Source organism: Castor canadensis, chromosome 11, assembly GCF_047511655.1.
Source record: "Castor canadensis chromosome 11, mCasCan1.hap1v2, whole genome shotgun sequence".
NCBI classification, from domain to species: Eukaryota; Metazoa; Chordata; class Mammalia; order Rodentia; family Castoridae; genus Castor; species Castor canadensis.
In genome coordinates, this window is record NC_133396.1 from 83,166,260 (window position 1) to 83,229,444 (window position 63,185).

At 48.8% G+C, this 63,185-nt stretch overlaps 1 protein-coding gene across 1 annotated transcript; it reads right to left on the reverse strand.

Moving 5' to 3' along the window:
- Positions 1–5,811: 5,811 nt before the first annotated feature.
- Lhx4 (LIM homeobox 4) lies at positions 5,812–44,826 on the reverse strand. The gene is made up of 6 exons (XM_020162873.2): positions 44,751–44,826; positions 29,281–29,452; positions 13,955–14,157; positions 9,013–9,167; positions 8,502–8,673; positions 5,812–6,410 (listed from the first exon to the last, which is right to left on the reverse strand). Exons 1-6 carry the CDS (start codon positions 44,824–44,826, stop codon positions 6,016–6,018), a joined length of 1,173 nt encoding a protein of 390 aa, XP_020018462.1. The 3' UTR covers positions 5,812–6,015.
- Between the last annotated feature and the right edge of the window lie 18,359 nt (positions 44,827–63,185).

Below are 63,185 nucleotides of genomic sequence, written 5' to 3' on the forward strand. Positions count from 1 at the left end.
AGTGCCCTAATATTATCCCCACTTCCTTTGCTACATAACCGAGTAAGACCTTTCACATTTTCAGGGGAGGGTAGTACTGGGATTTGAACTCAGCCTCATGCTTGCTAAGTAGGCACTCTACCACTTGAGCCATGACCCCAGCCCTTTTTGCTTTAGTTGTTTTTCTGATAGAGTTTTGCTTTTTTGTTGTTGTTTTTGGTTTTTTGCCCAGACTGGCCTGGAACTGTGATTTCCCCCAGTCTCCGCCTCCTGAGTAGCTGGGATTACAGGTATTACCCACTGCATCTGGCTGGTGTCTTGCCTTTCTAAGTCTAATACAGTGCTTACCACAGGCGATTAGTATGGTAAAAGATCATAAATCTTAATAGCATAGCAGACATTGGGGCCCAAAGTGTGTCTAGGACTTTGGTTAAGTCACAACAGCCCAGTGACAGCTTTAGACAGAGAACTCAGGCCCAGAGCCCAGTTCCTGCTTTGCACCTATGTGAGCCATTGTGTATAGTGCTTTTTCTTTTAAATTATGCTCAAGAAAGGGGGAGGAAGAAAGAGGGAATGCCACACATACAGTAAGATGGTAGAGGTGTTGGCACTGCCACTGTCTGAGGAGTCTTAGAATGCGTCATCTACTCCAGGATAACTAGTAGCTAAACATGATAAATGAGTACCCCATCCCATTTTCCTTAGCCCAACTATTAGCACTGTCCAATAGAATGTTCTTCAGTGATAGAAATGTTTTATATCTGTATTGTCCAAATAGAGTAACCAATGATCACAGTAGATACTGAGCACTTCAAATGGGGCTAACATGAGGAACTACGCCTTTAGTTTTATTTAATATTAATCTAATATAAATAGCCATGTATGCATCATAGCTAATATGTTAGTACAGCTCTGGTCAGATTTTCTCTTCAGTCAAACCAATCCCTTAGTGGAAAATGCATGCTTTAGTTTTTCTAAGATGAAATCCAAGCTCTAACGAAATACTATGGCTTTACTTTTGTTTTTGTCTTTGTTTTTAATTTAGTGAAAAAGTCTGTTGGTTGCTCTCTCCATTCCAGTTAAACTTGAGGACCTTTACAGTGATACAACTCCTGACAGGAAATTGTCTAGCTGGAAATTTTCCTAGAATACAAAAGTAGCCCTGATGATTCTGATGGGCTACTTCTGTCTTCCTGCCCCCCTTCCCCAAATATAGACATTTGCAGATATTTTAGGGAGAAAGTTGTGTGTGAAAGATTTTTAAAATGTAACAGGACAAACACTAAGAATTATGTGCTCAGCCAGTGTGGTGGCACACACTGTGATCTCAGCATTCAGGAGGCTGAGGCAAGGGGATCACACATTCAAAGTCACCTTTGACCCTGTCTCAAAAAAAGAAATTATGTTGTCAGCTGGTTTTTCCTTTTGTTTTTTTTCCACGCATTCCCTAAGTCTAATGGCAGAGGATAATATCCCGGAAGTAGCTGTTAGAAAAGTCAGACAACCTCCTCCACTCAATCCTTCATGCTGGTACTGCATTTTTGGTTTTCTTATGATGAAAGGCTCTCATGTCAGCTCAGCTTTTTATTCTATTTATGTCAAGAGAGAAAACTTCGAGTATCAAATGAAGAGCAAGACACATCAGCTTCTAAAGAATTTCCATATTTATTTTACACAGTTTACCATACACATCTCATATCAACACACAAGAGGCATATACAAACCAACGCACCAGCTCTGCTCTCCAAAGTCACATGGCAATAAATAAAGAGGGGTGGGTCCTTTGTTGTTGTTGTTGGCTTTTTTTTTTCTTTTTCTTTTTTTTTTCCAGGAAACAAGACTTCATTTCTTTTTAACTATACAAAATTTACACTGTGAAGGATGAGGACAACAATGCAGAGCTCCAAGGTCTGAATGTGAGCTCAGAGCAGCTTCTGGGGTCCTGCAGCCCTCAACGTTCCTATTAGGCCAAACACAGTCCTCAAGTGGGAAAGTCCAGTGTGGTCCTTGCCTCTAGGTGGGCAACAGGTTGAGAGTAAGGGGTCCTTGCTCTGGCCACCTGTGTTCTGCTTCCCTTAGCAAAGGAATGCTTGGCACACTCCCAAACCTGCAACTGTCTCCTCACCAGAGCTAGCAGCATGAAACTGTGCTTTTAGTGTGGTCCTACCAAGCAGAGTGTGGATGGGATGGCTTTGCTGAGCTCTCTCTCTTTGGCTCCAGTCACTGTGTTGGAGCAGTTGGAGCAACTACTGCAAAAAGGGCCAATTGACCAATCCAAGAAAGAGAGAGCCAGTGATGTGCTTTTATTTAGCTTTCAGCATGCCCAGAGCCCTTCAGCAGCAGGCAATAAAACAAAACTCATTTCCGCTTAATTGAATTTTTCTTCATCTCATGGTTTCCAATTTTTAAAGTGCAATGTTTAAAAATGAGCCTCCTCAGGCTTCCAGACCCTGCTGGCTGAGGAGGTGTTGGTGGTCGTTATTTCCATGGTCAGAACCAAAGTTTGAAGGATAACATGTGGGAAGGGCTGTATGGGGGTGGAGGTGTGGGGTGGTGGACTGTTGTACAGCACAAGGTTCAGAAGCCTTGAATCTCCTTCTGCAGGAAGCAGTCCAAAATCACCAGCTTGGAGGTTTAGAGATGGGAATGCCTTTTGTCCTACTGATTTCTTACACCTCCTCACAAAGTGAGCTTAAAGATGAAGGTCTGACAGTCCCTAATTATCTTACTACACTTACATTTTACAATGGCATAAGAAACTTTTCAGGACCCTGCCATATGCTTTTCTTAATTTTGTTCTCTTTCCCTGTGGTTTCATTTGCAGGCTTAATTTGCAGGAACAATGATAGTTAATGTTATCTTATATTCCTAACTATCAGATGAAGCAAGAAAAACACAAAAACCAAAAAGAATGAGTCTGAGGTTGCACAGCAAGTTCTTGAAGGGCCAAGAAACACATTTCCCAATAATGGGATTTGCCTAGCCAGTCAGCCCATAGATTTGGTATTTCCTCTGTGATTTTTATCATTTTTCAGCAAATACCGATTTCTCCACAGCCACCCAGCTCCCATTTTTGCTTATGCCTGTTCCCACTGGAAAGTTGGCGGGGGGGCTGTTCTTATTAATTTGCTCCAGAATTCAGAAGACTGCTGTGCAGACAATAAAGTGGTTGTTAGTTAACTGCTGTCTTAGAGCCAGACAGGCCCAAATATTATAGATGCTTCTAGAAGGTCTTGTTTCATTTTTTTTTAAATCACCCTTGTCATCAGGCAAGGGAGAAAGCAGTTACCAGGCAGCACTTGGTACCCTAGTAATAGACAGCTGAGCAGCAGAAGATTGCCTCTAAGAGTCTAAAAGAAATGTCCTGTTCTCCATCTTGAACAACACACTAGCCAAGAACAGACTTGGCAGTACTGCTCATCAGTGGTACCAGCCCATCCATAACGCAAACACAACTTGGAGACAGATCCACTAACAATCTGAGGCCTGTCGTGGCTGTGCTTCTAAATGGGCCCCAGAGTTTGTGAGGATGATGGCGCTGGAGATAGAACATAAATAAAACTCTCATAGCTTTCTGGTCAGTGCTCTCTCAAGAGCTTTTCTAGTCGCCAGCCCAAGTGAAACCAAAGAAGCTGCTATCAGAATCACTGCACTACCCACCAAGTTCCTCCAGAAACTCATTTTATTAGTATGAGTGAGGAAAGCCTCCCATTCTTCTACCACTGAATTGGGAGTATGAGTAGCTCATTTACAAAAACAAAAACTGGTCAAATGAAATTGATCACCATCCATGCTACAGAGTAGGGATACCCCCTTTAAGAACCTGCTGCCCCATACTGTGCTCAAAAATATGAAGTGCCTCTGAACCCAGGAAATGAGAAAGCAAGTGATAAAGCTGAATCAGCAGCCTGGCTGGGACAGGTTTTCAACTGGATTGCCCAGCACCACCTTTCTCCTGTGTATTGTGAGCAGCCTGCTGAAAATGGTTATTTAAGAAGGTGGCAATTTCCTTTCCTTAACATGACTTGTTGCATTCGTGTCTCCATCCCCAGCCCATTGATATCGGGGAATTCCAGTAGGACAGACTGGATGGGCTTAGCACATCACCATCTGTAAACATGGACCCTCAAGAAAAGGGCCTATGTTTGCAAACTCCCCATGCAAAAAGCAGGCAAATTGCAGCCCACCAAAAATCCCAAATTGATCAGTGAAGAGGCGACCTGAAGGTTGATCTGGAAATTTTACTGACTCTATCTTTTAAAGAGTTTAATTGAACAGCAGCCAGAGAGAAACTGTATAGTTCTTCCTTTCATCTTCCCACTGTGTCACTAAATCTTTGCACTCCTCAAAAGATGACCAGCCACTCACAGAGGGAAGGGTCCTTGGGCCTTTGGCCCCATCATTTCGTGGGAAAGAAAACCAGTGCCTTCTTGCCCTTTGCATACCCTGCTGATCTCGTTTCAGAGAATGGGAGGCCTATTTAAGAGAATGGGAGGCTAGAAGAAGCAAACCACCATATCCCAAGGGGGTGAGAATAAATTCCAGCTGGCTAAATTCCCAGTTGGTACAAGGAGAACTTCCTGATGGCCAGAAGTGGGGAATGGGGGTGGCAAGTTGCCTCACCACTCACAGGCGTATTTCCCACAGAAGTGCAGCCTGTTGCAGGGGGTGGCAGGTAAAAAGCAGGGCTGGCTTTGCCCTTGCTGCAGGCCTAGGAAAGTGCTATTACAAACCTGCAGGCAGGATGTCCCTGCCCTGCCACTGGCCCAAGAGCTCTGGCTTCCTGAGCACAGGATTGGAGCCCGGGGTGTGGCACAAGTCTAGCCAGCAATCCAGAGAGACGCAGCCCAAGCACCACTTAGAACCTCTTGGACAATTTAAATTATTCCTCCCAACCAAGGTAGGCCAAAAAAGAATTGCTGGTTCTTGGAAGCAACCAAGACTGTCCTCCAACTGAGTCAGCAGAGAAGGCTTTCATTTTTAGGGGGGCAGGGATGTGGAGGGAAACCTTGCAAGCTCATCTAAACCAACTCCCCCAAATATCAAATATCATTTCACCCCACAAAGACAGGAACTGGGGGGACTGGCATCTGCCCATGCGGCTGAGCAGACTGCATGTTTGGAATCCAAATGTGTCTACAAATGTTTTCACTGATTGTCATCCTGGTGCTCCATGGTTTAGCTTTGATCATTTTCTAGCCCACAGCCTGTTTGGGGAGTAAATGATAGGAGCAAATTAAAAAGGCTCACTGTGCACCAAGGGGACTCGTCAGGCAGTCTGTGAAGATGCAGAGCCATTCAGCTCCAGCCTCAAAGTCACCTGCAATGAAAACCACTTCTTGCTATCAGGGATTCAGTGTTATAGATGGGGTTTCTTAAAAGCCAACAGTGATCAGTATTGTCTGGTTTTTACTTCCAGGCAGGAAAGAGACTTCTTTCACAGCAGCAAACAAAGGCTGGGAAGGGGGAGGAGGGGCAATGCCTTTAACATGGAACTATGGCCATCATTGTTTTCACTGACCTATTTCAGAATAACTTTATTCTGAAAATTAGGGTGCAATCAAAGTGGACGAGAAATCATTTTATTATACTCAAGGGCCATGATGCTGCTAACTTAGGAATCTCGGTTCTGGTGGAAGCAGTGGTTTGGGAGACATGGTGTGAAATGCACCAGTTGGAGCAGAGTTCCCAAAGGCCAAGGTGCCCTGTCACAGTCATCTTGTGCTGTCAAAGCACTGAGCAGCCAAAGCCTATAAGCAAGGTGGGAAGGGAGGAAGCCAACAAGCCAGCATCTCTAGAGATCTAGACTGTCCACCCCTGTGCTGTGGCCGAGATGAGGCTGCTCTTCCTCCACCTCCCAAGAAAACAATGCCCTAGTGTGGTCTCTCAGCCTTCTAGGAGTCAGCGGAGGACTTCCATTGAAAATAATGGAAATTCACCTTGGTGCACTTTTGATCCTTAAGAGGCAAGTCTCTTTTGATCCTTGAAGATATTCTGTCAAGCCAGGAAGACAGGTAAGGTGGGGAGGAGAGAAGTTTAAAAAGGAGGATGATCCATTTCATCGAGCCAAGAGGCTGGGCTAGTTGGAAAGTCAGGATAGCCTACACTGCTTCCTGTGGAGATGTCAGAGGTGGGTCCCCCAGCCATGGTTCTCAGCGTCTGGCTTACTCCCTGCCCTGCATGTGCAATGATGCCCAGGTTAGTGTCCACTGTGTAATCCAGCCCATTGAGCAAAGGAGCGTGGGATGGCAGGGACGATATGGAGGATGGAGACTGGGGGATTCCATAGGGGCTCCCATCCCTTAAGTCCTGATAGGATTGTCCTGTCCCATCCATGGAGAAGCTCCCATTCATTAACTGTCCGCCTGTAACGTCCCCCACGTTGCCATAAATCCTATTGGTGTGGCCAAGTTCTGAGAGAATTTGATCCTCTGTGGACAAAAGAACGGAGATTTATCGTCAGCTGCCAGGATTCTGGTGGTCCCTGCTCTTCACCACCAACAACACACACGAGCAGGAAAGATGCCCAAGGGTAGCAGCTGCCTTGCTGCCAGCACACCTGCCAGACACTAGCATGTCAGTCTGACATCCAAAGACCAACCCAGGTCAGGTCAAGGGGACAAAAACTGAAAAAATACCTACAGAGACTGAATTCCCAAGCCCCAGAGGTTGGACAAGCGTCTTGAGAGTTTCTTGGTCCTGTGTGGTTCGTGTCCCAAGACAGTCTGGCTACACTGAGGAGTGTGAAGGCCCCAGGCTTGGAGGGCCATGTCATCTATGTCACAAATGGGAACTATGTGCTGACAGAATATACTCTGAAAGCTCTCAGGCTGAGAAAAGAGCTTGGTTTGGCTGGTTGGGAAATAAGCAGGCCCATATACTCAGGGCCACTGAGGACCACTCTCAGACCAAAATCCTGGTCTACTTGGAAATGAGCTTCAATATGAAACGACTTGGTTTCTCTCTATATCCCAGTATGCTCTTTGCTGGGGACAAAGATTGACTTGATTAAGGCAAAAGGAACTTCTTGTTTCTTGAAATCTTTCACTAAGGGGATCTAATGGAATCTCTGTCAAGTGAAAGAATGCATGTCTCCAGGTAAGCAGGTTTAGTCTTAAGAAATAAAAGATTGTATACTACCCAGGACACACCTGCACCCAACAGAAATGAGCTACGAAACTACAAAACAAGATTTAATCTTGTGTGTTCCAGTATTGCAGCAGCTCAAATGAGATTAGTGGCTTTCTCAATCCTGCCAAGAGGCCCAGAAAGTAAGCACGAGGCTCCTGGCTTCCTCTGAGGAGGCTGACCTTTGGGCTCAGCAGAGCTCTGGGCTGAGCTCAGTCCTCTTGATGCACTGCACTCCTGGCAGGCAACTTTTTCTAGCATTTTCTTTTCCTATTTCTGCCTGGACCAGCACATCAATTCCTATGGAAGGCCTTCCTATGCTAGACTTCAACACCCTGTCCCTCTGAGCAGGTGAGCTTATACCCTTCAAGGAAGCTGGAAGATGAAGGCTGAGCTCCACTGTAAAATAGCTATGACTTGGCCTTTGCCTGTACCTGCCATCATCGCCTGTGAATAGGGCCCTCTGTGGGAGCCACAAGTTCCTGTGATACAATCATGCATGTGTGCAAATGTGCTCAGCTTTCTCCAGGCACCTCCACAGCTGGTCGTGTTCACTGATCCCCATGACAGCTCTGTGAGATGGGCAAAGAAACGGTACTCTCCATTGATAGATGGGGAGACTGAGGCTCATGAGTCAGAGCCACCCTAGAAACCAGGCTTCTGATCCCCGGTTCAGTACCCTTGCCTTCCTGCCACAGAACACCTTCCGCATTTGAGGACTCGGTGACTGAGAACAGTTACGGTTATTTGCAAACAACCTGAGGACCCACGTCATGCGGTAATTTGCGATTTTGCTGATGCACAAATTTGAATGTAGCGCATGCGCCAAAGCTTGTGCAGGGGACAGGATGGAGTGAGTAGTGGGGGAAGGGATTGCAGAAAGGCAGCCAGGTCCCCATCTCGCCTGCACTCACAGTATTGATTTCCCAGGAAAGGGCCTGTTGAATGTGTCCTCCCGCCACCAGAATAGGAGGGACAGGTTACTCTAGGGGATCATGGGAGGAGGCCAGTATCCCTGCAAAGGGGAGAGGTGCAGGAGCGGGGCTGGGGGCAAAGGCTGAGACACAGTAGTCTGTTCACAGGTATGTGAGCTGCTAAAGGCTCCTCCATCAGGAGGGGAGGCCTTGGGGTCATGAGGCAGGGACAGGGACAGGTTGGGCCCCAGGAAACCCAGTCTCCGTATCTCAGCAGCAGTGTCCTCTTGTCTTCTACTCTTCATCCCTTCCAAAAGGGCCCCTCACCCCTTCCCCACTCTTTCCTGCAAGTCCTGGGGAAAAGCCTGTGCTCAGAGGAAGTCATCAAGGCCTCACAAAGGTCCCTCGTGTGTGTCAGGCGTTACTGTTCCCCAGGGGTCTTTCCTAGGGCCTCGGCCTCACCCTTCCAGCCCTGCTCACCTCGGAAGCTCAGCTCACTGTCACTAACCCCACAGTCCTCTGCAGAGCTCTCCTTCTCCTGCTTGCTGCCTCCCCGGCTCCTCTTGACACTCTTATAGAGCTGCCCCCAACGGTGCCGCCCTGCGTCCTTCTTCAGGCGTTTCTCCTTGGCCCTTCTGTTCTGAAACCAAACCTGCCACAAAGCATAGGGACATACTCAGGGGGTGTTCACCACAAGTCCCAGAGGCCCAGGACCCCCAAGCCAGGTGGCAGGAAATGGTCTTGATAGAGTGCAGAGCCAAAGTGTAATGTGTCACTGCCCCTCGGCCTGGACTTCAGGACCCTGCCTCTAGCTCTGGCAAACATTCCATGGCCCTGAGCCCAGCTCCCCGTGAAGGATCAGTGCCACCACTCACCAGATGACATCATTCATGCTCCCAGGCCTCCTTCCGGTGGAGGGCATAGACACAGGGCCCAGCTTTTGCTCCATGTCCCTCCCTCCCCAGAGGACAAAGGAATGCTGGCATCTCACCTGTACGACCCGCATGTCCAAGCCTGTCTCAGAGGACAGCTGCTCCCGCACATGCCGGGCGGGCTTGGGGGAGTTCTTGTAGGCGTTCTTTAACGTCTCCAGCTGCTTCGCTGTGATGGTGGTCCGCGGCCGCTTAGCTCCAGCCTCTGAGTCATCTGCAAAGAAAACCTCCTTACTGAAGTCAGCTGAGCTCAACCAGCTGGGCCTCCATTCCCTCCTTCCCCAGGCTCACCTGCTAGGCGCAGATGGTGAGGGGAAGCGGGGAGCATCACAATGGAGTGGTCCCCAACCCTGGGGAGCCCACTTCTGCACTGCAGCATCCCACGAACCAAAAATGAGGCCCACCGTCTTGTGCTTCTCCTCAGACCCTTCCATCCCTGCGCAGCCCTTCCAGCCTCACACTGAACATAGACAGTTCCACACATTTCCCTGTCATGGAATATGTTCTGCTCGAACGTTCTCAGGAGCCATTCCCAGAACTATGAGCTGCCCCAGGCACCCCTGTCCCCCTGCTGCCATCAGAAACCTCTTGTTCCCCTGATCCTGCCCCTAGCCAGCATGTTACTTCTGCCTTGGCCTCCCTGAGCTCACGAGTGAGGGAAGCCTGGACCTCATTAGCCATCTAAGCAGACTTTATAAACTATGGGTCAGAATCCACTGCTGGGTTGTAAAGTCAATTTAGTGGATCAAAAAGATGAATAAGATCGAGCAAGTATTGTTTCATGCATCTTGCTTCATTTTCACTGTATGGATGTGTGTACTGAGCTGAAATCCACAATGAGCTTCTTACTGTGGATCGTTCTCAAAAGTTTTGAAAAGCCATGGTCCGAGGAGGACTTAAGACAACATATGACAACACATGTCAGCACAGTCTTCAGTGGTTTTAAGAGGGCAGTCTCAAGTTCCTGCTAGTTGCAGCTGGTTTGTCCCACTCAGAATCAGGCACAGAAAGCTGCACCTGAGTATGTTCTGTCAGGCACAGTTGGGATAAACAGGTGCTTCCTCTCCCAGCCCTTAGACTCGCTGTCTGCTCTGCAGAGCACTCTTGACAGAAACCAAGAACGAACTGGGCCCTGGCTCTAGTGTTCTCTGGGCTCCCTCACATATGTGGCTTGTGTGTGACTCCTTCCCTGTTTTTCCTTCTTCCTTCCATGCAAGAAAACCGTCTGTTAGGAACAACAATAACCAGCATTTGTTAAGCACCTCCTGAGTGCCCAGGTTCACTATGAGCTGTCCTCACAATTCTGAAAGGTTCTCCTTGGACTCAGAAGACCTTAGTTCTGCCTCCCTGGAGTGGGTGACAGGTGAGCAACCTCAGCCCCTAAAGCTGGGGGCAACACTGCCTGCCCTGCATGGGGCACTATGTTTTAGGAATTAAGCCATTGTGCAGCTCGGCCCATGCTACACTCATGCACACAGTTGAGTGTGGAGGCCCCAGCATCCTGGCTTCTCCAATAAAGCCACCATCATCCCAGAACAGTTCCAACCCAATCCCTCCCTGCTGGAGTCCAGGACCCAGAGAGGTCCAAAGCAAGAAGCCTTAGCCAGACTACACTGCTAAGGAGGAAAATCTCCAAAGTACTTGAGAGGTGTCAGTCTTCAGCCCTTATTTATAGAGTTTACAGTATGTTTGATGCAAATTTGAATTATGCAAATATGAAATGGTGCACTCTGAAAATATCTATATAGTCTTCATGTATAAAATTTTAGATAATAAAACTACCCAAAAAAATGTGAGCCAGGCACAGTAGCACACAATATAGCTCTGGTTTCTCCGGAGGCTGAGGCAGGGAGGCAGCTGTCTTGAGTCCAGGAATTTGAGGCCAGCCTGGGCAACACGTCAAAAAGAAAAGAAAGTTTTAATTCATGGAGAATTATTTAATTTCAAAACAGGTTGGCCTAGTGTATTAGAAATTATTTTCTCCATAGCCTGGGGGTACCCCCGTCACCCTGATTGGTGGCCTATTGGTGCGGCACCACTGCTCATGTGACAGAACTTTCTTCATGTGATTATGGAGACTATTATGCTGTTATTTTAACATTCACTGTTATTATAATTTAAAATCTTTTTTATATCCTATAACAATGTCATCCAAGTATTCATTAAGTAGCAGTGGCAATGCTCGTGCTGAAAAATGTAGCTAAAAATCAATAACTTTGGTGCGGAAGTTGAATGTGATAAAACACTGTGAGGAAGGCCAAGCAAGACCATGATACCCAGGCTGTTAATTCAGGAGAGAGCACTGGGCAAGGAATGGAGATAATGCTGAGAAAATAAAAAGTAGCATTAAGGTGAAACGCATACACTTCACCAGTTATGGATCTGTGTGCTTACAGAATAATCCTCTCCCTTCTTTTCACATTAATTCCTATGGAAAAATTAGTCTTAACACATGTTAGTTATTAATTATACGGGGTCTCCCAGAACTTGTCCCTAACACAAAATGCAGCCTCATTAGATTGAAAATGCAAATACCCAAGGAGATGAGATAAATGAATAAAATCACCCACACTAAGGAGCAAAGAGCTGATAGTAGATCCTTTGTTTAGCTCAAGGAAGGGAATTACGAGCCAGAAAGTTTAGAAAGCAAGGAGGAAGTGAAACAAATTAAGAGACTGTCAAACATCCTACAGCAGACAGACAAGAATTCCCTACTGCATCAAGGGTCACTGGGATTGCACAGGAGGGAGCCGCCCCTGCCTCAATGACAGCCAGAGGCAGGGGACATCTGGAGAACATGTGAGAAGTACCTTCTGCTGCTTTCAACCCTATAGCACCCTCACCTCCCTGTCTACATTTCTATTCCACCTGGGTCCCACCTGGTTTTTTTTTTTTTTTTCAGCAGTACTGGGGCTTAAATTTAGGGCCTCGTGCTTGCTAGACAGGTGCTCTACCACTTGAGCCCCTCTGTCAGCTCTACCACTTGAGCCACTCTGTCAGCTCCCCCACCTCTTGTTTTGCATCCCACTTCACAAGCTTCATCCTATGTACAACCTATGTATCCTGTGACACCCTAATGTGGCAGGTGCTATTGTCGCCCATAATTAGTTCAGAAGCTAAGACTCAGTCAATTACACAACCTGCTCCAAGAGGAGCTCCAAGTTCATGGGGGCAATCAACCAGCCTCTGACACCAAATTCAGTGTACAGGTTTACTACAGGGCAAATATTCTTTCATGAAATTATGAGCTCCATATCATTCTTGTCTCCCCAGTAAGATTATAACCAATCTACATTTTGTCTCCTTCTCAGGAACCATCCACAGGACTTGGAGATATGGGGCCAAAAGCATGCAGGGTCTACACGAGGAGGCCTCTAACAATAAGACCTAGTGCAGGTTCAGGGCAGACTGTGCCTTGGCACTCTCTGGTGAAGGGCATCAGAGTTCCAAAGGCATCTTGGCATCTCTGAGTCCACTGTATAGATGGCTTGTCCCTAACAAGCCACTCTACTCTTCTGGGACATCATAATGGACTCCAAAGCAACAGCATGGGGTTTTCAGGAACCAGAGTAGACAAGAACAACAAGGCAAAGAGCTTGGAAGGGGTCTGCAGAGGCCCCATGTCCCCAGAGGAAGAATACCAAAGTCTTCTCTTCTCACTGAGAAGGCCAGGGCTGTGGGGAGGGAGAGGGAGAGAAGTTTCCCAAAGAGAGAGGAAGCTCCTTTCCCTCTAGCCTCCCGCCAAAGCCAAGGTCAGTGGCTCAACAAAAGGACCCCTACAAATTGCTTCTGCCTGCACCCCACCATAAACCTCCTTATTTTATATTGCACTAAGAAAAGAACTAATTTCTCCATGTATTCATCAGATCCAAATAACATAGGTGTGTGATCCCAGGAAAGATCTGGAAGGAGATACATGAAACTTGTTGTTGCTTTATTTATTTATTTCCATCAAGCCTACACCTATCAACAAGGGCTGTTTTCCACAAAAGTACCCTGAGTTGATAAAAATGCTAGCCAAAGGCAAAGGACCTTGGTATTCTGTGAATTCGTGCATCTAAGATTCCTAGGTTGAATTTGGCCAAATTCTAAATTCAGATCCACAGCCTGACCCCCAACCCTGACGGCACAGCTGTGAGTGAGAAGCTGCGGGAGGAGGGAGGCAGACTTGGCCTTCCTGAGGGAATGCTTGGGTCTGGGCCCTGTCTGGGCACTGTAAAGCCTGTGGGTTGCCAGAGAATACAGCATGGAGGACAAGAACAGCTGCTGGCCAAGTGGCCTGCCTGAGGAATGATTCCCAGGTATGGCTTTGCAACACTGGAGCCAGACCTTGGCCTGCACACATGCCGGGAGCGCCCACTGCGGCATGGACATTGGCCCAAGGTGGGGTCTGGGGCAGTCAAATTGCTGTGACTCCCTGAATAAGGCCACCTGCTCCTCCTCTGCTCACTGCACACTCACTGGGCATTGCCCCAGCATGCAGGAATCAGTGTCCTCAGTTCCTGCCCTCAAGAAGCCCTCAGTGTAAGAGAAGAAAGGCAACAACTGGAACCAAGCTGCCCTCCAACAGCTGTGGCTCTTACTGACAAGGCCTTTGAGGAGCACTGTGTCGAGGTGAATTACAACCCACCATGCAGAACTTAGGTACAATCTAAATGCCCCTGTAGACCACGCTCCCAGCTGCCTCAGCTTCCCAGCCCCGCCCAGGCAAGGAAACCCCTGAGATGATACTAAGAAGGCCCTGGGCTGCTCAGAGCACACTGTTTAGTGTGGGAGACAGCACTCTGGGCCATCATGCTTGGTTACTGCTTTACCAAAGCCAGCAAGTGCTGACAGGTGGGGGTGTTCAGAGTTATCTCTCACTGGGGGGCCCAGGAGCACTTCTCAGAGGAGGCCAACTGTTGTGAGCAGCACCCACAGGCTGGGTAGATGCCACCCAGGGACAGGGGTACCTCAGGCCTGCAAAAGTCCTGGAGGGCCTGGGCAGGCCACACTGCTTACCATTCTGCTTGGCCGTCTCATAGTCTTCCTTGCACACCAGCCGCCCATCCTCCATGAGGTAGAACTCGTCTCCTGTGGCTAGCTGCCGGTTACAGATGATACAGGCAAAGCAGTGCAGGTGGTAGACGAAGTCCTGGGCCTTGCGGACCACCTGTGTCGGGGGGATGCCCTGCTGGCAGGCCGTGCATTTTGTGCCAAAGCGCCTGTCAGGACAGCATAAAGGATCAGAGGAATATTCTGGGGGAAGGGAGTGACATCTATCATCTCCCCTACGCCACCACTCCAGTGTCCACGAACATCAACCCCCCAGACACACAATCTTACCCTCTGGGCCTCCGACTAGCTTCTCTGCTTTGTGCTCAGGGCACAAACTGGGCTCTCCAGTGCCTTTCCCAAGGTTGACATCCAAGGGTGCACATTGCCTGACTGATATCCAGCAATGCTTGGGGGCAGTCAGAGGGGTTTCTGAGACCCCTCAGCAGAGGACTGTCACTCTCTCCCCCAGGAGCTGCCTGAAGAACCAATCTCACAGGGGACTGTGTGTGCCCTCAGGCAGCAGCCCACCTCTGCACGGCTCCCCTGGGAGGAGGCCCTGAGTGGCCCAGCGCCAGCGATGCCTGTGTCCACACTGGTGCTCTGCAGAAAACGCACTTCGTCAGAAGAGCTCGGCTCTCCAACAGCTTCTCTCTCTGTTCCTCCCCCGTTTCTCCTGCCCCTCCATTTGGCACACTGGAATGCCCTCCTCCCCATACACAGCTCTGGGATAGAATGATCCAAGACACCGTACTTTCAAGCCCCTGTGACATTTCCAAGGTGAGGAGTCTGCAGATCTCGGTTTGGAAAATGCTGCTTCAGTCCACTAGCTCCCTGCTCTATACCTTCCTGGACTGGCACCAAGGCAAGAGGAAACCAGCAGAGCCACCCTGTTCCCTGCAAGGCTGGCCAGGAAGGAGACATAGACACACTGATAGAAGCATCCAGCAAAGTCCTGGGAACCCCTTTCCCCATTCTGGCCACAGAGGTACATAGAGTCACACCCTTGGTCATAGAGACTGGAGAGAAATTGGGGGGTGGGCAGCACGGATGAGGACAGTAAAGGGGGTGCCTTGCTGCAGGTGAGCTTACCCCACTTTGGGAGGGAGGGAAGGAGACAGGAGGGGCCGGGGAAGCAGGGGCAGAGTTTAAAACAGCAATCAACCTAATTATTCATGACACTTCACACAGCAGAACTTTATCTTCTTCAGGATGAAAGACTTCGCCTAATGGATCTGGGGAAGGTTTGATTTTAATGGTCCTTTTAACTAATGCTTATAGGCAGCCTGATTTCCCCTGAAAGGACAGTACATATTTCATCCGCATTAATACCAAATAAATTAATTATGGTCATGACTGTCATGATGAATCCCAGATTAATGCAGAATGATGGGTCTCTTATGCAGTAATGATACCTTCGGAGGGGGCTGTAGCCCACATGGCCAGCTGTGGCTGCAGAAGCCCCCGGCCAGGGACATGGTGTCCTGGGGAGAAGTGGAGGATCTCCACATCTACACAAGCAGCCCCCAAAGAGCCAGAAGTGCAGTTGGGAACAGCTTTCCTGAGACCAGCACAAGAAGGGTGTTGGGAGGTAAGGGACTGAGATGTGGCTTGGAAGGGCTGCAGATTTTCAAAGAGATTCAGGTCTCAGAAAAGTAGAGTGAAGATTGGTTGAAAAACAAAATCAGTGAATGAAGAATCATGCTTTTCAAGAATGTGCGTGGAGATGGCTAGACCTAAGAATGGAGAACGAGGTGCCATCTCTGGACCATTCTGCACCTTCCACGTCTCCTGTATTTAAGGGGGAGGCAGGCAGGCACCCAGCTCCTTTCTGTGCATGCGTGTGTGTGGCACACATGACATGGATCTCTGTGTGTGTTCAGGGATCAGAGAGAAAAGAAGCCTGCAAACATGTCACTAAAGAGCGTTTTCAAGCTGGACGCTGGGGGCTCACATCTGTAATCCTAGCTAATTGGGAGGCTGAGATCTGGAGGATCAATGTTTGAGGCCTGTCCAGAGCAAAATGGACTCGAGCAGTGGAGTGCCTGCTTTGTGAGTGCAAAGCCCTGAATTCAAACCCCAGTCCCACGACCATCACCACCAACAAAAAAAATTGTTTTCAAAACCCCTGTGCTTTGCATATCTTGCCACTGCCAATCTACGAGGCAGGTGTTACAATAAATCATGCCTCCACCATACTCACTGCAAGCCCTCCCAAGAACCCCCCAATCCACAGAACGAATCCACATCTTTCAGTGAAGACGCTGAGCTAGGATCAGTTCCAGAGAAGATCCAGACTTTCCCAAAAGCAAGTCCTGCCTGGCAGCCCAGGCAGGGGGTGGGGGCAGAGACCCAAGGAGAGGAGGGCTGAGGGGAGACTCCAGAGCAGAGTGGAGACCTCCAACAGCCTCCACCTAAGAGGGCCACATCTCCTCACCTCTAAAAAGCAGATGTGACTTTCGGTAGCCACCAGCCTGGTTGACACCAGAGCACCAGAGACATGAAAGATAACGGGGTATAAATTTAATCTGCGTCCCGGCAGTGATTCATGCACAAGGGTGGCAAGTGCACAAGAAAAATGAAAAATAAATGGACTTTTTTACCAGCGTTTTCTAGCAATTGAAGCAATTTTCCTGATTGTGGGATTTATACCAAACGTAAGTGGAACTTGCTCCTCATTACCTTCTTCCCCTGGAGCACAGCCAATGGGACTCCCACTGAGGGGGCCTTGTGCAACCCTCTTAAACCTCAGAGTTTCCCTGGCCGGTCCTAGTCCCAAGGGCAACCCCACTAACTCTAGTCAGAGCCAGTGGACCCAGAATAAAGTGCCATCCTGTGGGGGGGGGGGGCACGGGGAGGGGTAATGTGGACATTGCTCCTGAATTTCCAATCTCAGACCAGCCAGAGTCACAGATGGGACAGGCCCAGGAGGCTACATGTCTGTCCTGTAACCAGCAATCATGAGACCCACAGCCATTGTTAAAATTCCTGGGCCCCAAACCAGGCAAAACTGTGAACTTGACTGCTACAGAGAACTCATAGTCTAACCACTGTGGCTAATTTTGAAGTATGCTGGGGTGGGAAAGGAGGCAGATGCCAGCCAGTGAAAATAGATTCTGAGGGGTTTTCCAGGCAGCACCCTCTCAGTGTCATCACCAAGCACCCGTTATGTGCAGGTCCTACCCAGTTGGGCACCCGTCTCACTCTCCAGAAAGATGCTCATTCCTGCTGGCCCTGCCTGGCCAGGCTGCAGGGGACAGCCAGTCTCCCAGGGAAAGCAGCTGGAGCTGGTCCAAAACGATCCCAAAAGATGCAAGGAAGGAAACTGGGGATGTTGCTCAGTGGTAGAGCATTTGCTTGCTGAGTGCACAAGGCCCTTGGTGGGGGGGTGCAGGAATCCAAGGAAGGACTTGCTGTAGTCCATAGTATGTTATTTTCCTCCTCTGACCCACACCACATGGAATTCTCTCTTATCTCTGCTCCGCACATAATAGGCAAGCAACAAAGACTCACCGGATGAATGAATAAAGGAACAAATGAATGAGTGATGAACTATTCCTTGAAACAGGAGTCAACTGGATGTAGTAGTATGTGTCATAGGGCATAGAAGCTTCTAGAACCAGGAGCACATAAATCCTACAGACATCTGACCCATTCCTGATCATGCTGTACCACGATCAGACCCAGATTACCACATTGTAGTCACAGAGATGCCACTAATAAATATTACTGAGCTTCTATTCACCAAGCACCTACTGGGTGCCCTGCCCTGTAAGCCCTGTGTGTACATGATCTGCTGCATCCTCTCCACCTGGCCCTCAGCCCAAGGGCTCTTCCCCTTCCTGTGGTAGCCACTGCCACACCAGTGTGATCCCACTCTGTCCTTGGTGACTTCAGTTCCTGGCTCAGTGTCACTTCTGCCATATCTCTGGGTGACTTCACTACCATATAAACCATCCTTCCTGCCCTACTCTCTCCTTTCTTTGGCCTCTTCTCCTGAAGGCCACAGCCTCCACTCTTCCTCAGCCAGTCCAGTGGTCTAACAAGATCTTGTCACCTGTTTGCCACACCTCTACAAGAACCAATAGCATAGCCTCTTCTTGTCTGCTCGGTGGACTCCAGAAAGTCCTCCAGCACCCTGACTCCAATGACTCAGGGATGACTCTTTCACTGTGCCTGTCATCATGGTGGTACTTGCTTCCTTCCTATCCAGCAAAGGCTCAATAAGCTATCTTACTCATCCTTCCTTGCATCCCCTTGACTCTCCTGCCCTATCTCCTAGTTTTCCATGCCAACACTGGCTGTCTGAGAAGAGCTGAGGAAAAACATACCACCTGGCTGACTGAACTCCCTTTAAATTGATGATATGTGGTAATGTGTGTCTATAATGCCAGCACTCAGAAGGCTGAGGCAGGAGGATCTCAAGTTCAAAGCCAGCCTGGGCTAGAAAGTGAAACTGCTTCAAAAAAACAAAAGAAGAATGTAAAAGGGAGTAGGGGAGATCAGCAGGAGGGGATCAAAGTACATACACACACATATATGTATATATACATACATACATGTATATATAAACACACACACACATATATGGAGGGGGTGAACTTGTTCAAAGCATACTGCATGCATCTCTGGAATTCTCACATTGAAACCCCCTTGTACCATCAATGTATGTTAATTAACAATAAAATTAAAATTAAAAAATACATGAATAAATTGATCCACACCTCAAGGGGTCCCCAGAAATCAGACCACACTTCCCTAGGCCATTCTTCTCCCCTCTCTCCAGCTCCCATCCTTGGTCTCAGCTATGGCCCAGTTTCCTGTTTCCCAGAGGAAAGGACAGCTCTAGGCAAAGACCTGCCTGCCATGGGCTCCCCTGTCCCACTTGCCTACTCACCATGGCAGGGCAGCTGGCTCATTCGCCCGACCCCACTCCTGTTCCTGGGCCACCCTCCACCTGGCCACAGGACACCTTCCTTCTGGCCGCTAAACTTCCTTCAGCAGTTGTCCCCTTTGCCATCCACGACATTCGTTTCCCTGTCTGCCAGATCCTTCCCGTCAGTGCACACATGTGCTATTATTTCTACCACTTGAAAACAACCCTCTCTCGATCCCAGGACCCCATCTCCATGCCTGTGCCCAGGCTTCTCTTGAATCCATCCAATCAGTGTGCTGCCTTGCCAGCCAACCAAGACTGTCCTAGGCAGGCCCCACATGGCCTGGCATCTGAAAGTCCAGCAGCCCCCAGCTTCCCTGACCTTAGCACTTGGGGTTCTTCTCCTTCCAAGAGCCCTGTGCTCACCTGGTCTCAAGTCCTGGCTGAGGCCCCTCACTCCCTAGGGCTCTCCTTCCACCTGCACTCCAGACCCTCAGCACCTTTCTTGGATGTCCAAACCTGAATCCACTCTTGCCCCAGAATCTGCCGAAGGCAGATCAATGAGATTTCTTTCTTCCAATTGCTCAGGCCAAAACCTTGGACTCTCCGTCAGATCCATTAACAAATCCTGTCGATTTGACCCAAAAGTGTGCTCTCCCTCCCCTACCCCTGTTCAGGTGGCCACTACCTGCCCCGCTACAGCTGCCCCTGCCTTGCCACTGTCTCAGGGGCCCGAAGTCACACCCTCTCCTCCTCTGCTCAAAACCTCCCAGTGACTCCCATCTCAGAGTCAAAACTAAAGTCCCTCTAATGGCTAAAAGGACCTGCCCTGTGGGGGCAGGGCCCTCACCTTTCTCACCTCACTCTCCCCCCTCCACCCACATAAGGCCTCCAGCAGCCTCGGCACCACTTGCTCTGCTGGGAACATCCTCTCCCCTACACCTGCATGGCTCATTCCTGCCGTAAATGTCACTTCCTCAGGAGGACCTTCCTTTCCCTCTCCAAAATTGCTGTACTGAGCATCAGTGTTTGTCACTGCTTTCTAGAAGGTGAGCTCTGTGACAGCAGTGTCTTCATCTGTTCTGCTCACTGCTGAGCCTACAGCCTTATGCAGTCTGCTCGAAGCCGTGTCTTCTTGTGGCCAACTCCTGGAGCAGAAGCCATACATGTCACAACGTACAGACGAGAAACAAGTTCAGAGAGGGTGGGGAATGTGCCCAGGCCTCTCAGCTGAGGACAGTGGAGCTGGGATTTGAATCCAGAGCTCTCTCTCAGGACACTTCTCTTACACTTGGCGAATGGAAGGCAGATGGTGGGGACCAGCCTAGGCCCCAAGCCAGCCTCCTGTCGGTGGGAGCTGCTATGGCACAGTGTGCCGTCCCAAGGAAACAAAATACTGCATACCTTGATTTTATGCTTTAATTGCAGAGTGGTGATTTACAGCAGGCTGTATATTTCCCCCCAGCTGACACTTCCCTACAAGTATTTCTTTTATCTATCACCACACTTGACAGGTAAGTTGCTGATATTTACTGTTACTGTATGTACCAATATTTCCAACATATATCACCGCCCACTCTAAGGCCACAGCCATGTCACCAGCACACAAAGCTGTGCCCAAACACAGTCAAGCCTGCTCCACACATAGGCTGGGGTCACATCTGAAAGAAGACTGACATCAGAGGATGTTAGATCCTGGGGAGAGGGGACACAGCCCCTCGCCACATGCACACAATCACATATATGTCCCCTGGTCCGCCAGCATTCCCTCCATGCCACCCCCAGTGATTAACTCTTTACTTGGATTTTTTTAATGCAATGTTTTTTTGTTTTTGTTGTTTTGCCAGGATGGGGTTTGAAACTCAGAGCCTTGTGCCTGCAAGATAGGTGCTCTACCCTCAGCCCTATTTCACTTTAGTTATTTTTCAAATAGGACCTTGCATTTTTGCTCTGGTCTGGTCTCAGACCTCAGTCCTCCTACCTATGCTTCCCACATGGCTGGAATCACAGGCACGCACCACCATGTGCAGCTCGTTGATTTGAGATGCGGTTTTGATAACTTTTTGCCCAGGTTGGCCTCAAATCTCAATCCTCCTGATCTCTGCATCCCAAGAAGCTTTTATTTTTCAGAGCATTCAATATTATTATTTTGAGATGAATGCTAGTGAAGAAGCCATAGAACTACTGACATGCTCCAATCCCCTTATTTAGCAGAGGCAGAAACGGGCCCAGAGAGAGGTAGTAACTTGCCCAAGATCACACAGCTCAGTTAGTGGGCGAGAGAGCTGAGAGCCCTCCTCTCCTTCCCTTTGGCCACACATCCTCTCCTTCCCTGCTGGGGAAAGATTTGCTTCCCAAGAGGCAGCGGGATCTATAACACCTGACACCTTCTATAAGAACTCAGCATTTTTGTAAATGTGCATTGAGCATGGAATATGCACCATGGGATTTCATGTGGTTTATCTCATTTAAACTGTACAGTAGCTCTCATAGGGAGGTACTGGTTCTTCCTTTTCACAGATGGTGACAGGCTTGGAGCTGTCAGCTGGGTGGCTTAAGCTCACTCTGCCCTTCCTACACTAATTCCCCCAGCACCTAGGGAGCCGTCCTCACTCCAGGTAAATCAGCTTCTGCTAGGTGTCAGAGTCAGGTCGGCTGTTACCAAGCCACCTGGGCAAAAGACTCAGCCAGGATGTTTGCTCTAAAGCAGAAAGGCCACCATGGGATCCTGAGTCAGGGTCCACAGTCCAAATATTGAACAAGTCCCATGGCTGGCCTGATGTGGCTTTGCATGGACCTCTTTGAGGGATCCTGAATGACTTTTGCTGTTAGCTCCTGGGGCAACTAACTATTGATTCTCTGAGTCTCAAACTCCTTTAAAATCTAGGGCCTCACTCTCTACAGTGGGGAAGACATTGGCAGGCAGAGGAAGGGCTACCCAGGGACAGAGGCTAATCTGCCAAGCTCAGCCACAACACCAGCTACAGAACCCAACCCTCATCTGTGGCGTTCCTCAAAGTGGGTTTCTGGAGTGCCCCAGAAAGGTTCATAGGCACTAGGGTAACAGACCAGACACTGGCTCTGACTGGCCTGGGTGTGACCTTAACTAGAAAATCTACAGGAGCTGAAGGTAAGCCAGAAGGTAGGACCTCAAATGCTGAGCTTGGAAGTCTCAGGGAGGCAACAGGAGCCATGTGACCAAAGGTGGGCCTGGAGGGAGGGAGGTGCAGATTGCAGAGGGGAAGGGGCAAGGACAGCAGTTAGGAAGTAGAAAGCCCTGGAGGTGCAGAGACGGGGGTGGGGGGGTGGGGGGGGACCAGGGCCCTGCAGGACAGTGGCAGCAGGAATGACAGCCCTTTGGGGGTGGATCCTCATGACTTGTCACCTGAATGGCCAAGGGTGGGGTGGAGAGACGATGGCTTGCCACTGGTGGCTTGGTTGAAGAGCACTACCTACACCTTCTACTCCCACCCGGATCCACTTTGCGAGGGAATCCTGTTTCCACAGCCCAGATGCCATCTCAGTCCCAAGCTGATTTGCAACTATTTAGTTCAAAACAGATTTCCCCATGGCAGTAGTGTCCCCCAAATGTAGTTTCCACAGATGTCAGGAGGCTATCACCCCAGACTGGGCTCCAGGAGGGTGGGTGCTGGGTGCAGCTGAACAGGATTGCTCAGGGCAGGCACTGATAATCATGGGCTCATCACTGCCTGATATGCAGTCGCTGGTCCCCAGGGGGATCTGCTGAGCTAAGTAATTGCTTCTGCCTTGATTACAGGCTGTCACAAATGACTGTGGCCTGGTCTACCGGTATGTTTGAAACTTACAAATGTCCACACATTCAGCCACTATCTGGACCCTATGATCGTTACCTTAAAAGGTTTAATTTGCTGCACGAGGGAATCAGACTGTAAAGTATTCAGAAATTATGGAAAGCCACACATCAAACAGACCCTCCCCCTGTGGGTTCCTCCCAGCACATTTTGCTAGAGCTGTGTGTGTGTGTGGTGTGTGTGGTGTGTGTGGCGTGTGTGGTGTGTGTGGCGTGTGGTGTGTGTGTGTGAGCACACACGGGCACATGGCCTGCTAGGTGTGTAGTTATTAGAAATAAAAAGTGACTGAGTGAAAAGTCTGGCCTCCGATTAGATCCATGGCCATTAACCCCAGAACTGCAACAGCCTCTTCTCAGACCAATCGGGCTGAGGCCACCCTGCCCCAAATGACCCTCCTGCCAGAGCCAGATCCTGTGCTGCAGTTGAAGGTCAAGGGCTGCAGCTGCTGCCCATCGCTCTGGGCCACACTGGAAGGCTCAGCCTCCTGTGAAGGACACTCATGAGGGCTCCCCACCGCACCCCTACACTAAGATGTGGACATTAGTTCTAGTGGCCTGGCCTATGGCTGCCACTAGCTTCTCCACACACCCAGATCCCTGTCTGGCCACATCACTCCCAGCTTCTGGTCCCAGGACTCTCATTTTCTCTTCTTTTCCCAACCCTGAGAGGAACAGCACTAATAATGGTAACTACTGAGCACTTACTTCATATTACTCAAATTGCATAGTAACCCAAAAAGAGTGGCCATTTTTAGTCTAATTTTAGGATGGGAAGGTGAGGGTCTGTGAGGTCCGAGGCTCCAAGTTCACAATGAGCCTGAATTCAAGCCCCACACTTGTCCCTTTTATGAAGTCCACCTGCCCTCCCCTGTATGAACCCAAGTCCTGTGAGTCTCTGCCCACGGCACATATGCGGCATAGAGATCCTGCTCACGGAGGGACTGGGCCGAGGTCACCAGAGAAGCCACCCTGTGACAGCCAAATAGTGCGGTGCAGCTGAAACGCCATCCTGGGCTGCGGGATAAATCACCACGGCTTCAGGGACGCTGCCTACTGCCCTTGGCTGCCAGCCACAGAGACCGACAGGCTGGGGGGAAGGGCGGCGAGGCACAGAGGCAACGACAGCCCACCAAACTCTCGCTCCCAAACACTCTGGCCTCCCTCAAGCCCACAGGGGAACCCAGCTGTGCCCATCTTGGCCCACCCAGCAGGGCGAGGGCCTCAGGGACAGGAAGACATCCCAGAGAAGTGGGATGATTCAGGCAGAACCCCCGTGGATGGCAGCACCTACAGTGCCTGAAACTTTCCCCCCAAAGTTCCAGAGGCAGAGGTAAGCAGAGCCCTGGTGGCCCCCACAGCCTGGAATGTCCTGGAAGCCTGGCCCTTTACCTAAAACCTGTGCAAATCTTGCTTCTTCCACTCCATAGCTGTGTTTGTTTTTGTGTCATCATGATCAATGCTTTGTCTTATAAACATTCACAGAAGTCAACGTGGCTTGTCTATGCTGTGGTTTAGCCCCTGTCACCCTCTGCCAGGCTCCCCTACCTGGATCTGAGCAGCTCTCTGGGGTACAAAGTCATGTCCTCGGGAAGTTCTCAAAACTGGGGGAGGTCAAGGCAGGCGTAGTCCTAAGGGCACTCTCAAGTGGCCCCACGTCAGGGCCAGGCACCCAGGGATATCCACGAGGCATCTGGCTTTGTACTGGCCATGTTACTCGCCAGCTTTCTCCCCACTCTGTCGTCTGTGGGAGCTCCTCTTCACAGACAAGGGAAGACCTAGCCTCTTGCTTGACTGTGGACAAGCAGCTAAGGAAAGCTAGGACAGGAATTTATGAAGTTCCGCTACCTGGGTTCACCAAACCTCTCTGCTCATAGTGACTCCATTTTGCAAAATGCTCCTGTGTGTCAGGTCTCTAGTTGTAGAACAGTCACTATAGAATTCCTTTTTTTCCTGAAGGGGAAACTGAAGCTCAGAGATGTTAAGGACCTTGTCTAAGAACGCCCAAAACGCAAACCCGGCTTCTGGAGCAGAGAACCCATAGTGTCTGCACTGTGCTTCAGAGTGAGAGAGCTGCCCGGGCTCCTGATAGGACCTAGCTGGTGATGAGGAGGGGACCCAGAAGCCCTGCTCACAAATCCCTACTCTACTCTCCCCAGGTCCCAGTACCTTTGCAAGGAGACAGAGGACCCATGATATGTTAGACACATGGTCTGGAAAGGAGCTGCCTAACGCACACAAAACAAGTTGCTGTTGGCCCCTCAGTTTTTGACTGAAGTTATAACAGCCTTGGAGAGTATGTGCGTGGGAGGGGAGGGGCAATCCTAATGTTTGAAGCCTCCACTGGACCCAGAGCAGATCACAGCACCTCTCTTCTTGGATCTCAGAATCTTTGTGTCCTTTGAAGAAAGGACACTAAGGACCCAGGAAGCAAAATCAACCAACACAACCCAAAGGCAGTCCATGCTACTGAGCAAGAAAAAGAGTTCATACCTATAATCCCAACTAATCAGGGGGCTGAGATTAGGAGGATAATAGTTCAAGGCCAGCCCTGGAAAAAGTTAGCAAGACTATTTCAGTCAGTAAACAGTGTGTAGTGCAGCACACCTGTGATCCTAGCCAAAAGATAGGCGCTTAGCCAAGTGCCAGTCCTGGGCAAAACCATGAGATCCTACCTGAAAAATAACTAAAGCTAAAAGGGCTAGGTATGTATGGTTCCAGTGGTAGAGCACCTGCCTAGGAAATGTGAGGCCATAAGCACAAAAAAAGTAAAAGAAAAGAGTTCAACAGCCCCCAAAGAAAAATGCAACAACCACAGAACACAACCTCCCAGCAACACTTTTTCTTTGTTTAGGTACCTAACCAACATCGCCTCCTGTCGCCCATCACCAGTATTACCACTGCTCCCTGACTCAAGGCTGAATGAAGAAGTCTTGACCTCTGATTTTCCTGGGACCTTTCTCCACAGCTGAGATACACACCTCCAGGAGGCGCTCTACACATCACATCTTCATTTGTGAAACTACATAGAAGACAAGTAAGTGGAGGATGCCCCTGGGGCTGTGCAAAGCAGTGGCCCTGGCCCGTGATATGGGCAAAGAGATGAAAATGTAGGTCTGGGAACCACAGTGGTGTTGGGCGAAGCCAGTAAGTCCTGCTCCTGTCTCTGAACAGAGCTATGCGGCAGCTGCCAGAAAATGCAGTGGTTTTCTTTTTTCTTTTCATTTCTTCAAGGAATGCTGAGTGCATTCTGGGGTCTGCCGGGCAAGTTCAAGTACAAGGCACCTGTCATCTCCCAGGTGTGCCACAGGTGTAACTTCTACTGCAGCCAAGTGTGAGAGCAGAAAGAGACGTGGGGCTCCAGGGGCTGTCCCTCTCTCCTGCCCGCTCAGGTTCTCTGCTGGCTGCATGTGTACCATCTGAAAGCATCCCCAGCTCCCTGCGGATGGGAGGTGAAACCACTCTGACCCTGGACAACTTCCTTCCTTCCTATTTTTACCTAGGATGGGCCCTGTAGCTGAGATTTCCTTTCTAAGCAGCCTGGTCCCATAGCAGGCCGCAAATCCAGTGTCCTCACTGGGGACTTTGGAGGCGCCAGTCTTCACTTGTGATTGGCCCTATGTTGGTAGGAAGGAGTTCCTTCCCACAGCACCTGTCACAGAACTAATGATCTGAATTCAGCACCAAGCCCGTGGCCAGCTCCCTGCTTGCCAATCCTGCCTGACACAGGCATCCTGTGAAGCAGAGCAGTCCCTGGTGCAAGAGGGATAACTGCAGCATTTCCCAGCCTGACTTGCAAGACACCTTGCAAGATGCAGAAGAAATCAGTGGCCAAAGCCCTTGTAAACCCATTGTACAATTTACTCTTTGTCGCTCAAATCCAGCGAAGGCCTATGGGCAAGGCTCAGAGCTGAGTGCTTATGCAGGGAAGGAAGAATGAATAACGTATAGGCCCTTCTCTTCAGCTGACAAGAAAGATAAAGCAGGTGCACAAGGAATGAGCAGACAAAGCTGCTTGGGCTGCCACATGCAAGAAAGAAGGGTGTGATGCCTCCGAGGGGCCTCTTACCACCCAGGAGCTAGCCTCTGAGCTGCCATGGATGGATGGGAAGCCTTCTCCCTGGAAGAAGGAATAGCCTGGGCCAGGTGTGGAGGCAGGAAATGCAAAACCTGCCTGAAGAAAGGGGTGCCCATGTGGTGGGCATCAGACACCCTAGGAAAGCCATAAGCCAGGACTGGAAGCCCGAGGCGGGAGGCTCTGATGGTGGTGCTAATGCATCCAAGACATGCTGTGGGGAGCAAAGCCTGTGGAAGAGTTGGCGTGGGGTCAGGACCTGAGCTGTGAGGTAGGATGGCTCATCTGGCAGGAAGGCTTATGGGCTACAGTGAGGTAAATGGAGGACCAGTCAAGAGGTTACTGCTGAGCAACGCCCAGAAAGAACCAAACAAGGGCTATAGTATGGGGAGGCCATGGAGACAGGAGCTCAGGGGCACCTGCCTGGGTAAGGAAGTCTTATTGTTATTTCTGGCTTGTAGTGATCCCTCTACTCACACTCTTGGCCCCCCCCCTAGATCTAGGGACACCCTGTTTCCTTGTCATTACTTCTCCCAAACCCAACCCTACACCTGTGCTACTGCCACTTCCCTCTCCACCTCTCCCTTTCCCCAAACTACACTCAGCCAGACAGGATCCAAAAACCAGACAGAGCCCTGAGGCAATGCTGAGGGGCTCAAAGGGGCTCTCTGACAAGGAAGCCGTGTATTTGCGGCCCCGAAGGGCTCTGCCTGTACCCCACAGACTTCTCTGACTTGCCAGGCTGGAACAACCAAAATCCCTGTGGGCTCTGAGGTCTGATCCAGAACCATCTCAGTACCTTCCTTACATCTGTCCCTGGATGGACAAGAAGGTGACATGGCCTCCTGCTTCACCCCTGAAGCTCACTGGGGCCTCAAAGGAGCAGGGACACCCAGAGGATGGTGCACTGGTCACAGAAGCAGAAGAGTTCACCCCACCCCTGAGGCCAGGCCCTCCGCCTGCTTCCCCCTGCCCTTCTTGGACAATTTATGTTCACATGTGCACTCAGATCCACAATGCACTTGTACACATGTACGTGTACACAATGGAATTCACTCCATCCAGGGCTTCATGAGAGCTTCTGCGATGCTTGACCAGGGTGTCACGAGGCAAGAAGACTCTTGTCACCCACTAAAAAAAGATGTGCCTAGAAGGAAGGTAACTGCACAAACATCAGAGTAAAAGAAACAAGCTAGAGTCAGAGGTGGAGAAAGCAAAAGGAAGATTGGGAGAAGGGTGAGCCGTGCACCAAAAGCCAAGCTGAAGATGGGAAGGCCTGTTCCTCCATACGAGCCACCATGGACTAGATGGATGTGCCTGTTTGAGCCACCACACTGCCTCCTACAGTGTACACACTCAGACACACATGGAGAGAGCTGTACAGATTTGACCAAAGTGTCACGGTGACAACAAGCACAGCCTGAGGTGAGGTCACCCCTGTGATCACTGAGATCTATAGTGTGCTCTTCAGCTCACATTCTAATTCAGATCAGCCATTGAGAGGATCTGGAAGAAGTGATGTTCTGTGTCCAGGACTCTCCTTTCTCTGTGTTTCTCCCCCCTGACTCTCAAACACACATGCTCCAGAGGCTGAGCACCACTCCCTGGGATCGGTCACTTGTGCTAAAGGTTTCAGCCCTTGCTGGCCTCCCTGGCCACCCTGCTTCACTCCCACAAACATGGGCTCAGTGTCCCCACTGCCTGTTCTTGGCTTTGCTGTGGCTGTGGCTGGCTAGTCTGTGTTGGCTAAGGCACCAGCTTATGGGCCTACAGTAATGGATCCTATGACAGAGGTCCTAAACTAAGTGATCCAAAGCACCAATAGGACTTTTGAGATGGAGCCAACCCCAGAATGAAACACCCAGGACAACGCTCAAGTGACAGAGAGTTTGCCTAAGAACTTTGCCATGTTGACTTATTAACAGCCGTATGAGTTGGGAACTATTACTAGAAGCCCTGTTTTGCAGATAAACAATTTGAGACACAGAGAAGTTAGTGAATTGCCCAAGAGCACACAGTAAGTGGGTTCAAACCCAGGCAGGGTCTGGGCTCTTGACCATCACAGGAGACTGCCTCTTCATTGTGTTTCCATTGGTGCTGACATGGACACAGCGGGGTTAGACTCCTGCCAGGAACAGCCCTTCCTAGCCACTAAGGCCCTTAAAGCAGCTGGGGAAACAGCCACGATGGCTCCTCCAGCTGTGAGAGATGAACCTAAAGCTCCCACTCAGAAAATCTCTGGCCTCATATTGCTGAGTGCCCTGAGCCCAATTCATAAGGCAAAAAGAACAGCTTTGAGGAAGCCTGGCCCACACTCTCTGCTGTTCCCCACGCTTGCCTCCTGCAGCACTTAGCTAAAGCTGAGACACTGGTAGTGATATGGGCTTCGATCAGTGATGTGAGACATCCTGTCATCATCAGGACTCACTCCAGCCCCCAACCAAGGAGGATCCTTGGCCTCCCCACATCACAGGGCAGAGACAGCCAGGGTGGTGCCCACGGTTCTGACTCACTTGAAGAAGTCCTCCTTGCAGTAGACACTCCCCGCCCTGGAGAAACACCTGTCGGCCAGCTGCATCTGGCAGTCTGCACACTTGAGGCAGGAGCTGTGCCAGTGTCTGTCCAGGACCTTCAGGATGAACTTGTCCAGGATGTGCTGGTTGCAGCCAGCACACTGGGGTATCTCTGTGGGGAGAGGAGAGAGAGAGGCAGTGTGAGACTTTCACACAGCCCTGCTGACCACACCACACCCTTTCCAGGTGGATGCCTTCCCATGCTTCCTGTATTGGGAACAGATAGGACTCAACCCCTGCAGCTGCCACATTTTCACTCCTGTGTGGAAGCTGTGCTAGAAACGTCAGTCCCCAGAGTGAACCCTGCCTAGGCATGTACTAAGACTATCTAGCCTGAAAAGCAAATGATACAGGAGGTGCGGATGGGCCAAGGTCACAGGCCTGAGCCTGCTTAAGAGAATCTCAGCAATGTCATCAACTGCAACAGATGTTATGACTGGTTCAGTACATACCTCTCCTGATGTCCCACACTGATTTTCCAGACTCCCTTGCAGCTCAGTTCTGAACGTGACTGGGCGTTCACAAATCAGATGCACTTAGTGAGTCCCTGATTCAGAACTAAGTTAAATGGAAGGTTCAGTGGTAGAAAGCTTGCCTGCATTTGTGAGGCCCTGAGTTCAATTCCTAGCACAGCAGCAGCAGCAACAACAACAAAGACACTTGCATTTAAAACTTGTAGACAGGTCCTTGGGACATTCACTAAGCACCGTCAATAGCCTTGTCCAAACAAGTGCCACCTCAGACCCAATTAAGCCCAATCTCACCTGTTCCCTTCCTGATCTCCACACCACTAGCATTTGCTTGAGAGTCTGACCTGTTAGCCAAGGCCTTGTCTCTTGACCTCTTTCTCAGGCCAAGATACATACATGTGTCCACTAGGGTGGACCCTTGCTAATCTCCTCAGTTCCTCTTTGAGAAAGAAATTGTTCAACTAATAAGTACTTATCAAGTTCTGTTTGTCCAGCAAAGAACTAAGCACATGACTGCCACAGGAGTCCATTTAATTAGAGGAAAAGTGAAACATGGGGTAAGACACAGATTCTAGAGCTATATTGTCTGGTTTGAATTCTGACTCTACTTTTTTTTCTGTTTCCTTCCTTCTTTCTTTACATCCTTCCTTCCTTCCTTTCCTTCCTGTTGCTTTTCTTTTTGTTTGCTTTTTTGATTTTTGAGATAGGATCTTACTACCTAGTCCAGGTTGACCTCAAACTCACCATCCTCTGACCTCAGCTTCCCCAGTGCTGGGAATACAGGCATGCACCACTATGCCCAGCCTGGCTCTTCTTTTTCACCTTGGACAAATTTCATATCCTCTCTTTCTCAGTTCCTTACTTGTGAAACAGGGGTTTAATGGCAATAGTGCTTCATAGGCTTATTGTGAGGAGTAAACAAATCATTACATAATAAATTTTTAGGACAGGGACAGGTACACAGTGGGTACTCCATCAGGATTCCCTGTGATTAGTAGATGGGATTAACTGCACCAGCAATGCAAAGTTAGGCACCCGTGCTCATGGGCTTCACATCACTGAGCTTTGTTGTGACGCTCCAGTGGAGGCTCAGAATGTTCGGCATTACACAGCACCCCCCCCACAAACACACAGAGGCTTGGGGGCATCCCTGCCCACCTCCATGTAGGTGCTCATTCAGCCACACCCCTGGCTTCTCTTCAGGGACCACCACGGTTTGGGAGAGGTGACACTTGAGCTGTGCAGGGAGCATGAGGGGTGGAGAGCCAGGACAGTCCAGGCTTGGGCAAGGGAAACTGGGGACAACTCAGGGCCTCACAAATGTTAGGCAAGCCTTCTAGCACTGAACCACATCCCCAATCAAATACAAGTGTCATAATATTCGAGGCAGCTTTCTCTCTAGGTGGATTTTGATGTGTTTAAATTTTTCCCCAGTGCTTTCCCTGAGCTGGAGGGCTGGAGGATGCAGACAGAGGCAGCCAAGCCAGAGCACTCCCAGATCAGGGAAATGGTTCACTGACAAAGGGTGCAGACCCAGCAGGAAGGGAGCACAAGGCCCTTACTGTGGTTCTGTGCAGCTGGAGTGACACTGGAGCCCTGAGGGTGGCTGCCCACAGCCACCTCTGGGCACCGCTGTGCTTTGATGCTGTGGGCCCTGCAGGGGCTCCTTTGTGCATGCAAACCTCTGGATTCTGCTGAGGGGGCATCAGCACCACGACAGGCCTGTTCACCATGACAGCTGGTGGGAGGAGGGTGGCTCCTGGGTCACAAGGACCAAGTCTTACCAAATTGTTGTAACTGGCCTGGATACAGCCATGTTTCTCCTCCCAACCACAAATGCACGGGATGAGGGTGAGGATGTTTGCCCATAAAATTTATTTCCAGCACGGTATCTACCAGGAGACTTAATATAATGAGAACTGGAGAGCGAATACATTAGGGCTAATGGATGCAGGGAGCTCAGAGGCCTGGGAGGCAGACAACATGGCCTTGGGGAGCAAAGCCCACAGCAGACAGACAGACAGCCATTCCAGCCTGGAACTGGGCTAGCTGTTTCCCCTACCCGCTGGCTCAGGCTGCAAGGTCCCAGCTAGAGGTCCTCAGGAGAGCCCTGTGGGCAAGCTGGAACCTTGGGTTTGGCAGGAATGTAAGGGATCATGTGAGAGTGCCTTTTAGTTAAAAACCCAAAACCTTTCTCACTGTATTCCACTGTCAATTGAGACAGACAGACCCAAAGGCACAGAGAAAGATAATTTTTTAAAGTAAAGACTCACAATAAGCAACAATAACAGTGCAGCCAAGTAGTAAGAGCCCATTGTGAACTATGCCAGGGCTTGAGTATATACTAACTCAAGGAAGCATGCACACAATTAAATGAGGAAGGTATTGTCATTCCCATGTCACAGATGAGAAAACTGAGACCAGAGGGGTCCAGCTGTGTGCCCAAGGTCCCACAGTGAGGGAGCCTGGATATGAATGTTAGCCTGTGCTAACTGCCCCCCCCCCAAGATAAGCTAACTTTGCCTGAGTGCTCAAGGACCAAGCCATCACCTTACCTGTCTTGACCCTGTCACTTTACAGAAAGGAGGGAGACCATCTCAAAGTTGCTTCATGGACAGTGACAAGGAAGTAGATGAGCTACTGGCCTCTCGTGCACCGTAACGTTTGGGCAAATGTTTAAGACAAAATTTAGACTCTCTGTGCAAAACATACATCATATGGGATAGACACCGATGCCCAGGGGAAGGCTGGAAGCAGGAAGCCCTGTCTACAGATCCCCTCCACCCAACTGTGAGAGGCTGGCTTGTTGATGACCTCTGTCAAGCTCAGACCCACCTCTGTTCATGAGAAGGTGACTCGTGAACTCAGGTCTACATGGCCCCTTTACAATTAGTGAGAACTGTCAACCACCTGGAAAATTTTCAGAAAGCAACAACTTAAGTCTTTTTTGGCCATGATAAATTGTTGTTGTTAGTGTTATTACTTTATGATTTGGAGGAAAGAAACAGGACAGAGATAATATAGATTTCCTACCAGAAATAGTTGTAACCAACATTTTCAAGGGGCGAGAGGATTTCCACATCCCTACTAAGCTCACCTTATTTCATATAGTATTTGGCAGTATCATGGAGCCAACTTTAAAAACTGGAATTTAAACAGATTCTTGGAGTTATGAAATACAGAATTTGATCTATAAACTCAGTTTCCAATATGTGGAATCATTTCATTTAAAATGAAAGTTTTTATCTTAGCTTCATATAGTGTTCTGTGGTGATATTCTCTGCAGAGGGTCAACTCAGGCATAAAAACCCTTGGAATAGCCAAGGAATCGACAGAGATGCTTAATCACACAGTGCAACACACTCCCTATCAGCAGGGCCTGGCTACCAGAGCCCCCGTGTCCTACAGAGTGACATGGCTCAAGACACTGGCCTAATCCACAGGGAAAAACACCTGCAGGTACATAGACACCTTCACTATCCACACAGACACTCACTCACTCACACACACACACACACACACACACACATATACAGACATGTATATTCACACATAGGCAGACAAAAACACCAAGAAAGATAGAGACCCATGCACTCATATATATATATATATATATATATATACAAGCCTTGCCTGGCTTGACTGTCATTTTATAGAGGGAAAATGCAGGCAGAGAGATAGTCACAAAACTGCTCCTTGCACAGTGACAAAGGAATAGATGAGCCACTGGTCACAAAGGCACACACATGTACATGGCTCTGCTACACACACACAAACATGCACATGTTCATAAACATTCAAACATACACAGCTTAGCACAACACATACTCATGCTCTCCTACACAAGTAACACACGTGCACACATGCATCCTCATACATAAGCTGACATGTGTCACTCTAAGCAAAGCCAATTTTTCTGAAGTCCTGCTCAGTAGAAAGGAAGCTATCACTGACACAGGGAGCTGTCCAACCTGAAGTGTTGAAGATAGCCAGGAATAGCTAGGAAACAGAAAGCTAGGGGGAAAACATTTCTTCCAATACCTTTTGGAAAGGGTTCAAAAATATTGGGTGACTTTGAAAGTTTTCAATTCTATATAGAGTTTGGACCTTCAAATCTTTAATGTCTGCCAAGTTGATCACAGATTGGAGTCAGACCTGTCTTGAGACCTTTAATGTAATCTTGGGCAAATTACTATCTTTGAGCCTTGGATTTCTTATCTATAAAATGGGAATAATAACCCCAGTCCATTCTCATTATGTTATGATCACATAAGCTAATGAGCTCCACAGCAGCCTTACCCACGTTCAATGGCCAGCTCCCTTCTCCATTATCTCACGGCCGGTCACCAACAAGATGAATTTATAGATTTAATGTGTGTCAAGATTATTTCATATTTCACTAGTTCCCCCAATATACTTTTTCCTCTCCGTCACTTCAACAAAATACTCAAAATTCTCTTCCACACTCTTAATTCTAAAGCTCCAGATGTATACCCCTTTCTAATTGATATCATCCTGGATGATAAACAGCAACCTTACAATGCACCTTACAAAAGTTCAGTCTCTTTGGAATAAAGAAATCTAGCGGATTCCTCCTTAGAATGAAGGCAAATTTGCCTGGCCTTGTTGTCCTCCTCCCCTCATGTAAATGGGGAGACAAAGAGGTTGAGGTCACCAGTTGCCTGACCTCACTCATTTTTGCCTGTGTGTGTCCAGGTAAGAGTGGAGTGGAATCAAATTAATACTGGAAGCTTCTAGCACTTTTTAAAGAGACATTTGAATTTCTAAATGACAGTGAGTATTTCCTATTTGATATGAAATGGCTATAGACCCGCTCAATAAGGAAGTGAATAAGACCCACCCATGAACCTCAGTGCACCTGAAGTATTGCAGTAGGGGACTACCAGGTCTATTTTTCAGAGTAGCCCACAAGAAATTGGGCTCTGTTTTTAAAGACTCGATTCCTTCATCAGAAGTTTCAGAAAGCTGGGAAGTAGAAGAGACTAAAAGGTCTGATGTAGTCTGTTGCAGACCGAATTGCCATACCCCTCTGGTGATCTCTAATAAGTACTGTGCATTTTTATTTCCTACTCACGTTTCTTCATTTCCAAGAAACTGCTCTCAAGGAACCAGGGGCCACCAAGAAATATTTCATAGAGGGTTTGCATTTGTTTGATCGATTTTAATTGTTTGAAAAATGGTGTTTTCTATCTCCTTGGTCACAGAAGATCAACAAAGGGCAGGAAAAAGAATTCCACTAAAAAGTGTACCACTAGAACCAACACACCTGACAACGACTTCTAAAATGTATTTAAGAAAGTGGACCTTTCTGAGAAAATGAATCACAATTTCAAATATTTCCACTGGAGTCATATAATGTTAATGCATTACTTTAATATTTTTAAAACTAAGTTATTTTGTGCTGATAGAAATAATGTTCATTTTGAATATGCTCTGAAACCAGAGTAACATTTTGTAAAATTTGAACTTTGATATACCGCCTTCAAGTCCTGTGAGACATTGATTTTTTAACTGCCTTTTGGACAGAGTTTCTTTCTTCATAATTCGTCTTGGCACCCTAATGCTTAGGATAAGATTTTCTTGCTGCTTTCAAAAAAAGGAACTGGGGTATATGGGAGACACTTTCAGGGTTCCTTGTTTGCAGACCCCATAACATTCCTGCTCCCTGAGCTGGGCCATCTCCTTGGCACCCCAGGGAGTACTCCAGTCCACTCTAACAGAATGGAAACCCTGATCCTGGTCTCTGAGTATCTTAAGATCACCAGCACTCTGAACCAATCAAATCTGCATGCTCATTTACTCTTTCTAGACATGAAATGAAATATGAGAATAAGGGTTTTTTTCCCTAAGGGTCACGGTTGGGGGATGAATTGGTGATAGAACCTTCTTTTTCTCCTGCACAGTGTCTGGGCTGCTTCCACCCGTGCTCAGCAAAGTCACCTCTTTCTGGGACTTTTTCACCCTAAATCCTTTTGCAGGTAACTTTACCTAAATAGTTGGTTGGTATATGTTTCCAAAACCAATTTTGTTCGCTAAGTTTCTTTACTTTCTTTAAATGGGGTTCTAAGGAAATACATATACAACTGAAATATTGTTCAGATGTTTTTCTTGGAATTTTCCATCCCTGTCCCACATATAAGGAGGGAAAAACAACAATAAGGAGGCTGCTCCATCACTTCAGGTTACCTAAGTATGAAAGCAGGAAGGCAGTTTTCACGAGGCAGGCCTGGGAGATTCTCCAGGTGTGTGTGTGGGTGTGTGTGGGGGGGCTCACTGATTCAGTCTGGGAATAACTAATTACAGGTGTAGCCACATTTAAAACCACAGAACCAACCAAGTTACAGTACACCTGCCTAATTCACACTGAGTTCTGAAATATCTAGGTCTAAGAAGTAGAATAGAGATATAATTAAAATTAAATTAAAACTCCATGACTAGCTAACTATTTCAAAAATAAAACTTTCCAACTCAGAGTTGCCACCATTGAGATGACGATGGAATCCTATTTTCTGAGCACAAGTCCCTTTTCTAATCACCTGATAATTGTGACCTAAGGAACCAAGGACTGATACAGCCTTCCGCCTACACACAAGGAAGTCTGAGTCCCAAGGTTGAATCCATAACAACAAATCATGACTAGATGTGCCCAGTGTTTCCTGCCTCATTCCTGGCTCTTCATTTGTCAATAAACGACTTACTTCATATTTACCAAACAATTTATAGTTTCCTTTTTTATATTTTCACTTATTCTACACCAGTGCATTTTGGAGAGACCACAATACAATTTCCCAAAGTGTCTTTTAAAATTCCCCTTAAGCAATTTTCATAACCTACCAAGAATTATCTCAAAATAACAGCACAAAAGCACAACACATAAAGGGAAAAAGCATACCGAAAGAACATGCCAGCCACAAAAATACTGGAAAAATTCTAATTGTAAAAACCGTCAGCCCATTTAAGGTAAGTCATATTCTCTATCATAATGATATTCACTTACATGCTTTAAAATACATTAACTTCCAAGAACCTTGTTATCTAATTTCTAGTTTGTTTTGACAAATTAGCAACTGGAAGTCAGATAATCCTTCTGGTATCAGAAATGAGCACACCTAAAGCTGTCCTTTCCCTTCATTTCCCTTCTGGAATCCTTTGAAAACTCATCCTATTTGTTTTACTAGGTGGTCTGAGGTCCCTTTAAAATCTCCTTTGTTCTTTTTCTGCTTAGACAATTCAAAAATAGTAAGTAAAAGAGCAGAGTCAAAAGTGTCCTAGAGATCATTTTGATGTTACCATTTTAAGGCTGTAATATGGATCAATATTTTAATAGTCCAGCAGCAACTGAAATGCACAATGTCAATATATATTTACTGGGCGGGATAATCTTCCAGAGATATTGGCATCGAAAGGTATACCTCAGTAGGATATTGAATATTTTCAGTAACTGCAAATGAAACAGAAAATGACACTAAACACATCCATGACAGTGTATGGAAATGCTGTACCACATCTCTCTTTCCACTCCATTTTCACATTTAATCATTGCTAAATCTCCACAACGTATTTTTCTGTTGTCTCATTCCACAGCAATATTCTGTATGTCTGGCAACCTCTTCCTCACAAGAAGAAACTTTCAATTAATTTGGCTGCGAGTTTTGCTCTATTAAGCTATTCCGCAGAACCGATCCCTTAACCCCTAACACTATAATTAAAGCAAACTATACTTTATAGGGATTTAGGGGTGAAGTACCACAGTAAAACATATGTGGCTAGACCCAGACTGACAGATCAAAAGGGTGGAAAGAAATCCACAAAAATACCAGCAGGAGTTAGGACACACCTCCCAAGATGATTATCCAGCCAGCCACTAATCCAGTCAACTCAAGTCCATTTTCCAAGGGAGAATCAATTTCAATTTTGCCAATTAAGCCAACCTATCCACCTACCCCCAACAATAGTGCCTCAAAATGGTTGATTTGCTCTCCGTTTGGATCAGGGCTCCTATAAAACTGAGGACTAAAAATGGTAAAAGCTCATAGCAGCATCTGTTTGGAGTTGATTTCTTTCTGCTATAAACAGTAAGGGGAGCCCAGATCTAGGGTGGCTTCTGCCTTACACCTGGCACCTGTGCTTCTCTCCCAGGGCTATTAGAGGGTAAGAGACGGGTCTCACCACCCTGCACCCTGCTGGACACATGCCCTCCAAGAAAACCCCTGTGTTGTGAATTCTGGCCTAATCTCATGTTCCTTCCAGCAAAGATTTCACTAAGCTGAGAAGGGCGAGGGGGAAGAAGACAATGAGACATTGGGGAGGGAGAAAGAAGGAAAGAGAAGACTTCCAGGCTGCGGAGCCATGGTGGAATTTTACTAACACCACTAGACTCTGTTTGCTCACAACTGTATTGAGAGCAGTGTTAACACTCATTCCAAGAAGGGAGAAAAGGCAGAAAATCATCAGAGAAGCAAATCCCCCTCCCCACTCAGCCACCTCCAAATCCAGTGTAGGTGGTAAAGTCTCCGGAGCTGCCACAGCAAACAGCAGTTTCTCCAACCTTGGCTTTCCCAAAGTGGGTAATACCACTCCTTTCCTCCTCTTGTCAGCTAGACCCCTTCCAAGTCTTTGTGTGCGCCAACCTTCTCAGAACTATTCCTGATAAATTTCCCTAATTGAAATAAATGGCACAAGGTCTCTCCATCCAACTCCACCAATCCTCCCCCATCCACAACTCTTCAATTGGAGGAGGGACACAAGTTCCCAACCAGAGAAATCCACCAAATATCCTTAACCCCTGCCTTAAACAAGAGGCTAACAGGAGATTTCTTAATGTAATAGAAAGAATTGGTTAATCCCCGTTAAGGAATTATCCATTCCTGCAGGACTGGAAGCACCTCTTCCTGCCCTGGCTCTCCATCTCCTCCTCCGCAGCCCAGGGCTCTCTCTGCTAATGTGGGTGCTAAGTAATCACTAATTGACTGTAAGACAGAGTGAAAGGGCACTAAAATCCGAAGCAAATGGGAAATCAAGGACAAAACAAATATTTAGGACTTGAGGCTTTCTACACCTGGTCAACGGGGTCATCAGGTCACTGTTCAAAATACAAGAGCCCCTGTGGTCGGTGGTTTTGTCTACTCAATGGGAAGAAATTGCTTTGTTGGTTTCCCGCCTTGCCGGACACCCAACCTCACCTGTACGAGGACTCGGTTTTTAAAATTACCCCGGTATTTGCGATCTGGTAGGCGGTCTCCTAGACAGCACGTTGCCCTAATCCCCGCAGCATTCAGCCTACATTCTTGCCTTAACCTCCTTTGTTTTGGGTATGTCCGGAGGGAGGTGCACAAAGCTTTCTGCGCTCCGGGTTTTAGGTTTTATCCTGCCCCAGCTTTTCTAGTAATTTTTTCCCTTCTCCATTAGTTTCTCCCTTCAGATCTCTTTATAAAACAAGTTCGCACCGTTGTGTGAAAACATTTAAAGGATTTTTTAAAAGTCCAATCCTGGAAAAATACAATCTTGGAGTGACTCATGATGAAGCCCTGCGCTGGGTCCCAGGCCAGCTGCGGCCTTCTCCTAAGTAAGGTGTGTGCAACCCCGGCGCACGGTGTCACCAACTCCCTCCCTTCTGGAATGTCATTTACATCCCTGACCCGGTCTCTCTTGAGTAAGCCACGTTTCCAGCCCAGGTCGAGGTCCACTAACCCTGGGCTCCGACGCGGGCAGAACCCGGCAGAACTGTGAGCGGCCGCCTCCCTGAGCCAACGATAAAGATTCGCTCCCAGCTTGCCAGGGGTTAAAAAGCCACGGGAAAGCTCGTGCAGCGGGCGTTGGGGCTTAAGCTTTATCTTTCCAAAAGCTTGGTGTAAAACCGGCATGGAGTGAGGTGATGTCTTCGCGGACGCGCTGTCGGCGCTCGCGGCACCTGCCGCCCCTCTCCTCGCCGAAAAGTCCCTGTCACCCTCTAAAGATCAGGGAACAAGTCCCAGGCTTGGCCAATCCCATTTCAGTCACCGGCTGCTCGGGAGAATAAGCCCGGGTGCAAGGCTCACAATGGATGGAAGGAACGGGACAAGTCACCGGAATGCCGAGGTGGCGCGCGGTGATGCAGAGGCAGTTCCTTCCTTGTCCCCTTCGGGTCCCCACCTCTACCCGGTACTGCGGAACGCGCAGTGCACAAAGCCGGCTGTCACAGAGGGATAGCCCTGTTCGCTTGGGCCTCCGCGGGCGAGTTCCCTAAAACCCAGGGCACACGTCGAGCAATGGCCGGGGACTTCGCGCCTCCCGTAGGTGCGTAGTCAAGGTTCATTAATGGAATTAATTCACCAACTCTTCCCAGGGCCACCCAAGCCGACGCTGGCTCGCCCGCGGGGCAGAGACACCCTGCCCCGGTCGCGACGAGGTCATGCAGGTCGCGATCCTGGACCTGAGGACAGTACTGCCGCTCAGCCCTGCCTGCTTCTGGTTTTCCGCGGCCAAGCGAGGAAACAAACTCGCGTTAGGTCCTGCTTCCTTTTCTCAGTCCTGACTTTCCAATTTCCTAGGACATTGAGAACTGCAATCTGCAGACCTTTACCCTTCACCCGCTCCGCTGCCACCTTCCTGCCGGGGTTTAATCGTTAATTCTGCAGCCTGAGTGCACTGGAACCGCGGATCCTCAAACTTCTCCCTGCCCTCACTGCCCTTTCCGACCGGGGCCACCGAAAGGAGGACATCAGACATGACCCCTCTCGCCCCTCGCGCGCTCGCTGCCTTCTGCTGCCCGAACTGGGCACTGCCACGGTCCCCCAGGTTTCTCCAAATTCCTTTCTGGGTAGTTGGTAGCTCTGGTCAGGGTCTGGGAAGGGATCCTGGCGGCTTAGGGAATTCAAACCCCCAAACCCCCAAACCCCCTGGCTCTAATCGGCCGGCGGGGATAGCCAACCTGGACCTTTAAAAATTGGCTGGTGCATGAGAATACTTTGGTGAAGCAAAATATCGGTGTCAAAATTCTGAAATTCTTTATCGGAACCTGATAGAATGAATCTCTCTTCCCTCATATATATATAACGTTTTCGTGTTTGTTTTTTTTTCTTTCTTTCTTTTTTTCCTCGCACTGGGAGACAAAGGCAGGAATGGAAAGCAGGTAACTGAGACCCAGAGTCTGAGGGAAGTCCTGCCTGGGAAAGGAGTCTGAAAGAACCTCCATCAACAGGACGATAAACATCGTGGGGGGGGGGCAGAATTCGCAATACGACCTGTGCTGGAAGATTTACCCCACGCACCCGGAAGGAGCCTCGGAAAGGGATGAAAGAGTAGTGGAGCGTCCTAGAATAGTCCTAAACCCAGAGTCTACTAAATGCAAAATACAGTCGCCTTTCTCCACAGCTTCGGGATTCACAGGAGCGTGCAGTCCTTTTAGCAGAGAGAAGGGGGCGGGGGGGGGGCGGGAGGCGCCCCGTGCTTGCTTTTCATTTACCACCCCCAGTAAATGAAAAGCTGGTCTCTCCCTTCTCCCGCAGAGATTGCCCCCACTCTGCCGCCAGCAATCCGGGGGCCGTGGGTGTCCATGGTCCTTGTCCTTGGTGCCGGAGAAGATTACAAAACCGAGGGCAAAGGGCGGATAAAACTGCCCACAGTTCTATACATCCCGAACTTTTCTGGATCTCCTTAGCCTGCAAGAGAGGCCAACAGGATCTAGATGCGTGGAGAGACTGATGAATTTTGAGTTTCAGAAGCAGCTCCGGAGGTGCAAAGCCGCTCTGGTCTGGCACTGTGAGAACCTCGAGTATTTAGGCCCGGAGCCCATCCACACCGCCCCCAGAGAGACGCAGCACCCATTCAAAAGGGCCCTCGGCGCGCTCTGGAAGTGATCGGCTAGTGCCGCCTTCTTCGGACAGAGCATGCCAGTCATCCCGAGCAAGTAAAGGTGTTTTGAATTCCTTGGGCACCGGCCAGAGGCGGGAGCTACTGACCAAACGGAAATCTACGCGGCAGGGACTCTACTTCCCCACCCACGTTGTTCTTGGGATCTCTGCAGGTGGGAGTCGACGCCCAGAAAACTGGGGACGGAGCTGCAGCTCTTTGGGGCGTTAGCGGGTAGGACCTCAACGCCCCCGAGGCTGTCGGGGCCTGGGGACCCGCACTGGGGCCGCAGGACCCCTGCGGGGTGAAGCGCAAAGAGGGCAAGGATGGCGGCGCTAACCAGAAGCCCACCTAGAGTTGGCGGTGGCAGGAGGCAGGGGTAGGAAAAAAGACAGGATCGTGGACAGAAAATGGATAAGGAAGGGGAATTATTACACTGCTTGGTAACATTTTCCTGAACGCATTGCGTTTCACCCATCCTCAAATAAGCAACATAATATTCCTACTGCTGCCTAAACAAGCTAGATTTAAACTCCTAAAATGCCATTTGAGGTTAGGGCACCAGGTTCACTAAGGTTGGGTATTCCTGGATTGTGGCTCCAGTGCACAGTCCATATGTGGTGTCTCCTGGTGAAGCGGAACGCATCTGTGTGAGCGAGCGGCAGGACCCCAACCTTCTACTGGAGGGGTTGGAGGGACCGCTGTGGGAAGGACTTTTGGTTGTCTTCCCTCCCCAGGGCTTATCAGCCCACAGCCAGAGGCCGTCTTCTTCCCTCAGGCCCAAGGGTATGCTTAAACACCTCCCCAACACCACCAGTCTTAGCCCACTGGGCCCCAAGTCCCAGGGAAGAGAAAGGTGTTGTATATGTGAGAGAGGGGACCACGCCCCATTTGTCCTCCAGTCCCAGCAGCCAGCGGCCAAATCTGCTGCAAAAGAAGGAGAGAGAGAGAGAGAGAGAGAGAGAGAGAGAGAGAGAGAGAGAGAAAAGAGGCAAGAGAGAGAAAGGAAGGAAGGAGGAAAAGAAAGAAAGAAAGAAAAAGAAAGAAAAAAGAAAAGAAAGTCTTCAGGGATCGAGTCCCTCAATTTTGGTTGGTGCTTCCTCCGACCCAGATCACCCAGCCCACGCAAGGAAGGACTGACCGCCCCCTCTGGGTAGGCTTTCTGGGCCACCCCGAAGTGAGAGTTCCTTTCTTTACCTCCTTAAGTTTTCCACAGTTTGAACCCAGACTCCGCCTTGGCGAACTGTAGTCTGAAGGCGAGTTCTGGACATTTTAGGAAAGCGAGTTCCTGACGTCGAACATCATACTTGTCTCTGAGCAAGAGAAACACAAATCAAGACAAACTAAGAATCTATCCCCCGCCCCCCCTCCCAAAAAAAAGGCCGTCAGAGGAGAGCCCAAAGTCCTTCGTTTCTGTCCTAACAGTATAGGACACTTATAGACAACATCCATTAGAGTCCAGACACACCGGGTACCAAGGACATGAATCACACACATACACCCTTCCCCACTCCCCTCGCTCACAGCTACATGCAGCTTAAGGACTTGAACACTTTTGCCTAGGTTCGTGTTTCTGTTCGTGCAGGGGCTGAGAACTCACTGGGTCTCTCCCCGTGGGGCGTAGCGGGATCTGTGAATCTCTTAACGCCTTCTACAGAACAATCTTAGCAGTAAATTTCCCAAGGTACAGCAGACCTGAAGCTGTGTGTCAACATGTGACACAAAAAACGGTAAATGTAGAATATAGTCAAGAAACAATCTAACCAGGCTACGATGAAGCTATCCTCTTCCACTCCCTTCGGGAAAACTTCCCAGCGAATCCCAGGTCTCTCGCTTGCCAGCTTTCCCTTTGAGGTCTGCCGGGACGGAAACCCTGCGATGGAGAGCCAGGGCGCAGGAGGGCGCGCTGGTGCGCCCTAGTTCGTAGGTAGTCCCCATCCCAGGGTGGGCCGACTCACCCTATGTCCTCGAGGACATAGCTATCGCACCACTAAAGAAGTCGCAGGCGGAAGTACAGCCCCTTGGGAAGCGGAATAAGGGTACCCTTTATTTTTTCCAAGGTGCTCAGGAAGGCGGATCTGAACACCCGAGCCGGTGGAGCTGGACTTAGGCTGCGTCCGCTGCGCGCGCGCGTCCTACGCTTGGAGACCTGTTCTGGTCTTAGCACAGACTCTCTGGCTGACTCTCTGTTCTAGAGTCAGAGACAGAGACAGATTCCCTCTCGGAAAATTTCTGCGTGCGCACACCGGTACATGCTGAAAGACCTAGGGAAAAACACTCCCCAAGCTCGCGCCGCCTTGCTAATTTCAAGCGCAAGAAGAAAGCGAGAGGGTTAGCAAAGCGCCCACACACCTGAGTCTCTTCCCTTCCAAATCCCAGCCACACCGATCGCCTACCCTCGACTGCGCAAAGAGGGGACACCGAGTTAACTTCGTCCCAGCGCTCTCCCGTGCTCCGCATTCCTTGGGTTGCTGGAATGTGGCGAGCAGATTCCCTCACTAGGAATACTCGGTTCCCAGCGGCGCAGGTGGTTGGCGCCGCAGGCAGCGGCGGCTGGGGACTTATCAGGCGCGCTCGTCAGGCGCACGGGCCTCGGAGAGCGAGTGGGTGGCCCGGACTTCCCCGCCGCCAGCCCCGGGGGGTGGGGTAGGGGACCCTCTCTACAACTTCCCACCAGCTGGGGTGAAGTTGCACTAGCGATCCTTCTAGCTTTGACCGTCGCCCCGGAGGAAAAATGATTTAAAGAATCACCCTCGCCCTCAGGACCGCCTGCAGCTCGCACCCCCGAGTGTCCCCAAACAGCACCACTCCCCAGCGTTCCCAGAAAAGCCACAGGCTGGAGATGCCGGTGTCGGTACCCTTGGCCCTCCTTGAGCAGGGTCCAGGAAGCTTTCACATTCTGCTCCAAATAGCCAAGAGCCAGGCCCTTCAATCATACTGTCCGGTGCCCCTGCCCTGTGACCGCCTCAGCACCCCGGCCACCGGCCCTCCCGGCCAGAGCCACTAGCAGCGTCCGGCCTGCCCGCACCAGCTGAGGCTGTTAGCTGTCTTGTTATCAAATTAAACCAGCGAGAAAGGGGGTTGTCTTACGTTGCATCGGCACACCGAGCATCTCCGGGAGCCCCTTGACAGCCCCCTCCGCGGGGACAGCCGCGCTCTGCATCATCTTGGAGTGAGAGTCAGCGAGTCGCAGTCTACGGAGATCCCTCGCTCTCTCCCTCTAGCTGGATTCAGAAATTTGAAAATAATAATAAAAAAACCAACCAGGCCGCTGAAGTCACAGTGGAAGCCGGGGCCTGCGCCTCTCCCGAAGGACTCCACTGGCTGGCCGGCCCCCTCCCCCGCCAGTCCTCAGTCTGTTTCAAATCCCTTTGATCTCGCTCTCCCGGGTTGGTGCACATCCCGGGTTGAGGAGACGCTGTTGCTGCAGCTCTGGCTTTTTTCCCCTCCTCCCCTGCCCGCCTCTCTCCCCCTCCCCCTCCACCCTTCGCGTGCCGGCCGCCCGGGAGGCCGCGGTCACCCAAGCATTTTGATTCATTCACACTGCAGGAGCGGCCGTGACGTCGCTTTCCGCAGGGAAGCCCGCCCTTCAGCCAGTACCCCCACCTCGCAGCGGGCGGCGGACCCGGGCCGGAGTGGGGGTATCCAGGCGCCCCAAGTGAGGCCAGAGGTGCAGGAGGGCGGGGCCGCATGGAGCGGGGCGTGGCCTCGCAGCCCCTCCCCCACCCCGCCTTGCAGGCTCGCGCCCCGGCTATAAATACTGCGGCTGCTGGGCCTTGGTAGCAGGTGGTCCCGGACAGCAGCGCCCACGGCTGGCTGCGCTTTGTGGGTCTTGCGGAACTCCCCGGCCAGCGGCTCCTGTCCTCCGTGCCCCTCCGTTTGAACCTCGAGGCGGGGTGGGGCAGATCAGACCCTTCGGAGGCCCGGGCCGCGGAGCCGTGTCTTCCCCTCGCGCGCTCTCGGTCCCCGGCATCTCTCCGCCGGACCTAGTGGGTTCCGTAACCGGGTGATTCTATCCATCCTGCTCCTCCTCTTCTCTGGCTAGTTTCTTTCCCGCCGCCACTTCCCAGCCCCTGCTCGGTCTCCCCCGCGTCTGGCTGAGACTGGGCCAGGGACAGCCTGTACTCGGCCCGGAACGCGCGAGTCACGCAGGGGGCGGCGGCTGTGGGCCGACAGGAGGAAGGCAGCCAGAGGCCGTGCGCACAGGTGGCGGGGTTCGGGTCCCCGTGCACCCCTCCACCATCACGCCCCCCTCCCCCCGCACGCCGCAACCTGCAGCTCCGATCCCGTATTTCCCTCGCTCTCCGGGGTCCCGAGTCCGAGTCCCACTCCTCCCCGGCCCCTTCTGTCGGTGTCCACCCAGACCTGTCCTCTTTGGTCCTCAGAGACTGCTCTGCCTTGCCTGCTGCAACCGCGGGCGCTTTAAATAATTCCCGGCCACGTGTGTGCTGGGTGGCGGCTAGCACACGGGCAGCAGGGGCTGGTGTGCTATTGTATTTATAAGACATATATATTTACACGTGCTAATAAGAAGACGTTCTTAGGCCCGCGCGCGTAAAACAATTCCCATGCGAATTCCTGGCGGAAATAAAACAAGGCCCAGGGTCCGGACGAGGTCTCCCCTGGAATCGCCCACCTCACTAGCCCTCGGTTCAGCAGCTCTTGGGGTTCCTGCCCCAGCCACATCACCACCCCGAATTTCGTTCAAAGATGAAAATAGTTGTTTCCTCCCAGCCTAATGGGATCCCACTAGGGTGGGAAGGGGGTCTACTCAGTCTTCCTGAGCATTCATTCCCAGCGCTTTCCTCTGGCGTCCCCAAACCAGGGACACCTGCCCACCTTTCAGGGTTAGTGAGGAAGAACCATGGGGTGGAGCAGGGTGCCATGGCCGTCTGTGCTGCTTTGAATTTGTCTCCAATGAGGTCACAGTGTCTTCTATGTGTCGTGGTACTGGGCTGGCATCCTATCTTCTTCTGTTTACCTGAGAACTGACTCCAATGCGCAGAGAATTATGTGCAAGAAAAAAACAGCAAAGAACTGTGATATTTTTAGGGTTTACCAAAATGTTTTCTACAGAAATACAACTAGTGAACAAACACATGGGAATGTCAGCTTTATTCGCAACGAAAGGCATGCAAAAGAAAGCTACACGGTCCTCAACTCCAGTAGGTGACCAACTGCAGGAAAGACCGGTGAGGGTGCTTTGAAACTGGTACCCTCACAAATATTGCTGGGGTGCTTTTAAATGCTTACTATTCTTTTGGAAAGCAATTTGGCAATAACTATCACACCCATAAATTTTTCATACCTTTTAGCTCATTCCATTTTAAAATTCCACTCTTAAGTGTTTGTTCCACGAAAATTATTTAGCATTTTTTAAAAGTTTCTGCAATAAGATGTTTATACAGCATTACATTTTGGAGGAAAAGAACCTCATAGCCAACAAAAGGAAGTGGTTTAGAGAAGTATATTAAAAAGCAGTGATAATACCCATTGTTGGTTAGAATGTGGAGAAATGAGAACAAACATTTCTGGTAGGTGATACAAGAATGAGAGATGTCTTCCAAGGGCATTTTGAAAAGGCATTTTCATTTGTTCATTTTGTGATGCTGGAGATCGAATCAGGGACTTTTTGCATGCTAGGTGAGTGCCCTACCACTGAGCTACATTCCTAGCCTTTGACACTATGTGATACAGCTTAAAAGTGTAATGGATTTGACCCAAACCACATAGAAATATGTCAAATAATCAAGAATGCTTATAAACATGAAGTTGAAAGGATGTTTATAACATTTTAAAGAGAGAATAGCCTAGTGTTGAGGGTATAGCTCAGTGGTGGCTCACATGAGGCCCTGGATTCAATTCCTAGCATAAAGAAACAAAGAAAAAAAAGGAAGGAAGGAAGGAAGGCAAGGAGAGAAGAAGGGAAGGAGAGAAGGAAAGAAGGGAAGAAGGGAAAGAGGAAAGAAGGGAAGGAGGGAAGGGAAGGAGGAGAGAAGGCAGGGAGGGAGGAATCCAACAATAGAGGATCATTAAGTAGAGTAAGTGGGATGATATGAAGTCAGAAATAATATAGTAGAAGGATATTTAATAATGTAGAAAAGTGTCCAAGACTTACTAGGAAATGGAAAAAAAGAATATGAATCAATATAGACTTTAGAAATTTAAAAAAAGAAGCACAAGTAGAAAATTAATATGCTAAAATGTAAGTGACAATCTATCCAGTAGATATTTTTATTCTTTTGCTTTTTACAGGTTTTCTCAAAAAGCATATTATTTTATAAAACAGAAAAACTAACAAAATTTTTTTAAAGGCTACTGGAGGAAAAACCTAGAAGGAAATACATGAAAATACTATTCAAAGTATACTTTAAAAAGTCTATTAAGGAGATATATTATGAAGCACTTTTTACGGATTTTTTTGTAAAGTGGTCATACTTTTTCAGTATTATTAGAAAAGATAACCCATGCAGTGAAATGTAGAGCATATATGGTAATTACTTTTGTAATTCAAAATTATATTTTCAAAATGTTCTTTGCAGTTCCTGCTCTCCTGTTATGTTCTTGCTAGGGTCCTGCCCTCCTTTCTTTTGTATGTCACTAGTTTGTCACTGAGAGACAGCTTTGCTGAGGAAGGGACTCCACTTTGTTGGAGCTCAGGCAGTCTCACCTCTATCCCTTGGCAGAAGAGCCCTGGGAAGTCCACCTGGCTCTCAGTTCTTGAACCTGTGGTTAGTAGCTCCTTAACCCCGCTCCGCTCCTTTGTCACCCCACCTCTATTCACCTCCTTCTTGTCCTCATTCCTCTCAAGTCTCTTTCATCATTTGCATTTTGAAACCACCACGTGTACAAATGCAATGCGGCTCACCCATTGAATGCCCTTTCCCTAGTTGCCGTTGGTTTGAGCTGGGTCCCAAACCTAAGGTCTTCCCATAACATCTACTCCTGCTAAGATGCTTCACTTCCCCTGGGAGGACTTAGTTTTCCCATTTGCCAAAAAGAAACCCTAGTGAAAAGTCTTCCCTAAGACTAATGCTAACAGTGTACTGACGCTAACGGTTATAATTATCATATAATAGCATATGGTGGTAAGGATACAACCAATATTGACTGAAAATTTATAACTATTCCAAGCCTCAAGGTAAGGACATGTTTCCACCCGTCCCTCACCACAATCCAATGCCTGGTATTATCACACCTACTTGGTAGGGATTATAAGAAAGGTTAAACTAGCTCTTCCTCCAGAGAATGGAGGATGGCTGAATCGTGTAGGGCTGGATCCTCTCTACTGTCTAGGGTCCAGAAAGACCCTGAGTGGGGTTCAGTGCCTTAGGTCTCTGAGCTGACTCAGAAGGGTTTTTTCTCACCAAGCCCACCCAGGGCTGACAGTGACATCTCAGAGGTGATGGTCTTCAGCGTGAGCTGACCTCAGACTTTGACTGTGGGCTAGGGTTCATCAGTAAGCACCAGGGGATGAGCCAGTGGTGATGTGGATTTCCTCAGGTCTAAGTTCTGTCAGAGAAGTTGGTCAACAGCCAGTACAAAGGACTCAGTACTTTCTAGATATTTATTCAATACGTTTCTGGGAACCAAACCCAACATGTCAATGGATCCAATTTTGAGGGGGAGAAATCCAACTTAAGAAAATGATTTTAGCTTATGTTTGTTTAGCACTTTACATTTTATAGAGTTCCTTCACATATTTTATCTTGTCTGGTCTTCATAATTATGCTTGGGTTTGGGAATGATTATCAGGAATCAGAGAGGTTAAGTGGTTTGGCTAAGGTCACATAGCTAATAAATTGCAGTGCCGACTGAAATTAAACCCAGGGGTTTGACTCTCCGTCTAGTGCTCTTTCCACTGTGCACAGCAGACTTGTGGCTTCTGTTCCTTACATTGTAAGAGCTTCACAGAGAGGGCAAGTTCACCCTTAAATGCTAGGAATCCTGAACCCCGGCCTCTTTCTCCCCTGAGAAAAGAATCTCACTGCCCCCTGCTCCTCTGTCACCCATCTCTAATCATCTCCTCCTTGTCCTCGTTCCTCTCAAACCCTCTTTCATCATTTGCATTTTGAAGCTGTTTCCTTAGTTACTCTCCTGCTGTTTTAAACCCGCTCTCCCTGCTTCGTGGCATCCTTTGATTTATCTCTGTCTGGATAACAGCTCCCCGATTCTCCTTGGGGAATTCAATTTTCATTCATTTTTCTGCAGGGCTAGATTGATATGGACCCTCTGCCCCAGTCCATATTACTCATCCCAGCAGAGGGAACTGGGGAGCCCAACCCTCAGCCCAGTCCCTGGGGAGCTTCTGTCTTGTTCAGGGAGCCACAAGGAGTTCTCCAATAAAAGGACAGGGGCCTTTGCTCTTCTCCATCTGTCCACCCAGTCCTTCCAGTCATTTGTCACAGGCCCCTTTCGTGGACCCACCACTTTGTCATTTGTCTCCTCCTCTTCCCAGAACCTCACAGGGATCGCTCCCCATCAGAATGCTGCTCAGAAGGCAGCGGTTGCTGCTTATCTTAACCTGCCCTGTGTCCTTGACAAGGGAATTTAAGGGACATGGAATAGAGATGACCCTGTAGTTGGAACCATCTCTTTTTAACCATCTCATTTACCTCTGAAGATCTTACTCAGTAAATGGCTGAGAAACAGGACAAGAAAAGGACCCTAAGATCCTTAGCAGATAAAGGAAAGTAACAGCAGGTACCACTTACATTGCCAGTACTGTTGCAGGTGTTGTGTCTGTACCTCTCACTTAATCCTCACAGATCCTTCTCCACTTTACAGATGAGGAAAGTGAGGCACAGAGAGGTCAAGTGATATGCCTAAGGATGTAGTGAGGATGGGGCTTTGTCCTCATTGGCACCACCACTAACACCAAATAACACTCATTTGGAGATCCCTGGGCATAGTCACTTGACCCAGCAAAGCCAAGTTCTCTGAGACCCATCTGTAAGCCACCTCACCTCATGGCCTGGGTGCGGTGGCAGCTAGGGAGTAAATTTGGGAATTGGTCTTGTTTTAATTTCAGAGTTAATTTTTTTACATCCCATCAAAAGTTTAGAATGCACAGATCATTTCTTAATTTGTGCATTTATTTAGTACCTATTGTATGCCAGTTCCATGATTGGCCCTGGAAGGCAATAAATGACCTGTAGCACCAAGTCCATAGCTTACTTTGCCTGAGATAGTCAGAAACTTCCCCAGGTGCATCTGCCTTCCTTGCTTAGGAGGGGAGGGAGTCAGGGAATGGGGCTAGCTATCTGGGCTCAGACTGCCTGCATTCAAATCCCAACTGACATACCCCAACCAGGACAGCTGTTGGCAAGGTCTTTGCTTTTGTGCTTTCTCACTAGCTAAATGGGGGACCCGATAGCACTCTTCTCACATACTGTCACCCAGAGCACTAGTAAGCACTGTCCCTGGAAAGGTCAGCCTTCCCAGCATCATGATTGTACCCTCTGCAGTACCTTGCCTCCCCCCCCTTTTTTTTCTTATGTTATATTTTTGGCAGAAATCAGGGGACAAGAAACTCTCCTGGGTGGTTTTAAGCAAATACTAGAATTTGGGAACTCACCTTTTCTAAGTGTGCAGTTGGCACAGAAAAAGAAAGACCTGTGGTCATGGGTGGTCTTGGTCATTCCCCTTTGCAACTGGAGACCTGGTCTCCCAATTCAGTCACAAGCCAAAATCAGTGTGCCAGAACTGCTCCTTGGGTGAAGGGTTTGCTCTTCTGGGGAAAGCTCCTTAACTTGGCCCAAAGGAGACAGGAAGGTACAGCTGGGATGATTCTGTATTTTCTAGACCTACTCTGTCCACACCACCTTGCCACTGTGGTCTCTTCATTGTTTGTTTCCTTTTTGTTTCTTTTTTCTGTACTGAGGTTTGAACCGAGGGCCTTGGAGATGCCAGGCAAGCACCTTTTGTTTGTATTTTGTTTTTGAGATAGGGTCTCACTAACTTTTCCTGAGCTGGCCTCAACTTATGATCCTTCTGCCTCCACCTCCTGAGTAACTGGGTTTACAGGCTTGTGCCACTATACCACTTCACTTATCTCCAAGTTTATTTGAAGAGTGAACTTTGGTTCCAGATGCCTCCAGCTGAGCCTTCTTCCCTTCCCCATTTCCCTCTTCAACCTTCAGGACTTAGAGGCTCCTGAATCCAACAACGACCCTAGAAAACAACATTTGTGTAGAGTTGTACAGTTGGCTAAGTGCCCTCACATCCGTGTTTTTGCCTAAGCCTCACAGGGGATGTAGAGTGCACCATGGTCCCATTTTTTTTAGAGGAGTCGGACATGCAGGAAGGTTGACTGCACTGCTAACCTGGCCTCTGTCCCAGAACTTCTAACCTGACGGTCCATTTCTTCAACTCCTAAGGACATTGTACATGGGGAGGAAGAGAGTAAAAGTCTAGCCTGTCTGCATTTGAAATAGCTGCAGGTGTCAAAGCAAATCTATAAAACAATCCCAGCACCGCACTAGCAAAAGATTGTTGCAGGATGAGCTTAACTCAGCAGTTTCCCCTCAGGAACTGACTTACAACCAAAAATGTGGATGTGTTACACCTGGGTAGAGGTGACAGGAGAAAGATCCAGGATATCTATGGGAGGAGAGTGAGGCAGGGCCCGGACTCCTAACTCTGAAGCCATGTGGACCTCAGTGTCAACGTCAGCTTTGTTCACTGCTAGAATGTGCCCCACTCTGAGCCTCTAGTTACTTATTTGTACAAGGGGACAGTAATGGTTCCTACCAGGCAGTATTGGCAAAGGAGAGACAAAGCTGGGACATGCCTTAGCCAGACAGTTCTTTGAGACCCATCTGTGAGCCATCTCACCCCACGGCTTGGGTGCAGGCAGGAGCAAGAAAATGCATCTGGGAACTGGTTTGTTCTAGTTTCAGGGTTAATTCTTTTTGTGTTCCATCAAAAGTCTGGAGTACCTAGATCATCCCTTAATTCATGCATTCATTGAACAACTATTTTATACCAGCACAGGGCCTAGTAATACTAAGCTGTCCATAAATAAACATGAACTACCTTTAGTGTATGAGGACAGGGAACTTAGCACACTCTCATGGCCTGGCCTTCCCTTTCCATGGCCCTGACTTACTATGCAGAGCATGTCTTTGGTCACTAACCTTTCTGCTTGAAAGCATTGACTTGCAGAAAAGGGACCAGGACACTGGGACTGTGACCACTTTGGATGGCCAAGGAGGAAATACCGAGAGCTTTGGGGTGGCAAAAGATTTCCCCAAGAGCTTACCTAAACAAGCATTCTGCTCAGGACAGAGGTCTTCTCTGGTTCTGAGTTTTATGGCTCTAGCAAGTTAAACTCTCTGAACCTCTGTCTCCCTGGATTTGAATGGGGAGCTGGTACTCATTCAAGTCTCCTGAAACAGGGTTGGTGGAGGTTCACATGAGATTCAATATAAAAATGTCTTGAAGCAAATGCTTCGTAAACATTCGCTCCATTCCTCCCTCTGCCCCCTTCACATAGCTCCTCAGACCTTACTGTGCATGAAAGCATCTGGAGCATTTTGTTCAAATACTAATATTCTGGCTTAGAAGGTCTGGGACCTAATGTTCTGCCTGTCTAATGGTTTCCTGGGCAATGTCAGTGCTGCTGGCTCTGGGCGCCCCACTGAGTGTCCTGCTAGGACTGCTGTGCTGCACAGCCACAGAGGCTACATGCACTGGTTGCTGGTCAGAACTGAGATGGGCTGTGAATGTAAATTACATGTTGGATTTTGAAGATTTAATGCAGAGAAGAATGAAATATCTCATTAAGATTTAAATTATTTTATGTATTGAAGGGATACTATTTTGGATACATTGGGTTAAATAAAATTTATTAGTGACATTAGTTTCCCTTGTGCCTTTTTTTAGCATGGTAATAAGAACTTTAAAATTACCTAAGTGGCATTATATTTCTAGTGGGCAGTGCTGTTGTAGAGAATTCTGACTTGCACTGGACTGTACAGCACACACAGGCATGATCGTTGCCTTTCCTCCTAGCGCCTAGCACAGTTTCTGATACCAAGCAAGGAACTAATAAGCATTTGGGGGGAATGAAGGCCCCCATCCCCATCCTTGGGGGAGAATGCTCACAAATGTAGCCCAGGAGCAAGGGGGCCCCCACACTGATGAGGAGACCTCAGTTGTACCCTGAAAGCCAGCTGTGGGAGCTGAGCAGGTGGCTGAGCCTGCAGTTGACCCTGACCTGCTATCCATCCATTCTCTGTCATCTTCAGCCCCACCCTCTGCTCTTTTCAAGGCTTTGACAGCAAAGAAGAAGGAATTCCAGAGCTCTCTCCCCAGGGCTCCCAGATAAAGAGCACAGGGCTGGAGAGAGACCCTATTCAGGATTGCCTGAAGTTCAGGCCACAACTGCATCCTGAAAGCCACCTCAAGCCAACCCTGCAGGCTCCACCCCTTTCTTCTGCTTCCCACCACCCCAGTTCATATCAACCCCTTAGCTTTTCTTTGTGGTCCTCATCCCCCATCCCTGCCATCACCAGAATGCCCACGACCCTGGGGCTCAGGTCAGCAGGAACCTGCCCAGACCGCTCCATGCCCCTGTCACCCAGGAAAAGGGGCCCCCCTGCAGGCAGTCCCAGGGTTTTCAAAGAAGGAAACAGAAAGAGGTTCCGCCTGCCATGTTAGCATGTGCCTCAGAGCCCGGATTCCCACTGCCTCCAGAACTCCCAGCAACCAGTCAGGCTTCAGGGCTCTGGGAGGTGGGGGTTGGCTGAAAGGAAAGCTGGCCCCAGGAGAGGCTGGGGGAGCCAGGAGGGTCCCCAGGGGGCTGGGGAGCTGGGTTGTGCCCCAGCTCCAAACTGCAGGTCGCTGAGTGTATGTGTACACTTGGGCCAAACCTTCCAACTTGTGTCTCCCATATCCCCTCCTGCCCATTCCTCCTCCCCAAGCCTCCAGCTAAGCAGGACAAAGAGAATTCTGGAAGCAAGTGAACTTACCAGAGGTCAGGGGAAGAATCTGCCTTCATGGTGAGGATCGAGAGGAGGAGCCGCTGGTCTCCCAGCCCAGCAGTTGTGGGTGAAAGTGGAGTCTGGAGCCCCAATCCAAGGAGGGAGCAGGGAAAGGGAGTGAGAGTGGGGTGCTCCAGACTGCAGGACAAGCGCCCAGAGGAGGCCTTCTCCTCTTTTCTGGGAGAGAAGGAGCTCTGCTCCCCCTTGGATCCTGGGGAAAGCAGTCTGCCTAGGGGGAGGGTAGCAGAGGGGCTGGAGACCGCCTCAGAGAAAATTAAATTGCACTTGAGGGCAAATTCTATTAGGGAATAGAGCCTGTCTCTCAACAGCCTGTGTCCATTTAGGTGATTAGCTCAGCCCAGCACCTCCACCCAGAGCCTGGACAACTCTGTCCCTCTGCTGGGGGAGCCAGGTGGTGGCCTTGGGGGGCCCATCCCACTTCCCTCATGTCTCCCAGCCCTCTCTGGGAGCATCCTCTTTCACCTCCCACAGCTCCACAGGCCCCCACTGAAAGTGGACAGGAGGTAGTGAGCCCCTCACTCTTCAGAATTCTGAGGGGGTGGGTGTCATGGAGCACATGCGAATATAAGGACAGTCATGTCAAAGGGGCAGAGGTGGAGTCACCCTGCTTAGGACTGGGGCAGGGTTGTGGAGAGAAACCACTGGCCATCAGGGCGGTCAGGAGGGCTGGACTCAAGGGGGCTGGCAGACCAGAGGGATGTGGAAAGGTGAAGGAGGCCACCAGGCAGGAATAAAAGTGAGGAGGTGGGCCAGAGGCAGCGTCTGAGTCAGCAGGTGTTAGAACCAGGGAGTGGGCGCTGAGAAATACAGCAGCTGACTTTGAAGAACGTCAAGTGTAATGGCAAATGAATGAGCATAGCAGTGAATGGTAAAATAAATTCATCTGTAAAATGGGCTCGATATCAATCCCAGGCACCTTTTGGACTGTTATGCTGCTCCAGTGCTCATATTGAGTTCAACGAACAGTGAGGGGCTGAGCTGGGGGGTATATCTCAAGTGGTAGATGCTTCCTAGCATGTACAAGGTCCTAGGTTCAAACCCAGCACCATACAAACAAAAAAATCACTGGGGACTGTTCTGATTGTATGTACATACACTTCATGCTGTACCGATGTTTTGGCAGAAGGATCTAGATCCAAGGCCCTTAAAGGTCCATTTCTGACCCCGTATTTCATAGCACCATTGTCACCCGGGTCCCTGATTCACAGGTCAGTCTCAGCTGGCTGGACCCTCCTTTGGGCCCTAATGGTCATCCGTTCCATGAAGTGACAGCCCTCTTTTCCATGTTGACCAGTGAAAGAATCTGCTTGATGTCCCTCAATTGCTGGCTATAAAACTGTTTCGTTTGCTTAACGAAATCTTATTAGGCACCTGCAATGTGTTCTGAGGAAACCAATACAATTTCTAGACTAAGGAGAAACATAAACACACACAACTCAACATGAATTCTAAGAACATATAATAGTGTATAAAGCATTGTCTCTGACTAGCTGCATGAACTGTGTGGTTTATGTGACCCTCCTCTCACAGGATGTCCTAAGGCCACCCATGTGCTCTAGGGCACAATTTTAGCCCTGAGCGATCTTAACCTTCAAACCAAGGGTTAAACTGTGCAGTACATTGTTGGGGTGATTGCACCCACCCAAAGAGCAAGGGATCAGTGTTCTTAGGGGTTGGAAGAATGGAGGAAGGGGTTGTTCCGAAAGGGAAGACCCCAAGGGAGAGAGAGAAACATGTGGCATGCAGGGACAGGTATGTCCCCTAGGTTAGTTGGGCTGGGCACCGTGGCCTGAAGGGAGAAGAAGCCCAGGCCTGTTCGCCTACACCCTCCAACTCAGGGTCTCTCTTGGGGGGGCTGCTCCTGAGCACAATGGCCCTACCCAACTCCTGACCCTTCCCAGTTTTCAGGGCGTGGTTTTAGAATCTGAAGGTCCTGTGAATCCTGGGAGTTGCCTGGTGTGGCAGACATCCTGCGCCCTCCCAGTGGAAGCTGCTCCAGTTTCCAGGGTCGTCTGGCCCCAGACATACCAAATAGTGTTGACAAGCGCCCTACTTCCCGAGAACACTCCCTACCTCACACACACCCAACTGTCCTCTGTTAGCACAAGGGGACTCCCTGGGTGACTCTGAGAAGGCCTTGAGGACTGCTGGATTCTCGTTGGCTGCCAGATGTGAGAGCTTGGCCAGGTACTGATGCCTCCTCAGTCTCAGCCTCTCTGGAGTCAATGTAGCCCTATGCTCTGTGCACACAGGAGGTGCCCCACACACAGTCCTGGACCCTTTTCTTCACCCCTCTCTGCTGACTGAAAAGAAATGGTCTTGTTCGCTGTTGTATTTCCAGCTCCAAACATAGGACCCAGAATATTATGGCTTCTTGGTAAATAAATGTTACATGAATAGAGAGAGTGAATGAGTTTGTAAATAACCCACCGGTCCTATAGCCCAAGAATGGGGAGAAATCCAAGCACATCCGCCTGGGTCAGCGAGGCTGGGAAGTGACATCCACTCTCACTCTCAGTAGCAGCTGAACTGCGATGGTGGCTCTGTCAGGCCTGGTTAGGTTATTAGACCTGTTATTGGTGTGGTCAGTTGGCTAGATAGCCGCAGTTATGTGCTGTCAGGGCCCCACTTACCTCTCATCTGTAATGTTTCCTGGCTTTTATGTACTTTCTGCTCTCCCATGGCACGCTATAGACTTTATTACATTCGCCACATGGTCTCCTGTGGCAAGAGCTAAAGAAGAGAGAAGCCTGGGGAATTGATCCAGAAAGTGAAGCGCTGGTCTTCTGCGTTAGCCACCGGTGGCTGGGGAAAGCCTGGGGGTTCCCGCCTGTAAGCATTCAGTGTGCACCCCCAGGCCAAGGGTGTAGGCCCCACTCCTGCCTATCCTCCAAGTCCTGGCCCTGCCTCCAGCCAGGCTCAGGAATACAGCCTTGATTTCTATTCTCAGATTGGAAGGCATCTCACAGGTCTTCAAGTCCAACCACCCAGACCTTGTAAAATTATGTCTGTAGTGTCCCCAGGTGATGACCATCTGTCTTGGTGGGGACACAGCAGGTGTCAGAGGTGCCATGGTTTGAGAGGAGGCCTGGATTGTTTCCAGGCCATTCTACACACAAAGTTTTGCCTTTGAATAAATTCGGTGGGAAGTTTGGTTTTCCCCGGTTATGATGTGCCTTATAGTCAGCACTTAAATCATTGTAAACGCTTTCAAAATGACTTCAGTACTGTCTGAAGTTACTTGGTTTTTTTTATCTCCAAAAATTCATGCTTCGATCTTGGCTTTTTCAAAGTAAACAGCTGATTTGTTACTGAGTTTTTTAAAAAATTAACTATTTTCTTAAAGGACAAAATGAATTATCCTAAAACATTTGGTTGCCACTCCAGGATCACACTCTTAACGGTTATACAGTATTCTGTGTACAACACAGTATGGCACTGTCTCCAACACGGAGTAGGCCTTGGAGGTTAACAGTGGTCAGGAAAGTCCACGAGGCACTACATTACACAGGTGTCCTCAGTGAACCACGTCTCTGGTGCTTCTGTCCTTGTGGAGTCTTCTCTTGATTCTGGGCTGGAACTGTGACTTGCTAAAATCTGTAAGATGCAGCACGAGTGACACTGTGCCAGCTTGAGGACTAAGTTTTAAGAAGGCGTGGCATTTTGGAGAACTTTGAGTCCCCACCCATGTAAGAGATCCAACTGGTTTTGTGGAGAGACTTTGTGGAGGTTGCTACAGAGAGAAGCCGGGGGAGACAGACACAGAGAGAGGGAGAGCCAGCTGTCTCAGTGTCAGCTAAGCCCAGCCCTTGGCCAGCCTGCCAGCTACATTAATGACCCTGGCAGGACCTGCAGAATTGCTGAGCTGCCTGGCGGAAACTAGCCCAGACTGCAGAGTCGTGTGCAAAGGAAGTGGGTATTGTTGGAAGTCACAAAATTTTGGGGTGGTTTGTCAGATAGGGATAGCTAACAGAAGGCCAAAACTGGATGCAGTGTCAGGTTAACCTGAAACCTGAATAGAGGACAGTAGTTGGCAGGAGGATATAATGTTTTACAGTGACATCACCCAGAACAGTGGTTTCCTCAGTGGCTGAGACAGAAAGAGAACATGAAGAGTTGGACACCTCAGTACAAGATGACCTACATCATTTCCCATTGGCTGGACCTAGTCACATGGCCCCTCTCCTCGTAAGTGGCTGAAAATAGGGTAGCAAATGGACTGGTTGGTGAGCATTCCTGCCGGTGTTTTTGGATTTAAAATTCAGATTCTTAAACACCTGTGAGTGATGTGCAAGTGCTCTGATAATTAGTCATCTAATTAATCATCTGCTGAAGCAGAATTGTCTCCATGTATGTTATGGAAATAATCCACATGGTTTGCAGATAATCCAAACACAGGTGTACTATGGTAACAAGTGAACAACACTTGAACCCAGACATGAGTTGGATGAGGAGTGAAGGTGCTCAAAAGCTGGGGTACTCAGGTACTGTCCCACCTGAGACTAGGGTGCAGGGATCCAGGAGAGGGTGGAGGGAGGGATGACAAGAAGGACAGCTGGAGAAATAGCAGATGTCAGAGCCTCACTCGGCAAGCACACCAAGGTCTCGCCGTGTTACAGACCTGGACTTCTCAGACTGAGACATCTTCCTGAGGCTGTGCCCTCCCCTGTTGAAACACCCACCTATACTTCCAGGGTGTTCCTGCAGCCCCACGTCCCGCCTACTCACTCTTAGTGCCTTTGCCCCACTCTTTTCACCCCACCCCGTTCTCCCCTCCCCACCACTCATGCAAATTTCTTGGTGATCCCCTTTGCTCTTCCTACAGGGTCACCCTCTCAACCCCACACTTCACCAGGAGCCCTTGTCACTCTTTCTATTCAAGTCCAGGTGAGTTGCATGGAATTCTACAGGACAGTCTCCTTGAGGGCAGGCACCTCAGAAATGTTTGCCATGAACGTGTGAATGTTACTGTCCCCCTCACTCCCCCCACCCTCTCTCTCCCCCTCAAGTGAGGCCCACCCACAGATCTCTTCTGGAAGGGGAATACTCATCTACAGGATATGTCCCACCAGCTGACGCATCTGTGACTATAGTCACAGACTCCTGTGGTGAGTTTCCATAATTCTTTGACACCTTCCCTAAACATACCCATAACATCAATTCAGTCTTTTAATCACAGAAACAGAACAATAATGACAAGAAGTGTTGCTTGGGCTGCAGGCTGGACACAGGAAGGAATTCTTCCAAAGAGAAACAGAATCAGCAGCCCCCTCTCCCTGTGGCCTGGGAGGTGACAGCTTCCTTTAGGCTGCTAATCCACCATGAAGGCTGCATTTCACACTTGTGATCTGGAATAGGCCTGTGGGGAATTGCTCCTGGAGAGTGAAAATTGGAACTTGTCAGGGTAATTTGTCCATTTTACCATGTGTTTTGGGACTAGTGAGCAGGGCCTGAGCGAGAGCCAGCCATGACAGAAACTGGTCTCAGAGAGAAGTGCTGGACCTGGTTGCCCTTGGTTCAGAGGGCTTGGTCAGTTGGCCAGCAATTCTGGCTGCTGGCCTTGGTGTGTCATTTACCCACTGTGTCATCCCAGCTATTCATCTCAGTGCCTTGCCCCTTCCAGATGGGGACAGGGAGTCTCCTGCCAGGCCCACTGGACAGGCTTGTCCTTGGGTCTATCCAGGGAGAGGGCAGCAAATTTTAGACATTGCAAATGCTTCCTCCAGTCTGTGGCTTGTTGCCCACTTTCCTATGGACGGAAGTTCTCTGCTGCAAGGTAAGATATCTACTGACACTTTACCTAAGGGCTTGGGCTTTGTGCATTCTGTCTTGTCTTCTACCGCAATGGTATGACCGCATATTTTCTTTTCCTAGCTTGATAATTACTACCTTTCATGTTTAGTTTTCTGAAAATTAACTATCCATCTTTTCTTTTTCTCCATGTAGAGGACAGTTTCACCAGTGTCACCAGTTACTAACTTTATGCTGTCACCCTTATTATAGATCAGGTTTTCATGGGTCTTTTGCTGAACTTTTTTTTGGTGGTACTGGGGATTGAACTCAAGGCCTCACGATTGCTAGGCAGGTTACCACTTGAGCCACTCCACCAGCCCATCGTTGAACTTTTGACTATAATCCAGCAGCCATTCATTTGTTCCTACAGTAAAATCACACTTTTAAAGTTATCAACTATGATTATTTTGCAGTTTGTTAGAATTTCTCATAGGGAAATTCACTTTCTTCTTTTTCTCCCCCAAACCAACTCAGCAATCATGGACCTGCAATGCCTCATGTAAACTTTGGAATAAGGTCGCCCTCCGCTGTCCCTCACACATGCTTTCCCTTGCTTCTCTTTGTTTACAGAGTGTGGCTTTGACTGACTGACTGACTACCTGTGCAACCTTGAGGAGTTCAACTTCTCTGAACCTCAGTTTTTTTAATCAGTAAAGTAGGCTCAAAAAATCCATGTAGACATTTGATTGATTGGTTTTAGATAATGGATTTTAGATTAACTTGAGAACTTCTATATTCACAATCTTTGTATGTGTGTGCATGTGTGTATGAGTATGTACATATGTGTGTATGTATGTGTGTATCTGCATGTGTGTATATGTATGTGTATGCATATGTGTGTGCATATATGTGTGTGTACATGTATGTGTATGTGTGTCTGTATATGTGTGCGTGTGTATGCGTGCGTGCTGGGGATCAAGGACCTTGTGTCTGTGCTCTAACATGGAGCTTCATGCCCAGTCCCTTTCCTTACAATATTCAACTGCCCATCCATAACCACAGAATTTCTGTCTGATTAGTGAGATCTGTATGTCCTTTATAAGAATGTCTCTGGCTGGGTGCCATGTTCTGGCCCATTAAAAGTGCTTTTAGATGAGTATGGTAGAGCACACCTGTAATTCCAGCACTTGGGAGGCTGAGGCAGGAGGATCACACGTTTAAGTCCTGCCTAGACTACTTAGTAAGAGCTTGTCTTAAAAAATTTTAAAAAGTGCTTTTAATTGTACAAGTAATAAAATTTTATTTAATAAAAATGAGAATATAGATAAGTAAAAAGAAAAACAAACACTCCTAATTCAACCACTGACCATTAACCACTACTAACACTTTGGTGTGTCTATCCCAGGTCTTACCTATGATTCACTATTCATAAATATATATTATTTTTAAAAACAAGATCATACAATATAGAATTGTTTTTGTACCTTGAAATTTTCACTTTAAAATGTGGTATACAAATATTTGAGGTCAAAAAAATAAATATTCAAATAATTCCCACTGTCTGTCTGTATTCCACTGTAGCGATGGACCAAGCTTAATCAATCTTCCATTTTGGATTTTAGGTTAATCTTATTTTGATAGTATAAATACTCGTCATGTAGCAAATGTTAGTAAATATCCTTAATTCCTTAGGTTGAATTCCAGAAACAGAATATTTGGATCAAAGGTTATATATATTTTCTTAGGGTTTTTAAAACATTTTACCAGTCACATTACTGTATGAATTACTATGCTTGATTCCCAAAGGGCGTATCAGCTTATGTTACCATTAGTTGTACAGGAGAGGCCTTGAGGCAGAGTATACTTTCTTAAGATTGCCTCAACAGTACCTCCCATCTCCCTCAATTTCCAAGAACTGTCACACCCCTTCAAATGGTGGGTCCCAGGGCTCCTCCCTTTGAATCTGTGTTCTCTCAATCAAGAGAACAGCCAAAGTAATCCCATGTTTATGGAATCAGCCTAGGTACCTATCAACCAGTGAATGGATAAAAACACTGGTGTATATTCACAATGGAGTATTATTCAGCTGCAAAGAAGAATGAAATCATGTGGTTTGCAGAAAAATGGATGGAACTGGAGATCATCATGTTAAGTGAAGTAAGCCAGATTTAGAAAGACAAATACCACATTTTCTCTCATATGCTGAACCTAGATTTAAAAAAAGACATTAAAGTAGGAGGGTGACTATTTGGAAGACGAAGGGGACCAGTGGGGGAGAGAGGAAACGTGAGAGGGTGATGGGGGTGGATATGGTCAAAGTACCTCATATGCATGTGCAGAAATGGCATACTGAAATCCATTATTTTGCACAATTAATATATACTAATACAAATTTTAGAAAAGTAATGCTTTGTGACTTCTGAGGCCAGCATATAAAAATGCTACCCCTCCCCCATTTCCTCTTCTTCAGATGCTTGCTTTGGAGCCTGGCCACCATGCTGTGGGGAACCCAACAGCGCATGAAGAGGCCCCATGTGGAGAAAGTGGGAGGTCTCTGCCCACAGCCACACCTGAGCATCCAGCCAACAGCCAGCAGCAACCTGCCAGATGAACCACACCCAGACGCACTATGTGGGGCGAGATGAGCTGGTCTCTGCTGAGCTCCGTGCACGTAGCAGATTCATGAGCAACATCCACTACACTTTGGAGTGGGTGTTACACAGCATTAAGTAGCTGATACACCTAGCTTCTCCTCACTGTAACTCCTGCTAGGTATTACTATTAT

Excerpts from the sequence above, each read along its gene's own strand:
- Lhx4 (XM_020162873.2), bottom strand. The coding sequence starts at position 44,826 with ATGATGCAGAGCGCGGCTGTCCCCGCGGAGGGGGCTGTCAAGGGGCTC. Across the intron at positions 14,158-29,280 it reads TGCAAGGAGGACTTCTTCAA|GCGCTTTGGCACAAAATGCA; the intron begins GTGAGTCAGAAC and ends CTGTCCTGACAG. Across the intron at positions 6,411-8,501 it reads CAGTGAGCTGAGCTTCCGAG|AGGATCAAATTCTCTCAGAA; the intron begins GTGAGCAGGGCT and ends TTTTGTCCACAG.